Source organism: Pinus tabuliformis, chromosome 9, assembly GCF_031772625.1.
Source record: "Pinus tabuliformis cultivar Carrire ecotype Pingquan chromosome 9, CPIR1, whole genome shotgun sequence".
In the NCBI taxonomy this organism is placed as follows: Eukaryota; Viridiplantae; Streptophyta; class Pinopsida; order Pinales; family Pinaceae; genus Pinus; species Pinus tabuliformis.
The window spans coordinates 1,298,507,746-1,298,579,834 of NC_142307.1; positions in this window are offsets into that span (position 1 = coordinate 1,298,507,746).

Here is a 72,089-nt window from a genome sequence, read left to right on the forward strand (position 1 = left end):
AAGCTATCCTCCATAGGAATTACGCATTGGAATAGAGACTTGGAGAGCTTGTGAAGAGACTAAGATTTTGCCTTGAGCTTGATTTTGAGTTGGAGATTGAATTTGTTGAGTGTTGGGATTGTTCGAGAGAGAACAAGCATTGTAACTTCATCTTGGTTTTCCAGATTAATACAAAACAGATAGCGGGGTTTTGAGCTGTGGCTTTCCCTAGATATTTATTGTGTTATGTGCCTTTGATTCTCTTCCTCTATTGATTATTGTTTGCTCGATGTTTATGGGCTTCTGCTGTAAAGAGTAGAAGTATATTCTTGTCTCTTGCTTTAGAAAATTGCATTAGCTTGTGAATCTACAAGACCTTATACATGGTATTGGAGTTGAGAACAATATACTAGAGGATATTTTGAATTTTTGAGTTTCTGGGTTATAGGTGAAAGTTGAATTTGAAATACATACTTCGGGATCAACAAATGGAGTTCCATGGGTTGAGGCTTAAGTATGCCTTGGAAGGCAGCTCAAATTTCATAGCTTGGAGGGATAGGATGGAGGTTGTGCTAGAGGAAAATGGCTTGAAGTAATTTGTTGAACAAGCAATTGCTAAGCCAGTAGCTACTGATGCACAAAACTTGGCTGAGTCAAAGAAGTGTGTGGTGAAGGAAAGGAAGATAATCCTTGAGGGAGTTTGAGATCATATTGTCTCGAGTCTCCATGGAAAGGAAACCCCACATGTTATGTGGAAAACATTGATGGACTTGTATTAGAATAGGAGTTATCAAAGGAAGTTGGCATTGAAGGATAAACTTCGTACAATCAAGATGGAGAAAGGTGAGACGATTCCGAAATACTTGACTAGATTCACTAAATGTCAGGATGAACTTAGAAGTGTTGGAATCACGGTTGCCGAGGAGGATATGGTGAGCCTTTCTCTTCTTGGACTCCCAAAGAGTTGGAATAGTTATCAAGACTCTGTCAATGGTCGGGAGAAGCTGCTAGATTGGGAACGAATATGGTCAGATTTGATGCAGGATGGGATTAGGAGGAACACCAGGGATGCTTCTTCATCAAATACTGATGATGAAGAGAACTGTGCCTTAGCGATTAAGGCAAGGAAGGGGAAAGGTAAACTTTCCCATTCCAAATCAGATTCTTATCATGGAGGTAAGAAGAAAGACATGACAAAAGTTAAATGCTTTCATTGTCACAAGATGGGTCACTTTGCTACAAATTTTCAATTGAAGAAGTCCAAGGAGAAGTCCTTAGGAGGAGCGGCAGGTGAGGCTTTGGCCTCCCAATTCGAATTGGACTTTTCCCTCATTGCATGCATGGTGTCTTCAATTATGGGAAGTTTCTAGTACTTAGACAGTGGAGCTCCATGTCACATGACTAGCGACAAAGAGTTATTCAGTGAACTGGAGGAGAAAGATCTCAAGATGCATATCGAGATGGGTGATGACGATAAGTATAGTGTTAATGGTGTGGGAACTATTACTTTTCATAGGGAGCATGTGGCTTCACCCACCTTGAAGAATGTTATGAATGTACCTAGACTGACGAAGAACTTGGTATCCATTGCCATGCTTGAGGATAGAGGTTATGATGTGATATTTTCGAAAGGAAAGGTGTTCCTTTGACACATAGCCATGGGTCAAGTAAAGAAGATAGGGATTCAAGTTCAGAATCTCTATAAGATATAGCTAGAGGATTATGCTTCTTAGAGTTCAAAAGCGGAAAAGATGTTGAGTCGAGATATCAACGAGTTGTGGCACAGGCAATTGGGCCACTTGCATCATGGGGCTTTGAAGATATTGCAGCAAATCTCTACCGGTCTTCCCAAAGGTATATGATACATGCAAGGGTTGTACTTTAGGAAAATACACCAAGTATTCCTTTGGAGACAAAGACAATCAAGCAGAGTCTATCCCGGAGAGAGTCCATTCAAATGTGCGTGGACCATTCTCGACAGCATCCACAGCCAAACACATGTATTATGTTATATTTGTTGATGACTATTCTCGTAAATACTGGATATTTTTTTATGCAGAAAAAGGATCAAAATTTCATAAAGTTTTATGAGTTCAAAGAATTGGTAGAGAAAAAGTTTGGCAAGAAGGTTAAAGATCTATGGAGTGATAATGGTGGTGAGTATGTCTCCAATGAGTTTAAGAAATTCTGTGTAGAGAGAGGGATTAAATAAGAGTTGACGACACCCCAAAACCATCAATAGAATGTGGTTGCTGAGAGGAAGAACAAGATCATAGTAGGGGCAGTAAGGGCGATGTTGCATGATCAGGGTCTACCACTACACTTGTGGACTGAGGCATGCAACACAACAGTTTACATTCAGAACTGTAGCCCACATCAGATACTTGAGGTGAAAACACCAAAGGAGGCTTATTCTAGTAAGAGGCCAAATGTTGGTCACCTTAGGATTTTCGGGTCATCAGTTTATTGCCATATGACCAAAGATGCACAGAAGAAGCTTGAGCCAACAAAAAAGTTGGGGATCTTTGTGGGGTACACTGATACACTTCACAACTATTGGGTGTACATGCTGACCAGTTGGCTTATAGTGGTTTGCAGGGATATCAGGTTCGATGAGGAGAAGGCCATGTGAGTATCACTTGAGAGGGAGCTAAGCTACATGTGGATGAGGAGATTTTAGCTCCTAAGGTTGAGGGACCTCAGATTGATGTGGAGAAGCCACATGCATAGGTTCAGAGAGTGGAGATATCCACTCAGGCAGAGTCTTCTAGAGAGGGAAGAAAGCACACTAGAGAGGCTGACAGATTGTTGGATGATGCATGGGAGAATGTGGGAGCACCCTCTTCTCAGCACAGATAGAGGAGGTCACTAGAGAGGTACACTGGATACATGGCACTTATGGGTGCATGTGTTCTGAGAGAGCCATCTTCCTTTCAAGAAGCAGTGCAACATCCAGTTTGGGTTGATGTGATGGTGGAGGAGTATGACTCCATATTTCAAAACAGTGTTTGGGATGTGGTCCCGAGACCAGAGGACAAGTCAGTTGTGAGCTCCCGTTGGCTTTACAAGGTAAAGAAAGATGCAGATGGTAGTGTGGAGAAGCATAAGGCCAGATTTGTGGCCTGTGGCTTTTCACAGGTAGAGGGGATTGACTATGATGAGACCTTTGCTCCTGTTGCAAGGTACTCGTCAATCAGATCTATTTTGGCACTATCAGCACAGATGGGTTGGAAGATCCATCAGATGGATGTGAAGACTGCCTTCCTCAATGGCATGATTGAGGAAGAGGTGTACATAGAGCAACCCGAAGGTTTTGAAACCTTGGACCGTGAGTCACATGTGTGCCAACTCAAGAGAGCGTTGTATGGGCTGAAGCAAGCACCCCATGCTTGGTACACCAGGATAGATAGCTACTTCACTGGGTTGGGCTTCACGAAGAGTGAAGAAGATGCGAACCTGTATCACATAGTGGTGGAAGGTAAGTTGTTGATCATTGTAATTTATGTAGATGATCTTGTACTAATAGGCGATCAGAAGCTCATCAAATATTACAAGGAGGACCTTGCAAGAGAGTTTGAGATGAAGGACATGGGGCTCATGCATTACTTTCTTGGCATGGAGGTATGAAAGGGAGATGGGGAGTTTTTTGTATCTCAGGGAAAGTATGCCAGTGAGATACTTAGGAGATTTCGCATGGAGAGAAGTAAACCCATGGAGACTCCTCTAGATGGTAACTAGAGGAACCCATGGAGACTCCTCTAGATGGTAACTAGAGGAAGGATGATACTACATCAAGGGAAGTAGTGGAAGCTAATGTTTACAGGAAGCTTGTGGGTTCACTCATGTACTTGGTGAACACATGACTAGATATGTGCTATGCAGTTAACGAGATTAGTCAAGCGATGGTTAAGCATACCAAGCTGTATTGGACGATAACAAAACATGTATTGAGATAACTTAGAGGCACTATTCAGTTTGGGTTATGGTATAGGCAGATAGAGGGAGTGAATATTCAAGGCTTCACCAATGCAGATTGGGCAGGGAGTCCATCCGATGGCAAGAGCACATCAGGAGGGATCTTTAGTATTGGGTTAGTAGGAGTTTCTTGGTACAACAAGAAACAAATCCTGGTTGCACTCAGTTCGGCATAGGAAGAGTACATGGTTACAAGTCAGGAAACATGTGAGGCTATCTAGTTGAGGAAGATCCTCGTTGGTTTGTTTTGTCAGCAAATGGATCTAATAGTGATTTACTATGATAATCAGAGTTGTATCAAACTCTCTGAAAATCCAGTCTTTCATGATTGGTCCAAGCATATTGATATCTGGTATCATCATCTCAGAGATTGTGTATTGAGGCATATCATGTTGTTATATTACATTCCAAAAGAGGAGCAAGATGCTGACATCTTGACAAAGGCACTGTCAAGATGTAAATTCGAGTTTCAAAGAGACAGGATTAGTGTAGTTGATAATCCCTTTCTTGTTGAGAGGGAGTGTTGAGAGGTGGCAACAAGAAATTCTAGTTTAATTTTTCCTTGAATTAATCTGTGAATTAAATTCAAATTCTATTCTCATAACAACTTAAAATTAGTTAATTAAGTTTATTAAACTTACTTAAATTAGGAAATTCGAGTTGGAAGTCTTTCTGTCGTCATGCGTATGTTCTCCGTACTATGTAGGAGTCCAGTGTGAGTTAATTGTGAGTTGTAAAATATAAGACTCAGTTTCATCAGTCAGTTCAATTAAATTAGTTCTCAAACTGATTGAGAGAACTAGTAGTGAGTCAACAGTAAGTGGTGTCACTAAAGAACTCCAATAGTGCTACTCTAGTTAACTAAATATTTACTCATCAGAAACTCATGCGTGGCGATTCTGAGAAAGACCCAGTTGAGACTAGAGTGCAGGGATAGTGTGCTATTTGTTTTACATTTTTCTAAGTTGCACTGATAGTGCAGTCATTCAGGAACTGACCCTTGAGGGTTTGCGTAGTTTTTAGAGGCTTTATTTCCCTTTAAATACAAGCTATCCTTCATAGGAATTATACATTGGAATAGAGACTTGCAGAGCTTGTGAAGAGACTAAGATTTAGCCTTGAGATTGCTTATGAGTTGGAGATTGAATTTGATAAGTGTTGGGATTGTTCTAGAGAGAACAAGCATTGCAATTTCATCTTGATTTTCCAGATTAATGCAAAACAGATAGTGGGGTTTTGAGCTGTGGCTTTCCCCAGATATTTATTGTGTTATGTGCCTTTGATTCTCTCCCTCTATTGATTATTGGTTGCTCGATGTTTATGGCCTTCCGCTGTAAAGAGTAGAAGTAGATTGTTGTCTCTTGCTTTAGAAAATTGCATTATATTGTGAATCTAGAGGATTTTCTGTAACAACCCTAGTGAAAATTCCATGTATTAAAAGTTAATAAAGGCAAAATAATAACCATAGTTGATGGGACACTTATTCCAAGTTGATTGTTGGGAAAAACATCCTAGTGTGGGTGTTCATTTATTTATTATGGCTAAGGAAATTGGAAAAGGAAATGGCTAAGGCTTTGAAAAGGAAAAATTGAATTTTTGGCACATTTATTTATAAAAATAATGGAAATTAGGAGAAAAGGAAGGTGAAAGGTCACAGGTTGCATGTGAGGAGGAAAATGAAGGAAACTAATGGAAAATGAACAAAATAGACGCCTAATTAATAAAAAGTATTTTGAGGATCAGTTGGTACCTTTTTGTCAGTTTAGTTTTCGAGATCTCTCATTATTCTCCCTCTCTCCCTCTCACTCTTGGACACTTAGATTTTTCTTGGAGCACTTTGGCATTGGATCAAGAAAGGCAAAGAAGACAAGAGGAAGGAAGGAGCAAGCAAGGAAGAACATGATTAATAAGCTACAACATGATCCTTTTCAGGTATCAAATTGAAAGTGTGTTTTCCTTTCTAGATTTGGCATGCATGGTATTGCATGTGGTTCTTTGCTGTTATGGCATGGTTTATTCCAGGTGTGACAGTGTTTCCAGCCTAGTCTTGCCATCTTTGGATAGCCATGGTGTGACGGGGATCTCCAAAAGAAAGAACACACAACCTAGTGATCCCTGAACCAGACTGTGGATTGCAGTAAAGCCACTGGCCCAGTGACCCCTTAACTGGATTGTGGGTTGCAGTGTATTGTGTGTCTCGGTGGGCCTAGGAATCCTTGTGGGTGAATGGTGAGATATATGGTAAATATTAGAGGTGGTTGCTCTTGATTAGGCCTAGGAATCCTTGTTGGTGAATGACGAGATACACGGTAAAGCCTAGAGGGTGGAGTCTTGGTTTAGGGCCTAGTGATTCATGGATCAAACTGTGGATTGCGGTAAAGATTGAGAGACTAAGAGACAGGAAAATTCCTCATGGTGTAGGTGAAAAAAACTAGTGGCAGCCCATATTTTTTTGGCTCAGTGATCCGGTGGAGATCATGGTAAAGCCTGTTATTACATGTTTATTGTGTGGGTCTAGTGATCTAGGATGGATTATGGTAAATCCTTGTTTATATTGGTGAGGGTGAGGTGGTTTAGCCTTGGGATGCCCTGGTTGGTTATTTTGGTTTGAGTCCCACATTCATGCTTGGAATATGGCACAAGGGTGAATGGCTAAAGAAAGAATTGGCTCAACCATTCTATGGTTGGGTGGAACGTGGTAGTCCCATCCTGGGTTGAATTTTGCATTCATTAATAAGAGGTTATTTCCTTGATATCTTATGAGTATTATACTAGTTTATATGTGGGTTCTATGAATGATGCATCCTTGATATTTATGTGGTTATTTATGCTAGTTATAACCATGTTTTACGAAAATGATGATGTATGGATCTCCTCATGTTTTTATTTATAAATGAATGAATAATGTATCTATGACCTAATAGATGATAATACAACAAATTATATAAGGGAACACAACTTTTTAGCGATCCTCAGATAAGTATGAGACCCCTATGCTCAGATCTGTTGTTTACACCTGTAAATTACATATTTGTGACATGTTTGACGAAATGCCTGTCATGGCTAGTAGGGTTCCTGTCTAGACCTTGTCCTTGTTTTTGTAGATGCATCATTGTTATGTTATGTAAATTCATTTTTGAAAGTGTCATTGAGTTCTGGGCATTGACCTCGGATCTAGTCTTGAAAAAGTGGTTCAAATCTTGGAGACACAACCACAACATTGGGCAGAAAAGTCCTTGTATGCATGCATACCTATTCTGTGGGAGCATCCAAAGCCTTCTAGATGCATGCTTTTCCATATAAAGGGAGTGTCCGGGGCTTTAATGTTCTAAAATTTAGTTGGTCTCAGGGGCTGGCTACCTTAGTGGTTGGGATGACTCTTGGGAGTTTTGTTGCTGGTGTGGAAGGTCTGTATGGTGTGTCTTTGTCGATTCAATTTCCTTAAGGTCACTTAGGAGGTTGAATCCCATCGTAGTAGCCTCTCGTCACATGTTTACCTTGGTTGGATGGTTACTTAGGAATATGTGGGAGGAGGGTGTTACAGTAATACATGTGTTTCCCATTTCTCTAGAATATGTGGCTTCCCTACCACCTCAATGCTACTTTCTCAAAGGCCCCAAGTACATATATTAAAGGAAAACTATAAAGTCAACAAAAAATATAAAAGTAAAAAATAAGAGAAACATCACAAAGGAATTAAAATCCATAATCAATCATAACAGAAAAACATAAAAAAACAACATGGCCATGCATATTCAACAATAATTTAATAGCCAATCAAAAGCTCAAAGTTTAAAAGCATATCATAACAATATCAACAAAGTGTTCCAAAAATTGACTCAATGTCCCGAGTCCAATCCTCATGGTACTCGACCACTAACCATGCATGTACATATGTAACATAATCACTTTTCCTTCTTTTTCAGCTTGTGGGGACAACCTTGTTTTAGGTTATCTTCCCCACAAGACCAACACAAGATGTGTTTTATTTCCCTCTTAGTCTCTCAGAGCCTTTTGTTGCCATCATCACTTCTCTTTTACAATGGTTGAACCTGGTATGTTAATTCCTGCAAGCGTTTTTGCAGTTCAAAGTTCCAATATGTGAGTTCATTCTATTTCTTGGTAAGGTTCTTTATCTCTGCGTTGCAGATCTTGAGATCAGTTTCCAATTCCTTGAGCTGATCCTTCAAGTCTTCTATTCTTCCCATGTGTTGCGATACACACTCAACTATTAGTTCATAAATAGAAACAAAAATACATATATCAGTGGTCATATTACCAAGTGAACTCAAACATGTTTCCATGTAGTTGTTCACACATTGTACGATTGTCTTTAGCTATATGATGCAACTAAAATAACGTTTACATAAATTTTATTTCAAATTCAAGAACACATATGTGCATATATGCATATTAGTCATGGTTATCATCTTGCAATTGCACTTGTTTTAATTCAATCTGTGATCCATAATAATAGGGTGATGAAAGTTAGCCTATTCACTGAGACCATCAATACCATTTAAATAAATTGTTTAATCATTTAGAAAGATTTGTTATTACTATTAAGGCTAATAGTCATGGCATCTGCAACTTCATAGATTCAGTTAAGACACCACACATTGTATTAGCATTTATCATATCCTTAAAATTTTCACATTCATAAAAGGAGAATGTGGAACAATGCCATTGCAAATAATCAACATTCACTTTCATTTGTAAACAATCTGCATACAATCCACACAATGTAAGTGACCAAGTATTCAATTCTCAAGCAGCGTACCATTAATCTTACAAATCATGGGACCCATCCAATGCATGCACACACATATACATAAGACATATATACAATCAAAAAAATGATATGCAGTCTAAGCAACACAATAATTTATGTAATTCTACTTTCTGGCCAAAGCTAAATATAATGGATAGGACATTAAGATTAAGCCATGTCTAATTTGGTATCATTTCTACAAGCTCTGCCCTATTTGACACTTTACTTGGAAATTCAATGAAAAAATAGTCTACAAGTAAATTGAGAATTACTTGCCACCTTAACATTCACCTAATACCATTATTAAAACTAAATGTTATTCAAAGTGTTGAGTAACACAATTTTTTTGTAACTTACTATTCTATAAAACTAGCACAAAGCCCTCTAAACACAATTTTGATGTGCACCTGAAGTTCTCATTTGTCTCCAATATTTGACACATCGACCATTTGTGTGAGCTAGGGATATGCATCCTCTAGCTTTGTGATCTGGAGTGGCATTCATACCTGCATTTAAATAGTTTTGTGTTTGTGTCAATAGTCACTGGACCTAATGCACGATTTGGATTCATTGTACTGCTAGATTCTATGCAAGAACACACTAAGAGTTTATGAATTACTCCTCACTTCCGCTTGGGCTGTAAAGTATGCCTCACTTCTCTTGGTGCAATGAAATAAATTACAAAATCTTTGTAGATGAAAACTCAACCACAAACCATGAATTATTCAATATCTATAAAGAAAATGAGGATCTCTAATGCTACTGAAAACAAAATTAGCTGCCTAACAATATAGAAAGAACTAGTGGTCCGTTGTCTGTGTGTATGGTTATTCAATACCATCAATTCTAGCAGCTTTCTATGTAATAGTAATGAAAAATTCCCCTACAACCAAATCTTGTGATCAACTGTTCAAAGGAAAAACACGTTAAGCTGCATTTTTACAAAATGTTATAAGGGGTCTATTTCTTACAATTATTCACTATACTAGACTGGACCTTAGATAAAGAATCCTTCTACTTGGTGGTTTTACTTCTACATACCTCTATCTTGCATGCCCTTTATATCTAGATATTCAATGTAAAAATAAATATCACCATTAACTTTGGAATCTAGATAGGGCTCCCTGGTGACTTGCAAAATTTAAAGAATATCTGTTCACTAAGTAAGATACTAAGTGGCTATTCCATTTATATAAATGATTTTTTTTTCATGAAACATAGCTAAAACTAGAAAATAAGACAAAATAGTTGTGATTCTAGACACTATTAAAATGCTTAGAATAACAAGCATGTCTCTAATATCATATTAATCAACATTCTAGACACCTTTAGTTTTTCATTCATTTCACGATAGATCCCATTAGTTCCAAGTGATGAACCTAAGATATATGATACCACTTGTAACATACCCTCCCTTATCTATATTGATATTTGGAGGTGGTCACTATATGACCTGATTTCCAATAAAAAAATTTCAATCTGTCCTCCTTCTTTTTAAATATTAACATGCATCATTAGGAATTTATTGTAGATATTGGTATCTACGATATACAACAATAGAATGTAACAATTTTTCCTTGTTGTCCTCTGTCAGGGATGATACCACACGAAAGACTAGATTAAAAAAAAAACCATTCTTGATCTCAAATTTTAGAAAATTAAGGACATGATTGTTGTTGTGCATGGTAAAACACATCAGATTTAAGTATCTTCCTATAAACTGGATTGAAATAGACTAGACTTATCCCAAAATTACAACATTCAAAAGACAACACTATAATACATTATTTAAGGGCTTTTATGCTCCCTGGTAAAGCTCACTAAGATAAACGGGAACATAACAACAACAATGAAAATTGCACAAGGATATATTAAACTATAATTAGAGCCTTCAGTGCAGGTATTTTAGTTCAAAATGGGAATGAATTCATGGCGTTTTCCTTTTTCTTAGAAGTTTCAAATCATTTTGCTTACTAAATCTCACTAATGTTGCCATTTGCATTTTTTGTTATAATTATAGGTCACATGCCTTCTCAAAGAGGACTTCTTATTCATGTGACAATATTGAACAATGTAACTCAAATGCTATCATGAATGGTGCTTTGTAGGTTCATGTTTCTCACTAAGCTACACATATAATGTATATCACAATATTGGTAGTAGCTTCATTCTAGTACCCAAAATACAAAATTCCATTTTATACGTACCAACTTATAAATTTTGATGGACACTATTATTTGATGCAAGAGCATCACCAACAAGCTATGGATATAAGAAGATAGCATACAATAGAAGTAACACCAAGAATAATGAAAGCAATAAGGAAATAAACATTGAAGGACATTAAGTAATGCATAATTCCATCTAAGTATTGAGAAGGTTGAGAGATCATGTTTGAATATGAATTTGAGAGGAGATATTGCTAACCCACAGATGAGGTTCTGAGTAATATAGATTCATGAGATGTGAGGATCATGTGTCTAAGAGAGGATATGTTCCTTATATGTTGGTTTATAAACCTAACCTTTATGTAGGATTGGGAGGCATACCTTGAAGAGTGCTACCACTCTCAAGACTACAAAGAGATGTTGCCAATTACATAGTTATTTTAGAAAGCGTTGTGAAAATTTGAAAGTATCTTGCTACAAAATCACATAATGAAAAAACATGAAGCATATGGAAGTCCTATTTGCATCAATCAGTTTGGATTTTTATGAAAATAGACATTAGAGAGTGTAACCACTAGTATATGACAAATTCAATTAGAATTTTCTACCAATGTGTAATCACAATTTGGTATGTCGATGATGCTATAGATAATGGAGGCAATTTTTATTCAAGATAGATTTTGTTAAGTTCAAAAACAAAAACCCGTGATCCCCGTGTTATCACTCAGGTTGTCCTTCTGGTCGGCTCAAAAGGATACGGTCGAGGTAACCACAGACCAATCTTTGGACTGCAGGTTCTTGCCCACCTGCAATCAGAGAGGGCTCTCTCTTCTTGATTTAGCTTTGTTGATAAGGTTTTTAGGCTAGTTATTGAGTTCAAGGGGTTTTGTTTTGATTTTTGGTGGGAAGGATGATGCTTTCAAGTAAAGAGGCAGGGATAGCATGAAAGTTTTAGAACCATTGGGCATGGAGTCAAGGGGTAGGACTGCTGGTGCGTTTTCTTGGTTGCAAGAAGGAATATGGAGCAAGCTAGCTGTATATGAAACAATCATTCAAGGTAATAGAGATGGATTAAAGGCTAAGGAATGAGGGGCAATTAAGAATCTCTCATTCAGGTTAGCAGAGAGAAGACAAATGAGCCCTATCTAGGAGCAGTTAAGAATTCCTAGATAACAGTCATTCATATGTGAAATAGGTCAAACATGAGCCATAACAGAATTCATATTTATGCCTAATTCAAGAGGAAAACATTAAGAAGCCACAGAAACTGAGCATAGAGTGCAGCCAAGCAAATTCTAAACCAATCCTTTGTTCTGTGACTTGAGCATATGTGAAATCGAAATAACAGAGGTAAGGAAAACTTATTGATTCATATAGCAGCACAAGAATTCCGCATTCAATTCTTCAAACCATTAGACACAGAGCAGACAATCATTCCTCCAAAGCTTTTCAGCAATCTTTGATTAAGTAAAACATCTCAGATATCCAGTGCGAGTCTCTAATGAGGATTATCAACCAACCAACCCTTTAAACAATACAGAGGGTCGGTATAAATAGGGAAAATTATCCAAAAATTAATCTATTACAGCCGACCTAAACAGGTCTGAAAGAAAATGATTACTTTAACCTAATCTTATCCAGAAATAAATGCATGAAAATATCTTTGAGCTGCGCTGAGGGCAGCTGTATCAAAACTGAGTTAATGTCTGTCCTGGGTGGCTCGGTGCAGTCCTCCTGTAATAACTGTGATTTGTCCTTTATCTCCACCTCTAACTTGGTTTTGCTGCTGTTTGCTGGCATTAATGTGCACTAATCCCGATCAGATAGGCTTTTAAATGGCCTTTTGCTGACTTTGATGAAGGTTTATAATTTTCACCTACTTTGATGTTGCTGAACTGATACTCTTTGCCGCTTCATCTTCCCTCTGATACTATTTGGCGCTGATCCTGGAGTCTTTAATATCTTCTAAGTGGTTTAGACTGTCCCATCGATCTTTCATGGCAGTTGTTTGACCCTTTGTTGCTTTAAAAACTGTGTTTGCCCCTTTCTGAATGCTTCGCGAAGAAAATCAGGCCATTCTACGCCTTTCGGGCTTGCTGGGGGCCGCGTGGTGAGGGGCTTTCCATTTTGGCCTATTTCCCGTAGCTATGCGCGATGCATGAAAAACTGCCTTAGATTCTGATTCCGGGCTTCCTAGGCTGCGATTTCCGCCTTTCGCACTTTTTGACGATGACGTCAGCAGTGGGTCCCAGTACGGCAGTGACATGGCAGGATGACGTCAGCAGATGACATCAGCAGTACGGCCGGGTGACGTGGCGGTACGGCGGAGGAGGTGACTTGGCGGTACGGAGGCAGCTACGTGGCAAGGACACGGTGGCAGGAGGCCGGCGCGGGATGGTGATGTGGCAGGGTGACGTCATGCTGACGCAGGAAGGGGGAGAGAGCGGTATCTGGTTTCGGGCGCACCGCCTATCCGCGTAGGTGGTTTCGGCAGAGGGGGCTCCACCACAACCAAGAGGGTGACGCGTGGCGGGAGTACGACGACAAAACCGCCGATCTCCTGGGCGTTAACCCTCGACGGCTTCGCTGGGGAAAGGACCTGCCCACCGTTGATCTGCGGCGCGCCAGATCTAACGGTTGGCGGTAAAGATGAGGTGGCGGAGGATTAGGGATGGGGCCCGCGGCGCGATTTGAATGATTTATTAAACGGAGGGGGTTTTAAACATTAGAAATGTGGGTTTATGGGTTATAACAGATTTTTAAAGGCATCGGAAGGGGTCCGAAAGCCTAGAAATATGGATTTATGCAGTTTGAGAAGGGTTTTAAGGCAAAACAAGGGGTTTATGCCTTGGGAAGGTGAAAATAAGTCAAATAAGATGGTTTTTATACACATGAAAGGAATTTTATGCTGTGTGATGGAGTAATATGCATGAAGAGATAGTTTGAGGGTGGAGATGAGGGTTCTTGCTGAGTTTCAGATAAACTTAGAAATTCCCAATGAACTTATGGTTATGTTTCAACCAGGGGGAGGGGATAAGTATGTAGGGGAGCTATTAACATAATTTTAGTAGGGGAAGGGGAACACATATAGGGATTTACATAATAGAGTCAGTAGTTAATATGGGAATGACAAGAAAGTGCTAAGTATGTGGATCTTAGGCTATCAAAGGGGGAAAAGTGACTCATAGAGGAAGAATGGAAATCTTTGAGTGAAGGAGATCTTCACCAGGCAAATGATATGGAAAATGATGAAACTAAGAGGAATGAAGCAGATCTTGACCTCTTCAGGGAAATTAGTGAGTGATTTGGGGGAAGAGGAAGAAGGGGAGGTTAGAGATGTCCAGTTTGAGCTCCTCCAAATGAAAACTGCCTTGTACCTGTGATCTGAAGTACAATATCACTTTAAAACACAAAACTGATCATAAATCAACATTCTGCAACCTCAAAACTACCTACCCAGCCTACTTACCTAACATTTTTTCTTCTTTTTGGTTTGGGTGCACTTAGACTTGCAGACCCTGCTTTACAATTTTTCTTTTGACTGCCCTCCTATCTAAATCTACACTTATTTCTGCCAGGGGCCCAGATTAAGCAGTTGGGCTCCTTTGATTCTCTGCCTATCTACAAATCTGCCAAGATTAAACTGTTTGGAAAGATATCAATTCTCTACATTCTAAAACAAGAAATTGAAACCTAAGGAAGCCAAGATTAAGCTGTTTGGACTTCCCTTTCACAAAACGTTCTTCAAAAATGGTTAAGTCATCAAAATTGGAATACAACAATGGCATTTAGACTGGAATATTTTCATGGCCTCTTCTTTGGCCTCTTTAAGAAATATGGAGCATTGCAGTATGCAAAGTATGACATATTTGGCATGTAAAACTGTCAATCATGAAAGATGAACACCTGTTGCAACATGAGGCTAACACCTCAGATCTTAGAAATAAAACAATAGGCCTTAGAAGTAGAAAATGATGAACATGAGGGCACATAAGATGAATTTGAATAAAAAATAAAGATCAATTGAAATTATTTCAAACTCTGCCAAATTAAATTTCTACATAGGAAATGAACTGAGAAAAATAGAAGGCTAACTTCATTGTCTCTACCCCTGTTATTCTAGGTGTTAAGAATTGATATTTATTGGAAAAACAAAAGGCTAAATTTACTGCCTCTAACCCTATTGTTCTAGATGCTAAGTGATCCGAGTTGAATCAACACTCGGATTTAACCAAGATATTTTACTTCTGTGATGTTGTTAAAATTGCATTTAAAAGAGCATAAATGAACACATATGCATGTTGTAAAGAAGAGGGAACATGACAAGAATCAACAACATAAAACAAGAGACGTTGATAATGGAGTTTGCCAGGAGGTACTACATCTTCGGGCCCTAGTGTCAAGATGGTGTAGGCCGATGCATTAAGTGCTCGAAAGAGTGATGTTGCACATGAATGTGTTTTCTCTATCATGCAAGGAATATGCCCTCATGCAGGAGTGTCTCCACAAGATGATCCACTGCAGGAACTCTCATTCACAAAAAGGACTCCTATCAGCATGACATAATTTCACATATAATAATAATGAACATCCCACCAACATGGCATCAAAGGGATCTCAATTCAAACATACACGGCGATACATGAGTATCTCGTCAACATGGCGACAAATGAAGCTCAATCAAAACATGAAAATAAGTACATCTCACATCAAGAACAAAAAAAGATCCCACATCAAACATCAAATAGGGATCTATACAACACAATGCATCTCAAGCAAAGAGACAAAGAAGTACATGATCACACTGCATATACCTCACATCAAGGAGTTATCTAAAGAAGAGGATGATAAACTGTTGGATCTGGCTGTACCATCAATCTCGTGGTGTTGAATATCATGGAAATGACTACTCGCACATTGAATGCTGACACTTGCACTCCACTTTGAAAAGTGGCCGAAAAATAGAATGATCAAATGGAAAATCTGATTACACCATCAGATTCGTGGCATCGAATAGTGTAAAATCGACTGTCAAATTTCTGAATTCTGACAAAGTGAAAATCTGGGGCTATAGGAATATTTTAGATTCCCCCTAGATTCCTCAAAGATTCCCTCCTCTGGGTCATCTGAAGATCTGTTGCTCAGATCAAAATTATGGTTGTTCCATCAGGTTCGTGTTGCTGAGAGGTGCAGGATCAACATAAAGTTTGTCCAATTTGGACACTGGAAAAATTTCACCCTCTTGAAAGTTGGGCTCAATCATGGTTCCGCCTGCCTCAGCTCCACGCTCATGGTTCCACCTGTAATTAATTAAAAAATCTTCTCAGAAAATGTGTCAGGGTTCTGCTCCTGGTTCCATCGCTCATGGCTCTGCAATAAAATATTAATATATCGGTTTCCACATTGGCTTCTTCGCTCTCAAATCCACTCCTCCTCCCTAGCGTTGCACTGAGGGCGCGTTTATATGGTGGTATGGTGGCAGGCTTTGCAAAGCTGCCACCCGTGGTGCAGTGGTTAAGTGGAAGAATGGAGGCGGAGAGGTTGGGGGATCAAATTCCGCCTCTCCCAAACTCGGCGCATGGTTATTATTTTTTTTATTGGCGCGATTATGATTAATCGTTGTGACATTTAAATGTGTGGGTGGACTTACGTTTGATTAAACATGGCGGAGTTGGGTTGGTGTGAGGGTGCCCGGGAGGCGGGCTAGCCACATTGGCCAGGTGGGTTCAAGCCCCGCCTCCCTCATTTTTAACATTGACAAGTGTTAACAAAGGTGGTGAGTGGGTTGGGTCCACCGGAGGTGGCCCACCCACTGCTGTTTGATTTTCAACCGTAATATATATATGGTTGGGTGGTTGGAGGTTCGGTGGGGTCATGGCCACCAACCTATTTTATATAAAATTTGTTTTAATATTAATGTAGGTTGGATCTGATGGAGGTGGCGGGGGTCATGGCCCGCCACCTAATTTTAATATTTTTATTTTTATTTTTATTTTTTTTATATAATAAGGCCATTTTTTATTTTTTTTATTTTGTCTAATATAAGGGATATTAGACAAATTAAGTATCCAACAAATTCACCTGCTTTTGGGAGCTGGATTTCATTTCTGGGATTCCGTTAATTTGTAGGACCATTAAACCTGGCCACATGGCAACTTTGACCAAAACTTTGACTCGCTCTTTCTCCCTCATACGAGCTCAGATTTGAGTGTTGTTCACACCGTTGGAAACAGGGCGATGAGCACTTCGATTTCATGTTAGTTTGGGAGAAATCTGACCACTTTGAATTTTGACCCTTTCAGAGTCCTCTTGGACTTCTGCCTGTGTTTAGAGCCACCTAGATAAATCCTCCCCACTGAGGAGCTTTTGGTCCTCCAAAAGCATGAAAAGTAATCTGCAACTTCTTTGTACCCTGTCTGCACTTACAAGTATATGATATGTCACCCTCCCATCTCCTTCACCTTTGTCCTTCAGGGCCATAAGTGATGAGCCGACACCTGCAACCTTTGCAAACCTGTAGTACATTGTTTTTGAAAATTACATGCTTGACTTACATGACCAACTAATGACCCAAGCATCCCATACTTGCCACAAGTTTATAACACATACTCGGTGATCAAGTTTACATCAAAATGGAAACAATACCCCAGCTACGAAAACAAGGCCAAAATATCATTATTTCTTCAACAAGTGATGGAAAACACATCATCACTGCAACACATGATTTAAAAAAATAAGGCCACACACTATTATTGCTTTAAAAAGTGATGTAAACACAACATCACTTTCCCAGTTTAAAATGCAACAGAAAATGAGACCAGACATCATTGTTTCTTAACAGGTGATGGAAAACACATCATCACTTTTACATTTTAAAATGCAACAAATGATCTACAAAAACACAACCATGACAACCTAACATATCTAGAAACCATTTTTCACTTATCGATGTGAATGGGTCACCTCCCTATGGTGGTTTTGCTTGTCGAATGTCTTTTCCAACTGGTTCATGCAACGACGCTTTGTCTTTAAGGCGCTGCTCTGGATGGAGCGTCCAACATGTGGCTCTTTTATGGCCACCTATGTCGTAATGACTGCAATAGGTCTTCTTACTCCAAATCTACTTTACCTTCTTCTTTGCCTGCTATTGAGAGGGTCTTTCGCGCCTCATCCCTTTTCGTGCTGCCATTCTCTTCCAACACTCGGCAGATACATGGTTATGTAAATCACAAAAATTACATGTTTTTCGATGCCTTGATTTATGTCCATCATTAACAACATGATTGTAATTGAAATGAACATTCGAGTATCGAGACTTGTTATACCTTTCCTTGTTGTTTCTGGCGTAATTATGGCGATGAGAGCTTGCCTTTTCTCTTTTCCTACAATGGGCATTGCCATGGGATGATGGTGATGTGTTCCCATCATTCTCTTTCCTCGAATATTTCCATGATGTCTCAGAAGCATATGACACCTTTGAGCATTCTCCCTCAGTGTATCTCAAGCTTGAAAATTGAGGTCTCTGCACAAACTCCAATGGTTGAGTTATGCCTTGGTTATTAACACCAAGTTCTTTTCCCTCCTTGTACCTCATCCTGGTAAGGAGCCTCATGTTTGTCCCTATAATTGGGATCTCCAAATCTCCAATAGAAATCATACTAAATCAACATATTTTACCTCCACTGTCGAGTTGGAAAGAACTCATGAGGGCTTCTCATCATCTGTTGTTGGTGGTTCACTTGCTATCGTGGCGTATTCCCAAACTTCCTTTCCGACATACTCAAGTCCTTCCTGACGGGGTAATTCCTCTACTTTGATGGATTGACAATGCCTTGGCCATTAATGCCCAAGCCGTTTCCTTCATACCCCATTTTCTTCAACAGTTTGGAGCCAATTCCCGTGGTATGATTTTCAAAAACAGCGAAATCATTATCAGGAAACATACATGAATTCAGAGAATTACTTTTTACCTCACATGGTTCACACTGCATCTTTTCCAAGGCATTGCCCTTAGCTTGCAACTTTTGTAGCAAACTCTATTTCTCCTATTTCTCTTCTTGTATAAGCATATTCAATTCCTTGTTCTCTACTTGAAGACTCTGGCTGCTGTGCTTCAGTTCTTCTAGGGCCTCTTTCGTGGCTCACAACTAAAGCTGCAATCGCTCCTTTTCCTCTATCTCCTTTTGTAGAGCCTCATAAATTAATTCCACCTTTTGGGAAATTTTGAGCATGGTCTTGTACATCGCTTTGTAATCCTCCATCGTTGCACATTCCATTGTTCACGCTCACAATTCACATCCACACAAAGACCGCTCTGATACCAAACTTGATTTGAGTTGACTCAACTCCCGGATTTAACCAAGATCTTTTACTTCCGTGATGTTGTTAAAATTGCATTTAAAAGAGCATATATGAACACATATGCATGCTGTAAAGAAGAGGGAACATGACAAGAATCATCAACATAAAACAAGAGATGTTGATAACGGAGTTCGTCGAGGAGGGACTATGTCTCCGGGCCCCGTTGTCAAGATGGTGTAGGCCACTGCATCAAGTGCTGGAAAGAGTGATGATGTACATGAATGTGTTTTCTCTATCATGCAAGGAATATGCCCTCACACAACAATGACTCCACGAGATGTTTCGCTGAAGTAACTCTCATCCACAAAAGGACTCCTATCAGCATGACATAATTTCATGTATGATAATAATAAGCATCCTGCCAACATGGCATCAAAGGGATATCAATTCAAACATACATGGTGACACATGAGTATCCTGTCAACATGGCGATAAAGGGATCTCAATCAAAACATGACAATAAGTACATCTCACATCAAGAACAAAACAAGATCCCACATCAAACATCAAACAGGGATCTATACAACAAAATGCATCTCAAGCAAAGAGACAAATAAGTACATGATCACACTGCATATACCTAACATCAAGGAGTTATCTGAAGAAGAGGATGATAAACTGTTGGACCTGGATGTACCATTAATCTCGTGGCATCGAATATCATGGAGATGACTGCTCGCACATTGAACGCTGACACCTGCCCTCCACTTTGAAAAGTGGCCGAAAAATGGAATGATCAAATGGAAAATCTGATTACACCATCAGATTCGTGGCATCGAATAGTGTAAAATTGACTGTCATATTTCTGAATTTTGACAAAGTGAAAATCTAGGGCTACAGGTATCTTTTAGATTCCCCTTAGATTCCTCAAAGATTCCCTCCTCTGGGCCATATGAAGATTTGCTGCTTAGATCAAAATTCTGTCCACGCCATATGGTTTGTGTCATTGAGAGGTGCAAGATCGACATAAAGTTTGTCCAATTTGGACACTGGAAAAATTTCGCCCTCCTGAAAGTTGGGCTCAATCATGGTTCCGCTTGCCTCTGGTCCACGCTCATGGTTCCACCTGTAATTAATTAAAAAATTGTCTCGAAAAATGTGTCAGGGTTTTGCTTCTAGTTCCATTGCTCATGGCTTTGCAATAAAATATTAATATATTGATTTCCCCACTGGCTTCTCCACTCTCAAATCCGCTCCTCCTCCCTGACGTTGCATTGAGGGCACGTTTATATGGTGGTAGGGTGGCGGGCTTTACAAAGCTTCCACCTGTGGTGCAGTGGTTAGGTGGAATAACGGAGGTAGGTAGGTTGGGGGATCAAATCCTGCCTCTCCCAAACTCGGCGCACAATTATTATTTTTGTTATTGGCGCGGTTATGATGAATCGTTGTGACATTTAAATGTGTGGGCAGACTTACGTTTGAATAAACATGGCGGAATTGGGTTGGTGTGAGGGTGCCCAGGAGGTGCGCTGGCCACACCAGCCAGGTGGGTTCAAGCCCTGCTGCCCTCGTTTTTAACGTTGACAAGTGTTAATAAAGGTGAGGCGTGGGCTGGGTCCACCAGAGGTGGCCCGCCCACTGCTGTTTGATTTTCAATCGTAATATATATATGGTTGGGTGGTTGGAGGTCCTATGGGGTCATGGCCGCCGACCTATTTTATCTAAAATTTTGTTTTAATGTTAATGTGGGTTGGATCCGATGGAGGTGGCAGGGGTCATGGCCTGCCATCTAATTTTAATATTTTAAGTTTTTATTTTTATAATAAGGCCATTTTTTTCGATTTTGTCTAATATAGGGGATATTAGACAAATTAAGTATCCAACATATTTGCCCACTTTCGGGAGCTAGATTCCCTGTCTGGGACTCGGTTAATTTGTGAGACCATGAAACCTAGCCACATGGAAACTTTGACCAAAACTTTGACTGGCTCTTTCTCCCTCATTTGAGCTCAAATTTGAGTGCCGTTCTCACTGTTGGAATCAGGGTGACGAGCACTTCGATCTGGTGCTAGTTTGGGAGCAATCTGACCACTTTGAATTTTGACCATTTCTGAGTCCTCTTGGACTTCTCCCTGTGTCTGGAGTAACCTGGCTCACTAAGGATTGAGATTTATGTGACATGTAGATTAGAGCATTCATCATATCTGCTAATATGGACTATATCATTAAGATAGGGCATATATGAAAACAATATCTAGACCGATTACTTAATACTTCAACATTGTCACCAGTGAACCAAAACTACACTTAAAACAAGGACCAGTTGGAAAGAGACTCCCCATAAGATCAAATAATAGTAGCATAAACCTTATGCACATAAAAATCCAGTTAATGACTGCATGAATCCTTTCTCATTCCCTCATATCATCTAGAGACTAGATTGTTGAACCTATCACATAGATTGCATCTTTGGAGGGGGTTCCTATGCTTGAGAAATGATGTAATGAGGCACTAAAATTATAATAATATTTTTAACTTAAGCATGTGAATCTCAATTTCATTGACGCAATGACGACTTGGAAAAGGCCCTTTTTAACATCAATGTTAATGTGGGTTTACCTAATAGAGGAACATAAAAATACATTGCAAGACATTGCTATAATTTTAATTTAAAGATCACATTCATCTTTAGCAAGTCATAGGTATATATATACATGTTCAATACTCATTACAAGATTCCTATGCACTACGATGAATTATCTACCTAACATATGGAGACTACAATACATATGGTATTATTCTAGCAAGATATTTATTTCCAAATTTGCATACCTTTTGGGTTACTGTCCACAACATGGTATCCATTTGCATTGTCTAAATTTCCCATGAACAAGCAATAAATGAGTTAGAAATATACACATTACTGCCCCAGGGTATACTTATTTAATGAAGGTCTGGATTATGAAGTGCGACATCCTCTTTTCCACATGAATATCTTAGCTTCAACAGAGTTGTCATCCAATTTGGGGTTAAGACTATTGTTCAAGCATTAAGGAGAGAGAGATTGTTCCCTATCTTTGTTGCAAGAATTTAATATCCTCTATTCTTATCATTGTTCTGGGGTGTTTTCCTGTGACAACTAACCTATTACAACTTGGGTTCGTTCTCCTAATGCTATAATAAACTCTTGATCCCTTCTTATTGTGTAGCCACTACAATAAGCTTCGTAAATGCACAATTTAAAACCAAACATTCTGACAAATGTAATCCTGGAAATAATGCCAAGAAAATGAATGATTGACATCACATACATAACAACGATGCAACATTCAAATGTGCAATCATAAACACTATTTCTTACAACCATATAAGTTTCATCAATAATTTAAGAACCTTCAAAGGTGCGGTCATTTGACATCGCAGTGATTTCAGAAAGTGTATCATAAAATCAACAATGGTGGTTGATATTATCTCAATGCAATGCCAGGAAACCAAGTTCAGGACTAAGCTTCTCCAACCAACCTTAGATCAGGTTGCACCATGATCTTTCTTACAACCTAGTCATCCCCAAGCGAGGTTCCAAGGCTTGAGAAGACTGCTCAAAGAATAAAACCCAATTTCCATTTGAACGAAGGACTCCAAAGGTCCAATTTACCTCCACCCTTCACTTTTTTTTCCAAGAGAAAATTCCATCATTACTCACAAGCTTGCAGACATGAAATCTACAGAATGATCTAGCACTTACATGAATGTACTACTCGGGGATAAAGAGTAAATCACGTGCTAGTATTACTAGGTTTCGGTGCAGCCTACGCACATCTCTTAATAAAAAATCGTGAGTTGCATATCCCTGTACTGGGTTGCTTCCAATTCTCCTCTCTGCCTCCGTAAGACCCTCTCTTTTCCCATAAATTCTTGAATCTTTGCACTACTTCGTTGTCACTAGAATATACAAGGACAAGAACTAAAGTCAACTACCCCCAAATATTGAGATAAAGTGAGATTTTGTTTATGCATGTGCCTCTAGTGATGATACCCCCCCATGTTCTTCTTATTCATTGTCTGAATTCTATTCTTAATTAGTTATTTCCACTGTCTGGTTCATTTCCTCTGGACCAATCAACCTTCATCCACCTGTCCCCTCAGCTTCCATATTTTTTTATTAGTTGACCTAGTCATCCCTTCATTCGTTTTTATGCCTTCTTGCCAAATCTTGTAGGCCAATTATATTAATTCCACATAACCTCCTACTCCTTACTTGCCACATGTCCCAAGTAGAATATCCTCCATGTTTGTAGAAGAAAAACACCAAGATATATCCTAAGTATAAATCGTCCTCAGCCTTGGAACCCATGTCCTTAACTTATCCAGTTTACAATGTTTAAAATAAGCGGGAAATGTAATCGAGCCTACTACAAATGGATACCCTTGCTTGGCTCCAATATTGCATTTAATTTCTTCCAACCAATCCCCAATGGTCCTAATCTTGGAAATAACATTCTCATGCAACCTTGTCATAACAATCCTCAACTTGAGAGGAATCATTATCTCTTCTATCCTTTTCCATATCGTTGTTCTTGGAATGGTGACAAAAGCTTTTATAAATTCAACAAAACATCAAAAGAGGCCATTTTTATTATTGTGACATTCTGCAACTATCATAAGAGTAGCAATATGGTCCATGGTTGAATGATATCTCATAAACCCAACTTGGCCTTTAGCTCTTTTTCCATGGCTTTCAACCCAATGACTAATCTTCTTTTCTAAAATAAGCCTGTACATCTTGGCTAAAATGTGGCTAATCATAATGGTCCTATAATTAGAGGGAATTCTTTTATCGCCAATCTTAAAGATATGCACAATAAGGCTCTACATCCAAGTCTTGAATAAGCCTTGCTCTACTACTAAATTAAAGAGCTTGTGTATGTGGAAGACGAGGATAGATTCTCCCATTTAAAATTTTCAACTTGGTAGCCTTCAATGTCCTTAGCTTTCCCATTATCAAGTTGCTTAACCCCAAACTAAATGTCTTCCAAAGAAAAAATATAGTCCTCTATAGGGGTATCTGGTGTCCATGGTGTTAGAGGATTCATAGAGGTTTTTAAGGTAAATATTCCAATTCCTCAAGGGAATCAAATGATTTTCTTTAGCCATAAGAATCATAATTTTCCTCCAAAAATTTATAGGATTAGACTTAGAGAGGTGCAGTAACTACTCTTGTTTTCTACTTATATAGCATATTTTCTTTCTTTTAATAAGAGCTTCATATGTATTTATCTTATTGAGTTTTAATGTGTTCGTTAAGAGCAACCCTAATCACTTTTCTAGCAATTTTACAATCATTGTCATACCAAGGGTTAGTATTTCTATTATTCTTTTTATATGAAACCTTGGTAAAGAACTTGCTAATGGTAGCATAGAGACTTGTAATAAAATTATGATAAAGGTTTTCAATGTTACCTTATAAGTTAAGAGGTGTAAATCCCTATTTGAATCCTTTAATAAGAGATCCATTTTACTCTTGTATAAAAGGTGTCTTTAACTCTCGCAATTCTCATGCATGTGCTTATTTTGCATTGCAGAGTTTATAGTTAAGGTTAAAGGTCTATGATCAAAGTCAAGCTCATGGTCATTTGGGAGGAAAAAGTTTACAATTTGGTTGGAAATAAGGATATCATGTATCACATAATCCACGACACTACTTCCAATCCCATGAATACAAGTCATCTGGTTGGAGTTTGGGCACTTGATTTTTCCATTGTGGACTATAAGGTTTTGATAAATACATAGTTTGACTAACTTAGTACCAAATAAATGCTCAGTTAGGTCTTCAGAGTTTCTTTTAATTCTACTAGCTAAATCAAGGTCCTCATCTAGCCAAATAAGATTAGGATTTGAATCATTACTTAGAAGAATAGTTTGTTTAGATCCGGTTCTAGCATTAAAGTCTCCTAACAAGAGGATATTATCTTCATTCCTTAGACTATGAATATCCTGCTTGAAGGTATTTATAAGGGAAATTCTTATCTAGATTGTTTTTCTTATAAAAAGTAGAGTTGATAGGCATGAAATAACAAATTATGATATAATTCCTCTTAGCATTAATGCTGGTGATTTCGATCCAAATGCACCAATTGAGGGGCCTATCTTATGGAGCTGAGTGTTAGGATAAGTACTCTTTTTTATATAATAGGATATTCCTAAAATTCCTATGTGAGAGGATTTCTTATTCCAAGTTTCCCACTAATTGAAACCATTTATGTGAGGGACCTTAGACTCATCATGCTCCCAAGTTTCAACTAAAAAAATAATATTAATTTCACTCAAGATCAACTTAACATAGGACCTTTACGCCATGGAAAGCCATGACAATTCCAAAAGAGGATATAGATTGGAGATTGATTGAGTATGGAAAATGTTCACTACAACTCACCCTAATACAGATCAATCTTTCTTTATGCTCAAGTATCTTTCCCAACATTCTTGCTTCTATGAGATAAGTTGTTTCAATTTGAGACTTATTTTTTATTTGTTTTTTTACTATTTCTAATGCATCCTCAAATTTCTACTATTTTATATCGACAATTATAACATTCAAGGCTCTTTTATTGACACTCATAATCCAACTCAATTAGCTTGTTCATTTCCTCTTTGATGGGTTTGATGTCTAATTTATTATCTGTACTACTTAGGGCCAAATTGTTATTTAGTTTTTCTTTTAACTCTTTAATCCGTCTCCAAGTGCAAATTTTTTTTAATGGTTGATTTTTTTTTTTTTTTTTTTTTTTTTTTTTTTTTTTTTCCATGTCCTTTATTATGTATTTCATTATTTTTAGCTTTGCCTCAAACCCTAATATTTTATTTAATAACTTTTTGAATTTGCTTTCAATCATTTTAGTTAATTCTGTTTTCTCTTTCTTCTCTCCTTTTTTCTATTGAATCGAAATGGTCATAAAGAATTTCTAGGGTGACTTTGCTTGACCTCCCCTTGCTAGGTTGAGGTTTTGGCATATGTGGAAAATTACTCATAATTTAAAAAATGAAAAGAAGAAAGGGATAAAATAGATAAAGGAACTTATGCACTTGGGTTATGAGTAATTTTGAGCATCCACCGCAAGGTAACAAAATCTAATGTAGAGTTAAAAACAAAAATATCCACCACAGAATCTTATGAGCCTCCAAATAAGAATCTTATGAGAATATTATATGCATAGAGTAATATTAAGTTATATAATTATATATTGTGATAAGTCATAAGGATAGCTTGACTGGTTTGATCCTTTTTGTTAAAATTTAATGTTTGGGGAAGGGGTCACAAAGGGTTGTTAATCATTATTATAATTAGCAGTGAATATCACCCTCAATATTGAAAATCAAGGAATAGGGGGGATCATGAGGAATTAGTGAGGTACCAATTTCCTCACTTCGACTGCTTAATACCTCAAAGTGTAAAGGGAATTTATTTCTCCAAATAATAATAATAGTAACACACACACACACACATTTTATTAATTAAGTTACCTATCATCCTTTTTTTGATGGCCATACAGATAATACACATTGTTTAAAATTTAAAACTTATCTAGACCAAACATATCACGGAAGATGTCCACAACATAAATATAGTGGAAGTCAAATTTCTATAAGCCTCCAATATGTTATCAAAAAGCTCATGCCCTAATGCCTCATGTATACAGCAGACGTGATTCTCCAACTCAATTCAAAATTTAACTTTTAAAAGTGCCACAAAATTAAAGATAACATTAGTTGTATGCATGACATGTAATTGGCATGACTGATAAAAACCATGCCATCTCACCAACCATTCAATAGCATGTTGATTTGTTAGCAAATTTATAGTTAATGTTGGCTAATTTGTTCAAGCCATTTACCATAAATGTACAAGTGTCTTTTACTTCCAGTGAATGTCTATTTTCAACATCTCCATAACAATAAATAATATTACCAAAAGAACAATCCTTTGTAGTTTTTTATAGGATGGATAAAATCTCATCCACAAGATCCCTCTTACCTATAATATGTGCTTTTTTATAGTTGGTTTCTATCACTTTTATGACCCAACCTACAAATCCCTCAATCTCAAAGAATTACCATGGTCAACACTAACATGGATATGTCCAACTTCATTCTAGGAGTAATTAGTGCTTTCTTCCACACTTTTTTACCTTTTTTTGCATGAATTAGGATTCAAAAGAGTTCAAATAAAAAGCGATCTAAATGGAGTATACTTTTGCCTATATTGTGGTGTCCTAGAAGTACCTTTATACTACAAAACGCTCTCTCTCTTCTAGTGGAGGTTTCCCATTGCTTGAGATAAAATCTATATTTTGGATCAAAAATCTTGTTGGGTATCTCGGATATTAGTACCCTTATAAGTTATTCAAATTAGCCTTGAAATTCTGAAAAAGGTCTTTGTACAAATCCTCATAATTTTCAAAGGAATCTTAACAAGTTTGGATAACAAATAAAGCATGTAATGCAAAGGAAGTACATGACCTTGCACTATATTAGTTGGGAATATGAAGTAAGTAAGAGTCCAAAGGGAAGGGATCAAGTAATGTGGAGGAAGCACACGACCCTAATATACTATGCACTACAAAAGAAGCAAGTAATTCAAATGAAGGTTGATTGCATAACACCCACCTCATCTTCCCCTCACTCGACGTCTTTTCATGGTGCATGGTTTTACATTTTCGCATGGACTCACACTCTACACCCCACATAACTCCATGTCCATTTGAAATGTAATTGATATAAATTAGTATTTAGGGTAACTTGTATATGTGTGTGTGGGTTTTCCTCCAAGTGGTATTAATGCCACTATTCCACCACATTAATTGTTGACTAAAAATGTAGGCAAAAGAAAGGGTATTATAACAAATTTCATACATCATAAGGAGCACAAAGAATAAGGAATACCTTTAGTTCCACAGAGCCTTCCGACCTTAGAATTAAGTAATGCAATTAAAAAGATCGAGGCCAAAATTGATTCCAAAATTAAGACCAATATTTTAGGCATGATGTAAGAAATCCCCAAAAAAGTTAGCATTCATATAAAAGTGAGTGAAAATCACATGCTACTCAAGGATGATGTCAAAGCATTGAAAAAAAAGAATAAAGAATTAAATATTCCAAACTTCTACACATCATTTCTAAGACCACACCATTCTTCAAACATGGGTTCTTTCAAGGGTGATATGCACAATGTGAAAATTTATGTGCCCAAGATTGATGTAGAGGATGATAGAGAGAGCACAAGATGGATAAATAAGCTCAAATAATATTTGAATATTCATAAAATGTATAACAAAGATGAGAGAATCAACTTTATGTCTATTCAAGTAGAGAAGTCGACCTATGGTTGGTTCCAATGACGAAATTCAAAATATTGAGGCTTGGTGAGAGATTAGGATATATCCAAAAATAATTATTTCAGAATATTTTAAGATACATATAAGAAGCAATTTTTCACAAAATTCACTTGATTACAACATTTGGTTCTGGTTCTGGTTCACTTGATTACATGTGCTATGCACCCATGTGAAAAACCTATCAAATGACTGCCTTTTATAAATCATGGTATCAACGTTGAAAGGAAATATAATGAAGAATTTAAATTACAATATATAAAATATAGACCAAGCTTGACAAAAGGCCAAGTCCGCAAAAGAAAAATTCATGATATCTATTAAGCACATTAAACCCCTTGTTAAGCCCTATATATTGAGTTTTTACATTTCTATTGTTTTGGCATGTATATTTCCGCAGTCAGTAACATATTGTTGTTGAAAACTTCTAGTAAACTATGTATTTTTTTTGATGAATTGCCTAACGTTTCAGGTGAACCCTTCACCCAACTTCAGGGGCTTGAAGCATAACTAATGATATGAAGAGTACTAAACCCATCTAAATAGAGCATGGCGATAAAATATAGCTGTTAGAAGAGGAAAATAATTGTTGACTATAATGAAAGAGTTACGGGATAAAAGGTTAAAAATAATTAAATAAAATGTTCAAAAATTATTAATTAAATAATTGACTTGAATAAATTAGCCAAAGATAAAATTGAATAATTTATTTTAAATTAATTTAAGTGTAAAAGTTGAGGTCAAATTCAAAGGTGGGGGGGGGGGGGGGGATTTGTACAAATATTAAAAATTAATAAACCTATTTTTAACTATTAAAATATAATAAAGAGAAATCAGATTTTAAAATTATTATAAATTTAATTTTATTATTCTATTTTGAATAATAAAATTAAAAGAATACAACCGAATGGTCAAATTACTTAAATTAAATTAAGGATAAAAGAAGAGGCCAAAATTCAAAAGGCGGGGAAATATAAAAATAAAATAAAGTATTCAAATATTCAAAGATAACATTAATAATTTTATTTTAAGTTATAGTATTGAAATGAATAATGGAATGGAAACATCTGTTAACTTTATTTTATTAGGAATATTAGTAGGTAGGCTAGAACCTTTCGTTGTACCCTTTGTCTCCATATGCCAAGGTAACCTAGTCTTAGGATCATTTCATCTTGTATTTTCCTTTGGATTCATTATAAAAAGAGGTTTACTTCTCGAATTGGATTACATTCATTAAATTTTTATCGTTTTTAAGGCACTTGGATCATTGCATTTGGTATTAAATCATATGATTCAAAGGTTATGCTCCTCTTATGAAGACATTGTGGCATTTTCACTAGAACTGTTATTTTTCTAGGAATTTCAAATAATGAAATTTTGAGGAGACTAATGAGAAATAGTGGAGTACACATGGTCAAAATTTCAAGTTTTATTTTTCTATAATTTTGGATATAACATATGGATTTAGGGTTTGTGACTAATCCTGAAATCAGTCTCAAATGAGGCATCTTTCTATTTTCATTGTAACTCTTTTTGGGGGAAGTTTCAGAGAGTGAAATTCTATGGAGACTGAGAAGAGATATCATAGTATAGGTGATCACAATTTTATATTTTGGTTCATTATAATTTTAGAGATACAATATATGTAAGACATGATTTGTGGCTAATCCTGAAATCAATTTTAAAAGAGCCATCTTGGGTTTTTCTATATAAAAGTTTAAAAATGAAGTTTTAGACTTTGAATTTTTCACAATACTAAAGAGACACAAATAATTGCACGTGGAACTTTTTTTAGATCTTGAATCATTATATTTTATGAGATATATCTTGTGGAAGTTAGGATTTTTACTAATCTTGAAATTAGTCGTAAATAAGTCATCTTGGCATTTTTGTTATAAAATTTCTTCAATGAAGTTTTAGATTGTGAAATTTTCGAGATTTTAAGAAACCACATCAAGGTGCTAAAGATTGAAACTCCAAACTCAAAAGGGCTCAATTTTCAAAGATATATCACGAAAAAGGTCAGTCATACAAATTGTAAGGTACCTAGCCCCTCTAATGCTTGATTAGGGTTTTTTGGATATGTGTTATATTCTTTGCATAATTACCCTCACATGTTGTATATTATGTTGGGTATAACAAAGGTGAAGTTCCCCCTCCTTAGGGGATTTGGGAGCAGTTCCCTCAATTTTTTTTGTTTGGGTGGTTTTTTGTGTTTGTTTTTGGTACATGATTTTTGCTTTTAGTAGTTTTTGGTGCATCATGGTTTAGCCCATGGTTTTGTACTTTAAATTAAGGAACCAGATTGTATTCTAATATGTAGTAAATAGATCGACAATTATGGATGCCGCAAGACATACATACATACATACATCCATACATACATACATACATACATACATACATACATACATACATACATACATACATCTTTTCAATTTTATTAAGAATATATTTTCCAACAATGAATTGTATAAGTGTAAAACCTATAAGGTTGCGAAGTTTATCTAGACTCAACCTTCAAGGTTAATTATGAAAATGGGGTTATCAAATTTCCTCTTTGCTTCTATCACCTCAAATCATATTCTTGATATCACCATTGTCATATGCTCATTGAGAGATTTCCAACAGTATAAATTTTGACCAATTCTCGAATCACAAAGTGACGCCCTCTTGAAAATTGTTCTCCCAAGCCACATCAACATTCATACCTTTCCATGTGGTAGACTTGTGTCACTCCCTACCAAAGTGCCACCATTGTGAATTTCTCTATCAGTTGCCATGGTGGCATGTTCGAGATGCCAACTGTTGTATGAGATTTTAGCCTCCAAATAAATACCTTATTGAATTAAATTATTTACTCACTCATCACTTGACCCAATAATAGGTCATCAATCATTAGATATTGACTCACTATCAACTGTCATTTGCATCTACCGAATCCCTAGGCCTGTTAGCCACCAGGATCAACTTAGGTGATAATTGACTCCCAATGGGTCAACAAGCCTATGAGTCAATATTCGACCCATTGATAGGTTGATAGCCTAACTCTTGATAGGCCAATAGGCCAATGAGGCAATATTTGACTTGTCGATAGGCTGGTGGGCTGATATTTGACACGCCAAAAGGATGATATCCTAACACCTGATATCCATTTCACCTGCCCTCCTAGTTGTCACCTTGAAACCACTTCAACCTATTGTGCACTCTAATCCAATACAATAATCCATGTTATCCTTCAACGTCCACATAATGTGAGCTCCACATTACCTCCATGTTAGTGCCACATCACCACCACATCATATCCATGTTAGCGCCACATCAATGCAACATTAATACAACATCATCTCGATATCAACACCACATCATCTCCATGTCAACACCACACCATATCCATGTTAGTTCCATGTTAGGCCATTATTAGGGTCAATAACATTGGGAGGAAAGTTTTGATAGAAGGGTCCAAATATTCCGATGGGCTGATATTTGACAGTCCAATATTCGTCAACCATATGTCATCATTAATTGATGGATCATGTTAGATTATACTAGTGTTAGGGAGTTGTGATGATTTTTTCTTGGAGTTGTTGATATTGATCTCCTGATCACCCTACCTCTCACTTCATAGCTCCTACGATTCCCATTAAGTGATGCATTGTGTGAGTTCTGTTAACATTAGGGTTTCCACTTGATAGACTCCAATGAATTCTCCTGATCATTGGAGGATGAAAGGATGAAACCCAATGTTTAACCTCCCTTTCCTTGTCATGCTCTCATTTATCTGTTTATGTGATTTGATGAGAATTTCAAACTCTACTCTCTTTGCATTGAGGCTTCATGTTGGATGCTACATGGAGTATTACCTAAAAACCAAAACCTAATAGCCCACTAATTTGATACTTTGTCCTCCTAAGTTGAGGTCCTCTTCTGCTCTAGCTTCGATCATAGCCTCATGTTGGCCATATGAAAAAGGCTAAGACAAAAGGCCTTTAATCCTCAATTTTATCTCTCGCCAAACACCAAATGGGTTAATGCTTAAATTCTTCTTAGTATAAGGGGGATGTTATCCCATCATTAGAGACAAAAAGGAATTTGAGAGGGAATTGAAGGAACACAAAAGACTTATGATCTATAGAGATCCTTCACAACCCTCGTGGCACCTAAGAATTTCATCCTCACTATAAAGAACCATAAAACTTCTTCGGTAATAGTAGAAGGGGCCAATACACACAATATCCTCTTCTAAGGCCTTCATACCCCCTCTCTCCCAAACTAGGGAAACCTTACAACTAATAAATAGTTCAAAATGGTGTACATCATGGTTGTTTATTCCTTTAGTTGGCTAAGTAAATGTTAAACACCTTCACTTCATGGTCATTCAAGCTCTTCATTAGAATTCTAACCAATTCAAGGGTTCTTTAATGAATTATACAACATTTGTCATGAGATGTTCTTGTGAAGACATCTCTCACCAGAGATTCACTTTGTTGTCCAACATATTTATTTAAGTTTAGAACAATAATAGAAAATTCTAAGCCCATAGAAAACATAAAATCCTCTCACATATGTAGAAAAAACCAAGCTTATTAGTTAAACTTATTGAGATCCTTTCATAGCCAACTAGCTAATCATGGCTATACAAGAGACTGAGGGGTTGACTTCCCCTATTTTCTCAGCCATATTTCTTATTTGGTTAAGGTCTATAACAACTAGGAAATTAGCCAATAACTATAATTATAACTTTATCATTCTTGTTCTTGATTTTAACCATGCATCATAAGAGCACATGAAAATACACGAGCATGCATATAAACATTACAAAGCCACCACAACCATTAAAACTATATTTTCCCTCTCATTTAGGCATACCTAGAAATTTTAACCATTTATATCATGAATAAACAACAACAAGCAACGATATCCATTTAGCAAGCAAGGTCATAAAAATATAGTTTATCAACATAATTTCTATTTATTTGGATAAGTATACATTGTAGAATTCAAAGTCCCCAAGGGCACTTATTTGATCACAACCAAATGCTACTTGCAACTGATGAAGGAGCCATGTTCCAACCCACCATAGGCTTAACTACATTTCTTTTTTTCTTGCAGTTGGTAAAACCATACGCCACAAGGGAAGTTTTCTCAGCAACACAGGATGTAGTTCTAAAGGCAACCTCCTTCATCCAGTCCAAACTCTTTTTTTCTCTACGATTATATCTCTCTTACTACTATTGCACCTCTGTCGAGCCATTAAAAGGGTCTTTTTTACCTCTAATTACCTCACATTAACTTGTCAATCCAGGAACGATTTGTTATCTCAAAGAGTGTACTCATTTTGAGGCTGTCGTTTGTCAGAGTAATGCTAGTAGTATAGTGCTCAGAAAAATACAAGAGTAAACAGATGCTTGAAAGAAAATCTACTTATAGCAAAATACTTTGAAACCTAAATCATGCACTTGGAAAAATAAGCAATGTATCAGTCAAGGGTCTAGTAACAATAACTCATCCCTTTGGAAACTGATGTAACCAAAAGTAATCAAGGAACAGATTATCAATCTAGGGACTAGACAGCAAATGCCAATACCCACTACAGTTTCATATCATTCTGCACACCAAAGCAATCAATAACTCGAATAACAGGAAATGGAACAGCAAATAAGAAATGGAACAGCAACTAGAAGATGTAACAGCAACTAAGTCTGATGAACAACAACACCTTGATCTACAGAAACAAGTATAACAATCTCACCCTACAGAAATCAAATGTCAATCTTTACTCAAAGGGTAAACCGAACAGCAAATAGAAATGGAACGACAACCAATTACCAACAAAACATAGAACAACGCTTAGAGCCTATGGTGCTGAAATAAATAATACACACAGCACGCAGAAATATTAAGAAAATAGTAATCGAGTTTGATACCACAAGTATTAATCTTGGTTAAAAAGGGTAACGATAGCAATTCATAATGGAACAACAATGTCAATTGAACAGAAATCGTATGAAGTATAAACCATAGACGAATATAGTAATACCAATTTAAGAAGGTTACAGCTTGATTACTCTGCAATTAAATAGCAACAGCATTCTGTAAAGAACAACAATATTACATTAATGACTTTAAAGGAACAACAATACGTTATAAGATTAGAATGCACGATAAGACTTTCCTGTTGCAGAGAATGATATATAAAATATAACAGAGTTGCGATATAAAATAACAAAACACACCAGATTACCAATTAAAGCTGATAATACAAACCACACACGAACTAAAGGTAATGATACAGGAGCAAGTGTTCCACTAGGGCCGGGCCCTTAGCCTCCAGGATACACCGCTTGAAGTTATTCTAGAATCACAGATGGAACAGCAACCAGATTTATATTAAAGCATTGAAACAGAGTTACAGTAAGTCTCTTCTCAACGAGAGTCGATGATCAAAGTTCAAGTACAGAGAAAAGTTACATGACAAATTAATAGTCTCTCCCCCCCGGGGATAGCAATGTTGCCCCTACTTATAACAGCTGAAGCGGAGATATCAAGGATGCAAAAATAGTTAAGCAGCGATCCCTCAGGATCAAAGGATCCTGAGGGATTCACCAAGCTGTTAATCCTCAGTTATCCGGTCGTTTTCTTGCACCGAGTCGATATCTCCTTTTCCTTTCCTTGGCTGAGATGTTTTAATTTAGATCGTCTTGTTTGCATATGGTTCCCCGCCAAAGGGGCAGCGGTTAGCTTGGCCCTGTCTTTTTCCTTGGAGCGGCAATCTTTAGTTTTTGCCTTTTCCTGCATAAGAAATAGCAATTATTAGCGTTTTTGTGTTGCACATAAATCTTTATAGATTTTGTCATGATTTCCCATTATCTACCTAGTTCATGATGCAAAGATGTTACGAGTTCTAAAGAAAAGATGGCAAAATAGTCAATGAAAACATACCTTCTTCAATACTCCACACACCCCCCTGCTTACCCTTTTTCATGCCCTCATGAAAACATTGTAGTTGACATGTAAGGCAGTGAGAGAGTAAGCTGGAGATGGGATCTCATGTGGTGGCCTACAGCCATGATGTCTAACTAGGTGTTCAAAAAGATGGCTTGTTTGACCCACAGGCATCTCATACAGGGCTTGGTATATAGGTGCAGGGTGCCAAATAATCAGACTTCAAAACCTATATCCTAACCAAGATGGCCCTGCCCTCAGGATAATTTTGCCATAGAGGTTCAGACGATCAACGACTAACTTAATATTCTCGTAATTAAATGGTTCCCTGAGTTGGATGTTCGGATTAGAGGTCTGATATCGAAATTTAGCAGCTACAATGGCAAGGTCCTTAATGGTAAAGAAGTATTCTATCCCTTGCTGATTGATTGCTAAGGTTCTAGCCTTCATCCTAGAAGATCTCCATGATCTTTTGCAGTCTCTCCTTCTTCAGAGTCCACACAGGTCCAGTGGCTGGCAGTCCCGAGACCTCTGCAATTACGTCATCGGTGACTGTTATATGTTTTCCCCTTAATGTGGAGTGATTTTCTTGTAAATTCTGCAAGAATTCTATTGCCACGATATCGTTGGATTCTTGAATGCGATTAAGATATACCAACCATCCTGCCCTTGCCATGATTTCCTGTGCAGTGTCGGAAACTGTCAATACCTATGGTTCTCTTCGAATTGACCTTCCCGCCATGCTTTAGCTTACTGTAAAAAAACAGAAACAACAATGGAACAACAAGCTGTTCGAACTGTTAGAAACACAGAAGAAAAATAGTAAAATCGCAAGGCTCGTTCAAATATTCCTAGTTATTGTAGACAAAAATATCTTAGGAACAACATGCAAATTGAAAAACGAGATACCGTTAAGCCTTGCTATTCCCAAGTAAGAATTTGACGAGTGATATCCTGATACGTATGTCAGCAAATTATGAAGTCAGCCCTCCCCCCGGAATGTGATAGGCCATCCTCGGCCGTCAAATGAAGGAGCAGCGGGTCGGTCTGTTCTAGTATAGGGTCATAAAGGAACATCGTATGCAACGATGCCATGTTTACAAAAGCAGTAGATTACCGAAATCGAGGTGTATAATCGGATCGCTTAATAAATAAGAAAATGTGGTTACATGATGCAAGGCTGGGAGGATAGGACAGCTGATGTGCATAATGAGTGTAATGCGGTCATTGTCTACTTTTTCCGTCATGATTGGTTATAATGAATTTTCATGCGTTTAATGGTTCGAGGAAGGGAAATGCACAATCCTATTTGACAGATTACAAAGGTATAAGACCGAAAGAGGGTATTAATGATGACTATTGGCGTATAAGAAATGTGACTTCAATACCATTAACAGAGCTCTGTTGCCGAAAGGTGTCCATAACCTTGGCAGAGATGTTTGTTTCACCCATGGAACCATGATCCTTTGTGTATGCGTAGGAAGTTCTATTCAGTGTCAAAATGGAGGTCATTATGCTGGCTTGGTAACCAGTTAAATCATAATGCCATTCAATAGGAAGGAGTGAAAGGTGGACATGCCGGCTCGTGATGAGACCTCCTGTTCCAAGGACTCTTTATTTTTTTTGATGTGCCTCTTGGACCATATCCCTGGTGTGGTGGCCATAGTGGGAATGCCACTTCACTTTCTTCCTTATGATCATGGTAGGTTGGCTCTTGATGAGACCCCCTATCCTGCATTTGACAATTCAAAGCATTCGTCTTTTTTATTTTTATAACATGCTTTCCCATTTATACAAAAAGGGTAGTTCAACCCTCCTTAAGAGTAGGAATGGTGGAAGAAGTCTTAACATCTCAATAGAAAAATATAAACCCTTTGTTCTTATTCTTTAATAATTATCAAAGAAGATTATCGGAAAAAAGAACTAGCATGATAAAGATGACCAATCATGTCAGTATTAGTAGGGTAGTGACAACAAAAGCAATGAATAATTGTGTCCTTCCTTCGTTCCTCGTTATCAATTCACAACAATTTCTTTTAAAAATAGCAGTTTATATAATTCTCTAATTTCAGTATGCTCTAGCTTTGTATCCATTGCATGAGTGCATGGCTATGCTTCAAAAGACCTGAAACAAGGGGAACAACAGGGATATTCAGGCATAAGTAGAAGGAGTACAAGAATGTTGTTGTTTGAAAAAGGAAGGGCAAAGGAATGCAAGTGTTGTTCCTTTGAAAAAGGGACAACAAAAATCGCAAGTGTCGTTCCTTTGAAAAAGGAATAGCAAAAACCGAACATGCCGTTCCTTTAGAAAAGGAACAACAAAAATCCAAAAGTGTCGTTCCTTTGAAAAAGGAACAGCAGAAACGCAAATGCCGTTCCTTTGGAAAAGGAACAACAAAAATAAAAAAGTGTCGTTCCTTTGGAAAAGGAACAACAAAAATAAAAAAGTGTCGTTCCTTTGGAAAAGGAACAACAGAAAACCCAAATGCCATTCCTTTGGAAAAGGAACAAAAAAAATCAAAGGCGTTGTTCCTTTGGAAAAGGAACAGCAGAAATCAAACGTGTTGTTCCTTTGGAAAAGGAACAACAAAAACACTCAAATGTTGTTCCTTTGGAAAAGGAACAGCGGACCATGCGAATACCGTCCCTTTGGAAAAGGAACAACAAAAATCAAAAGTGCTATTCTTTTGGAAAAGGAACAGCAGAACACTCCAATGTAGTTCCTTTGGAAAAGAAACAACAAAATGAAAAAAAGAAAAAGAAACGGTTAAAAGAAAGGTGTTGTTATTTTGAAAAGGGACAGCAAAAATGTTGTCTTTTTAGAGAAAGAACAACAAAAATCGAAAGTGCTGTTGCTTCTGAAAACAAAACAGCAGGAAAAACAATAGAAATACAAAAATATATATAGAACAAGGAAATTATGTACAAAGTATAAAAAGGTGAATTACTTAATGAATTACAGGTGAGGAAGATTGCTCTTCCCCCTGTAGAATTTGCATATTCGAGTCCTCGCGTAGTTGCTGACAGAAGGATTCCCGAGTAAGCGGTTTGCGGTATAATCGAACTCGGTGGCCATTTACTTTAAAGGTATGTCCAGATCCATCAATAGTGACTAGAGTTAAGGTGCCATTATCATGTACCTTCTGGATTTCATATGGCCCTAGCCAGCAAGTCTGAAGTTTCCCGGGAAAATCTTGAAACCTGGAATCGTATAAGAGCGCCCAGTCTCCTTCACGGAAGACTTTGTTTTTAATGAGAGCGTCATGCCATTTAGCTCACTGCTGTTGGATTAATGCAGTATGTTGAAGGGCAGAGAGCTTGATTTCATCTAACTCATTGATCTGCTGTAATCTATTAATATATGCCTCGTTTAGATCTAGGCCGACTTCTTGTGCTATTCTCAGTGTTTGGATTTCGAATTCTATGGGGAAAATGGGTTGCTTTCCAAACACCAATTGGTATGGTGAATAGCCAGTAGTGCTTCTCCACGTTGTTCTGTAGGCCCACAAGGCTTCTGGTAGTCTTGCAGCCCAATCGCGTCTATGTGATGCAATGGTTTTTGTCAGAATTGCTTCTATTATTTTGTTGCTGCTTTCTACTTGGCCGTTTGCTTGTGGGTGGTATGGAGTAGTAATTTTATGCTGGATATGATAGTTTTTAAGTGTTGCAGCAATCTTATTACCAGCAAACTGTGGTCCACCGTCTGTAACTATGTCTCTTGGAAGCCCATATCGCACAAATATATGAAACAAGAATTGTATAACAGAATCCTCTGTAGCTCTCGGTAATGCTTCTGCTTCAACCCACTTGGTGACATATTCTGTTGCCACCAGAATATATGTTTTCTGATTCGAGGATGGGTTAATTGGACCAACAAAATCAAGTGCCCATCGCTCAAATGGTTCAATAACCAGTTGTGGGTTCAGGGGCATTTCATCGGCCTGACCAGGGCGTCCTGCTCTTTGACAACTGTCACAAGCTTGAATGAACTTCTTTGCGTCTTTGAAGATCGTAGGCTAATAATATCCTGTTTGCAGCACCTTATGTCCAGTTCTCTTATCAGCAAAGTGTTCGCCACATGGTCTGTCGTGACAAGCTTTCAAAATATCAAAAATTTCATCCTCCCGGACACATCTCCTGATGTGCATATCTGCTCCTGTATGGAATAGGTAGCCCCCAATCCAGGAAAATCGAACACTTCACTGGACAATCTGTTTTCGCTCATTGGGGGTCAAATGTTTTGGTAATTTACCTACTGCTAAGTAATTCACAACATCAGCATACCAGGGTGTTTTAACAGTGACAACAAACAAATGCTCATCTGGGAATTGATCTTCAACTGCTGCTACATCCACTGGTTTTGGTATTCGCGAGAGAAAGTCAGCTACAGGATTTTCTTTTCCGGGTCTATCCTTGATTGTAATATCAAATTCCTGCAATAAAATCAGCCATCTAGTTACTCTACCAGTTGTGATTGGTTTATTTGCTAAATATTTTATGGCAGAATGATCTGTATATAAAATAACAGGATATCCAGTAATGTAATGCCTGAACTTATTGATGGCATGTATTACAGCTAGAAATTCTTTTTCAGTAACAGTATAATTCAATTCAGTAGGGGATAAATTCTTGCTAATATAATAAATTACATATGGTTTTTTATCTTCTTCCTGCCCAAGGACTGCTCCAATAGTTGTATCTGAGGCATCTGATGAAATCTGGAATGGTAGGTTCCAGTTTGGTCCACGAAAAACTGGAGCTGTGGAGACAAGCTTCTTCAGATCTTGAAAAGCATGGTCACATTTTTCTGTCCAAAGAAAGTCAACATTACCTGTCAGTGCAAAAATATGTGAATAATGTTCTATAAATCTTCTATAATAACCAGAAAATCCAAGAAAACTGCGTACCTCTGTTTGAGTGGTAGGGGTGGGAATTAGCAAAATTATTTGGATTTTGGCTGGGTCTACTTGTATGCCAGTTTCTGAGATATAATGGCCTAGAATAAGTCCTTCAATCATCATCATATAGCATTTTTCATGGCTTAAGCAAAGCCCGGTGGCAATGCAGCACTCCAGGAATTTTTCCAGTGTGTCCAATGCTGGATCAAAATCATCTCCGTATGGTGTAAAATCATCCATGTAGACTTCGAGCCCCTCATTTATTAGGTCTGAAGAAATACTGAGGATAGCTCTTTGAAATGTGGTAGGAGCATTGCATAAGCCAAAGGTAAAAATCTGTAGGCAAATGTCCCCCAAGGACAAGTAAAAGTAGTTTTCTTGGTCTTCAGGGGTAATCTGAATCTGATTGTATCCACTGAAGCCATCTAAGAAAGAAAAGAATTTCTTTCTTGCTAAAGTGTCTAATACTTGATCAATGAATGGAAGGGGAAAGTGGTCTTTTTGTGTTGCTTTGTTTAGTTCTCTATAATCTACACAAATCCTCCACTTTCCATTCTTCTTTGAAACCACAACAAGTGGAGAGACCCATTTACTATCAGAGATAGGGTAGATGAAATTAACATCTAAAATTTTTTGGAGTTCAGCTTTTACAACGTCTTTTAGATGAGGATTAAGTCTCCTTTGCGGTTGGTGAACAGGTCTCGCATCCTTTTCTATATAAATGTGGTGTGTACATAACTGGGGATCAATTCCTTTCATATCAGGGTAGTCCCATGCAAATGCCTCTTTATGTTTCCTCAATAACTGGATGAGTTTCTTTTCTTGTTCTAAAGTCAGGTTGGCATTAATGTTTAAAGTCTTTCCTGGCTCAATTTCCACAATTTTTCTATTCGAGACAGAGGTAGTAGGTATTGGTTGATCATGCATATCTTTAAGAAGATCCTCTTCCAATTCATTATCAAATGCCGCTTCTATCATGTGACATTGTACGTGGGATCTGGGTTTAGCTTGGCTAATGAAATTATTAATGGCATCGTCTTCTGTTTGGTCTTTGAAATCGAGGGCCTCTTGTATGGTTAATGGAGATCTAATATTTTCTGTGAGGTATGATACAGGGTGCTTGTTAGTTTTTATTATGGTGACACTTGGCTATGCTGGGGGATATAAAGCTAGATTTTTAATATTTGTCCCCCTAGTAATGGTCATATTACCTTGTCGACAGACAATATAAGCATCGGCAGTTGCGAGCCAAGGTCTACCTAAAATCAACGGATGTCCATCAAGTCGGCTTTCGGGGTTTATTATCAGAAAATCGGCCGGATATTCCCAGGAATCAACAAATACCATAACATCCTGTAGTGTGCCCTCTGGCCTAACTATAGATCGATCAGCCAGTTCTAATAAAGTGGAGGTTGGTTCGACCGATGTAATGCCCAGTTTTTGGCAAGTAGCGGTTGTTAAGATGTTAATTGCAGCTCTTAGATCAACTAAGGCATTTGAGAAGGTTTGACCATAGATTTGTACGGTTACTATTGGATTTCCTGGGTCTTCGTATTTAACTGGTGTTTCTTTTCTTGATAATAAGTAAAATAAAGTGCCAACTACTTGGACTTTTGGGTTATTTGTTATTGTCCTCCTTAGTTTCTTTATACATAGTTCTTTAATAGTCTTTGCATATATCGGGATGTCTTGAATGGCTTAGAGGAATGAGAATTTTATATACAGGTTTCGTAATTCTCCCAGAATGTCAAAATCAGGATATTGTATAGGTCGAGGTAGAATTAAGCATTCTGGGAATGGAGGAGAAGATGTGGTTGCTGGATCCTGAATTTGTTGTCTGGCCACGTCCTCTTCCTGCAACGATTGTTCTATAGGTAATTGATTTTCAACTTGCACTATTTTATCTCCCTCTATTTCAATGATACGCCCAGATCTTAATCGAAGGTCATCACACTCCTTTAGATTGGTTCCTATCTCTGGTGTTTCAATTATTTGAATGGTCTGGACTGGTCTGTTATTTGGATTGGGGTTGGGTTGGGCTGGGAGTTGTGGCCTTAAATTAGACTAGGGATTTTGTTGTAGGGCTGGCAGTGTAGGTTGAGGGAGCAGAATAGTTCCTACTGGCTGATTCATCGATCTTTGCTAGTTTGTCTGCCAGGTTTGACTCTGTGAAGTAGGAGGAGTCCATTGCGGTGGGAAAACATTGTTTTGCCAATATGGTAGGGTATAGGGAAAATTTGGCCAATTGGGTTGGCTTACTTGACTCGGCCATGGAGATGATGAAGGGAATGATTGCTGTGACCAATTCGGGAAGGGAGGTTGATTTTGCCACATTGAATTATATTGTTGAGCATGGTATTGCTGAGGCTGGAAAGAAGAAGCTGGGTCTGAGAACATACCTATTTGTTGCGGCTGCCACTGACGACACTGATTAAGTAGATACACTAGTTCTAGCTCTTCTTCTGCTTCCTTGTATACTGCTTTCAATCCAGGAAGTGAGGGGAAACTCTCTGTGGAGTGGTCTTTTGTACAAATGGCACAAACTTGAACTGCATCTAATGGACACTCCTTGTGGCTGTGTTTCTTTCTGCATCGGGGACAGAAGATTGCCAAATTCTGTTCTGCTTCTGCTTGCTTCTGTTTATCTTGCATAATATCAAGTTGTGTTGTCAGTGTCCCCAATATGTCAGTTTTAAAATTTTCTAATAAATTTCCAATTTATGCACGAGTTACTCCTTCTGCTGAAATTATATTATCCCTTACAAATCGATCATGCTCTGCTGGTTTTAGTTTTGTGCTGCCTCTTGAACTCTTGATACATAAATCAATAATGTTAGCAAAATTTTCTTGATAAATATCTCCTTTCCCCATAATGTTTAATGTCTCAATCCATTGTTCCTTCATTCCCCTAATTAATGTTGTTTTTAATACATTATCAGGTAAAGGTAATGATGCATAAGGAGATCTTTGAAGATTATACTGGAATCGTTCAACATACTCTTCCAATGTTTCATTTGGTTTAGCCACCATCTGAAATATTTCATCTTTTAATTCTTGAGACCTGCAATAGTCCTGATACTTTTTTAGAAAAGACTCTTTCATTTGATCCCAATTATTTATAACACCACCACCTAATCCCATAAACCATCTTAAAGCATCTCCTTTTAATGTAGAAGGAAATAATTTCAGTTTCTGGGGATCGGTGGTATAGTCATATCCTCTACACAGCACATCGAATTCAAACAGAAATGCATCCGGATCTTCTGATGTAAGGCCATGGAATGTAGGGATATGCTGGAGGGGAATTGCTTTCATAGGTGCATTGGCTACAGTATCCACAATGGGGTATTGCAGAGTAGAGGTTTGGGTGTTAGGCTGATTCTGGGCCATTTGATCAAATATATGCCAATAGCCTTCTGGGATATCTAGGAGGGTATTCCTAGGTTGTTGAGAGGGAATGGCTCTAATGGGAATGGCCTTGACAACACTTTCTTTATCTGGGATGATGAGAGTGCCTAATGTCTGAGGGGATTCAGGTTTTTAAATTTCATTATAAATGATTTTTGCAGCACTTCCCTTATCTGGACTGCTTAATGGTTGAATTACCCTAAGAGGAGATTTGGTTCTTTTGCTTCTCCTATTTCTCCCCTTCCTTCATAGAGATTGCTAAGGTTCCCTTCTTGCAATGATTTTGGGTTAGAATTTTCAATTTCTTGAAAATCTTGCTCTTCGGTTTGACTATGCACCTCAGCAAAGGCTACAGATGGTGATCCTGTGGCCTGAAGGGAACTAGTAGGCTGTCTAGAAGTAACTTTTCTAGGTCCTACTGAAGGTTGAGATTCTGCTTTCTTAAGAATTTAATCTATAAAGGTCTATCAGCCAAGGGTCATCGGCCCCTTAGCTTTATCAGGCTTGGGTAGAGGTTTGGGATTCTTTTCTGGATTTTTCTGCTTAGTCATGCACACAAATCAACTGCTAGGTTCTACCCAAACAAAACAGTAACAAATCTGCAGGAAAGCGGGCAGGGGAGCAGGGCTATTACATGCTCCTTACGCAGGTTCTTACCTTCCGTTTTTAAAACCCAACTCTTTCCTAACAGGTTCTTACACTACTCCGAAAAAGAAACAAATGGCTACACTCTTCCCCGGCAACGACGCCAAAATGTCGAGCCGTAAAAAGGGTCTTTTTCACCTCTAATTACCTCACATTAACTTGTCAATCCAGGAACGATTTGTTATCTCAAAGAGTGTACTCAGTTTGAGGCTGTCATTTGTCAGAGTAATGCTAGTAGTATAGTGCTTAGAAAAATACAAGAGTAAACGAATGCTTGAAAGAAAATCTACTTACAGCAAAATACTTTGAAACCTAAATCATGCACTTGGAAAGCTAAGCAATGTATCAGTCAAGGGTCTAGTAACAATAACTCATCCCTTTGGAAACTAATGTAACCAAAAGTAATCAAGGAACAGATCACCAGTCTGGGGACTAGACAGCAAATGCCAATGCCCACTATAGTTTCAGATCGTTCTGCACACCAAAGCAATCAATAACTCGAATAACAGGAAATGGAACAACAATTAAGAAATGGAACAACAACTAGAAGATGTAACAACAACTAAGTCTGATGAATAGCAACACCTTGATCTACAGAAACAAGTACAACAATCTCACCCTACAGAAATCAAATTCCAATCTTTACTCAAAGGGTAAACCGAACAGCAAATAGAAATGGAACGACAACCAATTACCAAAAAACATAGAACAGTGCTTAGAGCCTATGGTGTTGAAATAAATAATACACACAACACGCAGAAATATGAAGAAAATAGTAATCTGAGTCTGATACCACAAGTATTAATCCTTGTTAGAAAGGGTAACAATAGCAATTCATAATGGAACAACAATGTCAATTGAACAGCAATCGTATGAAGTATAAACCATAGACGAATACAGTAATACCAATTTAAGAAGGTTACAGCTTGATTACTTTGCAATTAAACAACAACAACATTCTGTAAAGAACAACAATATTACATTAATGACTTTAAAGGAACAACAATACGTTATAAGATCAGAATGCACGATACGACTTTCCTGTTGCAGAGAATGATATATAAAATATAACAGAGCTGCGATATAAGATAACAAAACACACCAGATTACCAATTAAAGCTGATAATACAAACCACACACGAACTAAAGGTAATGATACAAGAGCAAGTGTTCCACCAGGGTCGGGCCCTTAGCCTCCAGGGATACACCGCTTGAAGGAATCACAGATGGAACAACAACCAGATTTGTATTAAAGCATTGAAACAGAGTTACAATAAGTCTCTTCTCAACGAGAGTCGATGATCAAAGTTCAAGCACAGAGCAAAGTTACATGACAAATTAATAGTCTCTCCCCCGGGGCTAGCAATGCTGCCCCTACTTATAACAGCTGAAGCGGAGATATCAAGGATGCAAAAATATTTAAGCAGCGATCCCTCAGGATCAAAGGATCCTGAGGGATTCACCAAGCTATTAATCCTCAGTTATCCGGTCGTTTTCTTGTGTCGATTCGATATCTCCTTTTCCTTTCCTTGGCTGAGATGTTTTAATTTAGATCATCTTGTTTGCATATGGTTCCCCGCCAAAGGGGCAATGGTTAGCTTGGCCCTGTCTTTTTCCTTGGGGTGGCAATCTTTAGTTTTTGCCTTTTCCTGCATAAGAAATAGCAATTATTAGCGTTTTTGTGTTGCACATAAATCTTTATAGATTTTGTCATGATTTCCCATTATCTACCTAGTTTATGATGCAAAGATGTTACGAGTTCTAAAGAAAAGATGGCAAAATAGTCAATGAAAACATACCTTCTTCAATATTCCACAACCTTGCAAAGTGTTGAGCCTTTGTCTCTCTTTTCTCTCCCCTATCTCTGGTCTTCACGCTTCACCAATGCTCATTCTCTCTAATTACTCATTTTCCACATACCCTCCTGAGTGCTTCTTTCAGATTACTTATTCATGCACACATGTCTCTCTCTCTTTCTCTCTCTCTCTCTCTTTCTCTCTCTCTTTGATATTCGCGCTTCTCTATGGTCTTCATGCTTCACCAATGCTCATTCTCTCTAATTAATAATTTTACACATACCCTCTCGAGTGTTTCTTCCAGACTACTTATTCATGCCTCTCTCTCTCATCTTTTTTGATAGTCATAGTAGAAGTATTCTAGTAGTACTCTCTCTGTCTCTGTCTCTCTCTCTCTTCTAAACTACTTATTACATATTCATGCCTCTCTCTCTCTCTCATCTTCTTTGATATATTTGTGTCATAGTAGTGATCTTCTAGTGGTAATCTCTCTCTCTCTCTCTATTTGTGTCATAGTAGAAATATTCTAGTGGTAGTTTCTCTCTCTCTCTCTCTCTCTCTCTCATCTTATTTGATAGATTTGTGTCATAGTAGAAATATTCTAGTGGTATTTTTTCCATACCTTGGAATAGGTAGTTGGGGTGAAACCCCACTACTTCCATAAATATGGGAGTTATTTTCATCTTCTTTGATAGGTTTCTATCATAGTAGAAATATTCTAGTGGTAATCTCTCTCTCTCTCTCTCTCTCACCTTCTTTGATAGATTTGTGTCATAGTAGAAATATTCTATTGGTAGTTTGTCCACCTTGGATAAGGTAGTTGGGGTGCAACCCCACTACTTCCATAAATATGGGACTTATTTCCACACCTTTCCTTGATATTTTCTTAGGAATGTTTGATAATTGTAGAACATTTGTCTCAACCAATAATCCATTGATGATTATTAATTCTCTAAATCCTCTTTGTTGGATTCCTTGCTCCTTATGGCTTCTTATGGTCTGTATTAAGGCTTCACATCTTCATCAACTAGTATTAATTATAATTATAAGTAGAAATCTTCTAGTGGTAGTTTCTCTCTCTCTCTCTCACACACACACACACACATCTTCTTTGATAGTTTTGTGTCATAGTAGAAATATTCTAGTGGTATTTTGTCCTTGGATAAGGTAGTTGGGGTGCAACCCCACTACTTCCATAAATATGGGAGTTATTTCCACACCTTTCCTTGAAATTTTCTTAGGAATGTTTGACAATTGTAGAAAATTTGTCTCAACCAATAATCCATTGACAATTATTAATTCTCTAAATCCTCTTTGTTGGATTCCTTGCTCCTTATGGCTTCTTATGGTTTGTATTAAGGCTTAACCTCTTCATCAACTAGTATTAATTATAATTATAATAATTATGGGTATTTTTCCCAATTACATTTACATTTACATGCATGGATATATAACATAGTTAATTACAATTACACTATTAATAGTGGTAAGTGTTGAAATATTGTTGACGGTGCGGGATCCACCAAGATTTAGGGGATCTCCCCAGTATGAAGTCCCAATTAGACCTCACACCATTTTGTTTAGGAGTCCCGTCTAGTGTGATGGCCTGGTTGCCATTATCTTACAGATATACCTTAGCTCTTGCTCGTCAGCACATGAGAGTGTTATACTTAGTCTTCAAACAACGATGTTTGTGTGCCTGGTGAGTGCTTAGTGTCACTTGTGTCAACGTTCTTTCACTACAGAGGGGGAGGGTGAAAGCGAGTCTCAAGTCAAAAGGGAGTAGTCCCAACTCAGGTAGAGACACACCCCACAACAGGACTTGTGTAGCTTCTGGCGGAGTAGTCCACACAGATGTGGCAGTCACATACACAAAGACGAACAGATAGCATGTACGACACCCAGCGGAGTAGTCCAAATGAGTGCGACGATCGTTATAACAAGTTTGTGAGAAAACGTCTTTCTAGTGTCCGGTGGAGTAGTCCACATGGATGAGATAACAATAGCAACCATTACAACACATCTTCAACAATATATGCATTGGAATAATCGAAGTAGTTCAACTATCCTAGTAAAATTTAAGCAAACATGCATTACAAGCATTTAAAGAATAGTCTTACAAATGAATACAACGCATGCATGAAAACGTGCTGGCCTGTGACATGATTCCGAATTAAGCGAAAGTGCCAAGGCACATTCGTACACCATACATCACTAGCCCTAGTAGTGGAGCGTTGGAGGCACTGGTCGCCCCTCAAAGAAAATATTACAGACTCTTAAGGCTACGCGGGAGGAGCCAAGGTGAAAAGTCTTTTGCATGTACAAATGAGGGGTATATATAGCCAAGGTTGAACTTGACCCTTGTGACTCTTCCAATTCCCTCATGACTTTTCAACTTACACATCTCTTTAACTTCGTCTGTGGGTCTCTTGGACTTCCACGTTACATTACATTGATTACACAAGTATGACCCAAAGAAGTGATGTGGCCGAGGCGACTCATGAAAAAAATCGACATGACACTACTGGTATGCACATGCTGGTTGTGCTGTTTGTGTTGAGCTGCTGTGCTGCTGAGTGATGAGTCTGCTCATGGTGTATCATAGCTTCACCTCTGCATGGCAGAGTGCACGGAGTCTTCAATGGTCTTGGTTTTCGCTTGATGGTTCATGCATGTGCACGTGTCTCATTTAATTTCTACTTGTTATGCTTTGTGTGTTCATCCAACCATGAGCAAGTCTTCTAGCATGCACTCCTTCTTCATCCCATTCATCGTCGCTCCATGTCTCATCCATGTACCTATTTCTGCAATCACTCATGACGAGATGACATCAAATCCAAAAATCCCATAGTTTACCACGATGCATTGTTTTTCATTTTTGGGTGCAAGCGACTGGGAGAGAGGACAAGGCTCTGAAACAACGCAGAGCACATGTTAGGCTGGGAAGTGAGGCTCTGGGACACTGTCAGGAAAAACTGTGCAGAGGTCACTGGGAGGCTCGGTTGAGTGGTCTGGTAGAGTAGTGACATCTGTAGGAGATGGTTCAATTAGTAGTAAGAATTGCGTAGTTTTTTTGAGGAAGGTAAAGTGGGCAGTAGGAGGCATTGGCAGTGAAAATTGTGCAGTTTTCTAGAGGAGGCCGAGATTGGTCTACGGGAGCTCGCTGGTCAGAACTATGTAGTTCTAGGAGGCAGTCAAGCAGGACATGGCTGCACAGTTTCCGGGTTCAGCAGGGTACCGAGGAGCAGATGAAATGTCAAAGAAAACTGTGCAGTTTTTAGGAGGAGTGGAGAGCAGGCCAGTAGGGGGACTTCCTGACAAAACTATGCAATTTCCCAGGACAATACAGTGATAGGTAGCAAGTTCCTATCCCTCACGTCTGTGTAGTTTCTTCAGGAAGTGAAGGCAGTAAGGCTAGACAATTTATGCATAGTTTTGGAGATGAGTGCAACCCTAGGTCACTGCTCAAGTCAAATTCTCTGGTTGACCAGTGGGAGGCTTGCAGGGAGCGCTGACTAAGATGGATTCCTGGACAACTTCTGCGTTGTTCTGGGTGACAGTCATCCATTTTGATTGCATAGTTGCATAGTGTAGACTACCTAGAGGACAACCTCAAGCTCTGTGTAGTTTGGGGCAACAATGCTTGGTCATTGAGGGTTGAGAGTGCGCAGTGTAGCTCTGTGGAGGTCTGACTGATGGAGGGTGGTTCGGTCAATAGATTTTCGGAAAAATGGCTGTGTGTGTGAGTGAAATCCTGTATACATGACCTTGCGAACACACACTCAACATGACTCGATGAAAAGACACCTCAAACCAACAAGACAACATGTCTCAGTGTGACCGTGACTGTCTAAAGGTTGAGAGCGACAACTGCGACACTTGAGATAGATCATCAAATGACTGTGATGACACTTGCGCAACATTGTTTAAAACTTCGTGTCTGAGTGGGATATATGTTTACATAGTGAACACAACTCATTCACACAAAGAAAAACCTTAAGCATCACCAGAACAAGGTCGTATGCATGAAATATCAATCAACATTTTGTAGATGACAGTTGGTCAAACAAGAGAAAAGGAAGCAAGACATGTAGAGGAAACACATGAAATGATTTTTTTTGTGTTTGCACAAATGCATGTTACTGAAGAGAGGATGATATGATAATGAAAAGCAGCCCTAAAAACTCAACTAAGAGGTGTACTTTGAAAGGTGTTCTTTACTTAGCATACTACTTAGCATACTTACCCTCGAGATGATTATGCATCCAATGAATTTTTCATGCAGTCCTGATATTTTTCCATCACGTAGCCTCTTTTTCCTTCTCCTCAACTCCTTGGGATTGATCGTAGCATGTCACCTTTTCTTGTAGTCATTGAGGGATAGATCAGTGCAGCTTGAGCGGGCAGTGACCCTTGTCAGAATGAAGCCCTGGGAGGCCCAACTACGCAGTTTCTTCATGCAATATAGACAAGGAAATTTGGAAAACACTATACATTTTAAGGCACATGACACTACTGCAGGATGGGGGTCCTGGGAGGATACCTCTACGCAATTTCTGAGTGCAGTGCAACTTGGGTAGCTGGGAGGAAATACTATGCAGTTTCTAGATGTAAGGCATTCTGTAGGATGGGTTTTGGGAGGACACATCATTGCAGTTTCAGGTTGCAAGGCAGACTGAGCGGCTAAGGGACAATACTGCGCAATTTCCAATGATAGTGGGTTCCGACTGAGGGAAGGACACTAGAGGAAACCACTGCGCAGTTATGGATGCCACGGGAGGTTGGAGTCTCTGCGCACTATGGAGTTCCATCCAGCAATGGAGGAAGCTTGATGGTTGCAAAAGCAAAGTGAACAGTTCTGAGAGGCTGGATGAGGCTAAGGTTCTTGGGAAATTGACTAAGTGTGAGATTAATGAAACATATGTAAACATTGATAAGACTTGATTGTGATCACACACGAACACTTAGTGATACAACATAGACCATCCAAAATGTATAAGACATACTTTGCTTGATGCAACAACCTTCGTGACAAGAGTGTGTGAAGTGAGTGTGAAACATGTCTATGTAATGAAAACAACTCATTCGCACAAGATTTCCCTTGAAGCAAAACAACATTCCCTTTGCATGACAAACAAAAATCCCTATGCCCAAAGATGACACATGCTACATAAATATGAGATGATGAACAACTCTTAAGATCGAGGAGGGGAGCTTGATATCATCAACTTACCAACAAGTGACCAAGGAATGTGTTAGTGCCTAAATCTACCTCAGGCTGAAGGAAGGCAGGTCTAGGGTAACATCAAACCACGCTTAACCTAGTAGCTAGCCCTACCAGGTCGGGAGAGGGCTCTCTCCTTGTCAATCTCAATTAGAATATGGAAACTAGGGCTTGAGATGATTGAAATTTAATGCTGATTTTAGGCTAGGTATATTTGTTCAAAGGATTTTGATTGATTTTAATGGTTGGTTGCTGGATCAAATGAGGAAGGTAGCTTTGGGTCCGGGAAATCAACTCAGATTTGTAGAGGTTTCTGTGGGGCGAGGTAGGCAAGTGTTTTAACACTTTGAATTGGATGTGATGGTGAGTCTAAAGACTAGTGAGGAGTTGGAGAGGGCATGCAAGGTTCATGAGTCCTCTTCAAACAGCATAAAACATTAAAAACTAAATGTATCCTCTAGGCAGAGCACTGAATATCAATGGATTCTACCTAATTCTCTTGATTCATTTAGTTATGAAGAAAGAAATAGATGCTGGAAAATATACACATAAGAGAAACTATATCATAGAGGAAAAAAAATGCCAAGACACATTACCACAAGAATCCCACAAAATGCTACAAATCCCTGGTTCATTTCCTTGCCAAACTGCAGAAGTGATTTACAATAGTGCTCAATGCATCCACAAGAGTCCAACCTTGACAAATGACTAAGAAAGTACAAGATATAGGCATCAAACCACCTATGCTAGCGATCAAGGGTCGAATCCATGAGTTAAGAAGTTGTTTCAACAAGATCTAAACTAGGAACTGAAAAATAGGCAGTGGAACAACTTGCCTCTAAAACTATGGAAATTGATTCATTCATCCTCAAACCAACTCAAACTGATCTATCTATCTCCTTAAGTCATTTTTCATCATTTTTACATCATGGTACATCATATTACATCATCAATTTACCCAAGAGAGAAGAAAAAGTCAAACTGGCAGCAAACTAAGAGAAATTCTGAGTTTTTAGGCAAAATTGGCAAAATTTTGCCTGACGCGCAGTGCCCTAATCCTGATGTGTAGTGCCACTTCAAGGCTGAGTTTGAAGGCCTTCCACTTCACCAAATCAGGCCCAAGATAGCTTGCTAGAAAGCTCTACCTGTCTAATTTCTAGGACAATTGGAATTTTTGGATTTGGAGTCCATTTTCCCCTTCAAAAATCATTTCTCCAAAGCCTAGTTCCTGTGGGTCCAAAAAGTGGTAGAGAGGTCATTTTTAAGGTGTTTTTTGCCCTTTAGGTGGCCCAGATCTCCTCCAAAATTCATGAAACTTTCTGGGTTTCATTATTTTTCCATGAGGAATCCAAAAATGTAAGCCATTTTGCAAAATTCCTATCCAAATCAATGCATAGCGCCGGTGGCGCTGAGCATTAGTTGAAAATTCTTGTGTTTTACATTTAAAAATTGTGAAATGAAAAAATTCTCTTAAAATTGCTTCAAATTTGGCAAGAGGCAAGCTTACTAATTGCTTTGCTGAGCCAAGGAAGCTTCAGCCAAAATTTTAAGTTTGTCTTGTTCCTTTTTGGCTTTTAAGGCTCTCTTCAACTTAGCTTTTAGGCCATTTATCCTTGTCTTGCAAATTTTATTCCGAGCTAAGTAATGATAAGCCATGTGGCGCAACATTTTCTTCTCCTTGTTAGCCTTATCAAGAAGCTTCTCAAGGTGGATATTCACTCTTTCCAACCATGATTCTCGGTCAGCCTCAATTTCTTGCTCTAAGGATGTCATCTTGATTTTTCTTCTTTTTGCCACTTGCCGGTTTTCTCTAATTGTTTGCAGCTCCATGATTGCTTGTTTGTCCTCCAGTTGCTTGTTCTCTTGCTCAAGAAAGTTAATGATCCATTTGGCCCTCTCAAGGTCAAGTGATAAGGCTTGAATTTCAGCCTCCTTCTCTTTGATGATCACATCCTTGAGTCTTGAGCTTTGAGAGCCCAAATCAGTGTCATCTTCCTCAACCAAAACAAAATCCCTATCCTGCCCTTCAGTAGGGCCTTCATCATGCATTTGTTGCTTTCCTTTGTCCTTGTCCTGTACTTGTTTAGCTAAAGAAGAAGGCAAAGCCCCTTTCACCTCAGGTGAAGATAGCATTTTCCTTTGATCCAGCGAAGAAAACGAGACCTCTTCCACCCCTGGTGGAGATAGTACTCATTTGGCAGCTACAAAGAGCCTCTTGGTGCCTTTCTCATAAGTTATAAACATAGGAATGTGAGCCTCTTCAGTTTTGCTTTCAGGCTCTTTTTGTTGCTCGGAAGGTTCACCTTCCTGTTAAGGATCTGCAAAAATTTGAGTCCCCTTGAAGATTTCATGGGCAATGAAAGTTTCCCATGGCACTCCCAACTGAGTGAGTTGATGCACAACAATAATTTTGATGACATCAAAGTGATAAATACTGTTGAGCTACTGTGGGTATGGTTTTCCTTTTGCAATCACAGTCATCCTCTCTATGTTTCTGCATATGAAATATGGAATACTTATCATTCTGACCCTGGTGAAGTGCATAAGTAATCTGATATGGTAGGCATAGAGTCTAGAGAACCTACCTTCACATGTGAAGTATTTGATGATAATTTTCATAAGTGGAACATACCGGTCCTCCAAGAACTTGAAAGGAAACACCCTGCTCAGTTTACCATGATATTTGGCCTTAATATATGGTTCATAATGCTGCTTGCTGATATTCTACCTTTTGTTCCACTTTGCCCCTACATCTGGCATTCTAGTGGCTTCTGTAATACTAGCTGGTGAAAGAGTGAAATTGATCCCAACAAGGTGTACCACATTATTCTCCATGTTTATGACAAACTGCCTTGCTAACTCATGATGGTACTTAACCCTCTCAACCATCTCACAAAACTCAAAGCAAGACTGGTATCTGAAACAAGTGGTAGCAAGGGGGCAAGCAAGGAGTTCAGTCATGCTAATAGGTTCTTCTCTGATAACTTTTCCACCATTATGAGGTCTCCTAGGCTGTGCATTTCTTTCTCTTGAGCTGTCACTTAGTGTTTCTTTTTCATAGCTTGACTCATTGTTTCTTTCCATGGTGCTTGGTGCTTTTCTTGGGGAAGTGATGTGATGATAATATGGTGGAAAATGGTAATGAGGGAGGACAAGGGAGATGAGTATGAAGAGATTTTACTAATGGGAAATGGAGTTTGGGAAATGAAGGGATAGGTTTTGGGAAACTAGGGTTTTGTGAGGGATTTAGGGTTTGATGAAGGGAATGAGTTGTCTTAGGGGAGTGGGATATGGAAAATGGGATTAATGGATTGATTTAGGGCAATGTAAGATAGAAAAGGGAAAAATGATGTTGATTGTAGTTATGGAGTGAAAGTTGTACAATGAAATGGAAAATGATGAAGACAAGCTAGGGTTTGCTTTTCAAAATGAAAAACTCATGAAGAACACATGTAGATGATCAAATTCAGCTCAAATGCAATGAATACTTACTTGTAGAAGAGAAATGCAGCTTTTTTGAGGGTTATTGGGCGATTTGGAATGTTTTGGCAGCTTCTTGATTGATGCATAGTGCATTGGGCCCAATGCGCAACTCCCTTGTAAATTAACACTGGCAGAAACCCACTGATGCGCAACGCCAATCTGATGCGCAGCGCTAGGCAGATTTTCTTGGAAAACAGGGTTTTCAACTTCCTTTGTTCAATTTTCCTCCAAATCACGATTTTAGCTCTCCAAGGGTATCTTGCACAATGAAATAGATGAATAGCACTCCTTTCACTTTATATATGGATGCCTTTTGATTTTTCCTTCTTTCAAGCCCACTTTTATAATGTCATAGTCACCTTTTCTTTAAAACTCTGTTTTTTCATTTGAATTGACTTTTCTTGATCACTTGATGAACTGATGCATTGATGCTTTTGCTTTTGTTTGCAGTGGCTGGAGTTGTCAAGGTGAGCAAGGGCAGCAGCTGGAAATTATTACATATAAAAACACTTTAAATTACATAAAATTTGTACATAAAATAAAAAACCCCGTTTTCACCTCAAAACAGAGTTTTGAGGTAAAAAACATTTATTGAGCATATCATCAGTGAATTTATGATTCTCTGAACTTATAAAACCTCCTCATGTGCCTACTGACCTTTTATTGAGTTTTGGATGATCATGGTGGCAAACCCTAGACCTAGTGAGACTAAAAACCCTAAAACTGATTTTGGTAAATGGAATGAAACAAAAATGACAGTAAATGACCTAAACATGTGAAAACAGGCCAACAGGTAAATGCCATGAGGGAAATTGACAATGAACCACTACCATCAGTTGATCCATGACCTAATGGAATGCAGCTGATCAGATGGGACACCTAATATGCATGCAAAAAGGGAAAATTGACCACTGATGGAGGGATGAAGATATCAACACTAACAGAATGATTGATCGCAGGGTCTAAGGGAGGCTCCAAAATTTGGATGCGAGCAAAAAATTTGGAGGGTGGTTGTAGCCGCTACAACATTGGTGACACACTGGTAGAACTCCAGCTCTTTGTATGGACCTTGTTTCGTGAAAAGCGAGTCTAACCTCTTTGAATGTATTGTTCGATTCTTTGATCGTGATGGCTTCCACACTAGGTTGTGTGGAAGATGTAGTCCCTACCATTCTCTTGATCGATCATCATAGATTCCAAGACAAGTCAACTAATTTGTTTCGATTGGGAATGAGGAGTATATGGGTGCATACGTAATATAACTTTCAGATTTTAAGTTTCATCTCTGGTGTTGCTTCATTGCCAGTAGGCCTGGACAGTACCTTGGTGGAGTCATGCAAGAACAAAAGCATCGCTTTGCTGCTAGCGAGCCTGTAGGAATTTACAGGGTAAGTTCCTCAGACAGAACACCAAAGGACACCGCTCACAAACAGATCACAAATCAATACACCAGTACTTTTGACGTGGTTAAAACCCCCAAAGAGGGAAACAGTCCACGGCCTGAGCCAATGCGGCCACTTCAGGCAATTTATTAATAAAAGAATGAAAATTTACATAAGCTTCTCTCATGCACGGTTAACCTACAAATGACCCTCCATGCTCTTTAAATAGAGATCATGGACCAATCGGGTGTTAAGCCACGGATCAAGTGTCGGTAATACCGAGGAGAGAATGAACCGTCGGATCACTACATATCGTGACCGTAGGATTGTAAGTTATAAAATGTACATAGTAAAGAAACACACTTTCCCTAACTCTATACCTAACTCTATACTAGACCAAGTTGTACTTAACTATTTCCTATCTGTCGGAATATCCTAACATCCCCCCTTAAGAACAACTTGGGATAGGATTGAAGGATTTACAAATATGACACAATAGGAGAAGGAAGGAGGCACTAAAGCCTATCCCCCCTTAGTGACAACTTCCTGAACTCCAACCATAAATCGAAGTTTAGTGAACTTCGCCTCTGTGAGAGCCTTTGTAAAGATGTCTGCAACTTGATCATCTGTTGAACAATATTGCACTTCAGGAACATGGTCATGAATGAGCTTTCTGATGAAGTGCATGTACAGTTCAATGTGTTTGTTGCGCTGATGTTGGATTGGATCTTTGCATAGTTGAATGGCACTTTGATTATCACACCAAAGTGTAGTCGGATGTTGCTGCTGAAAGCCAAACTCTGACAGGATCTGATGAAGCCACAAGGCTTCCTTACTAGCTTCTACAGCACCACGATACTCTGCTTCTGTTGAAGAAAGAGAAATGGCACCTTGTTTCTTGCAAGCCCATGTAATAGGTCCTGAACCAAGAGTGAACACATAACCTGCAGTAGACTTCTGATCATCAGGGTCACCAGCCCAATCGGAATCAGTGAAACCAACCAATAGAGGAGATGCTTCGGCACTGTAATGAATCCCAAACTGAATTGTACCTCGAACATAACGAAGTATTCTTTTAGCTGCTTTCCAATGACTTTCACGTGGGTTTTGCATAAACTGAGCAACAAGGCCAACAGCAAAGGAAAGGTCAGGACGAGTATGGGTTAGATACAAAGGTTTTCCTACAAGTTGACGGTATAAGGTAGCATCAACTTCAGGAGAAGTACAAGTGACTGAAAGTTTGACTCCAGACTGAAAGGGAGAAGGGGCTGGCTTACAGTCTTCCATGTGAAAATGGCATAGAATATCACAAGCATACTTGGACTGAGAAAGGGAAATACCTTCCTTGGATTACAAGACTTGAAGACCAAGAAAATAATGTAAGTGTCCTAAGTCTGTCATTTCAAACTTCCTTTTAAGGCTAGACTTCACATGGTTTATAAGGTTGGGATCACTACCAGTCAGGATAAGATCATCAACATAAAGAACAAGAATGATAAGGGACTTGCCCACTTTCTTGGTGTAGACAGTATTGTCAGAATGACACCTAGAGAAGCCAGATTCTAAAAGAAAGTTATCCATTTTGGCATACCAAGCTCGAGGAGCTTGCTTGAGACCATAAAGGGATTTCTTAAGCCGACATACAAGGCTGGAGTCTGTTTGTATAAAGCCAATAGGTTGTTCCATATAGATTTCTTCATGCAAGTCCTCATGCAAGAAGGCGGATTTTACATCCATCTGATGGACTTCCCATTTGAAAGAAGCAACAAGGGAAAGAACAAGGCGGATAGAGTTCATTTTGGCAACAGGGGAGAAGGTTTTAGTATAGTCAATGCCTTCAACTTGTGAAAAACACTTAGCAACAAGACGAGCTTTATGTTTATCAACTTTCCCGTCTGGTCCATACTTGGTTCTGTAAACCCATTTGCATCTAACAAGTTTTCGTCCCTTTGGTAGAGGAACAAGATCCCATGTATCATTTGCCAATAATGAATGATATTCTTCATTCATAGCTGCTTCCCAATCTGGATGGCCTGAAGCTTCTACAAAGGTGTCAGGATCATAATTCACTGAAGCTTGAGCCAGTAAAGAAGAGGCTCTCTCAAACTGAGAACGTGTACGTCGCTGATCTGTAGGATCACCGGTAAGATCACCTGCTGCATCCCGAGTAGCACGGACCCATTTTGGAAGCTGAGGAGCTGAAGGAGGATCCTGAGAAGGTGGGGGAGGAGTTTCATCCTCGCTTTCATCATCTGAAGAAGAAATATTTTCAAAAGTAGAAGAGATAGGGAGAGGTGGCACATCCGCCGAACTAGGCTCACAGGCTGATATATTTTCAGCAAACTTTACATCTCTTCTAATGATAACATTTTTGGACTTAAGTGGAATAAGTCTATATCCTTTGACATCCTCAGAATATCCAACAAAAATACATTTGTCACTCTTAGGTTCTAAAGCTTTATGTTTCTTATCTGGAATATGGGCCCATGCTTCACTTCCAAAAACACGAAAGTGACTTACATCTGGTTTAATTGAGCTCCATGCTTCTTCTGGAGTGATATTCTTTAAAACCTTAGTAGGAGTGCGATTTATTATGTAATTTGCACAGTTAATTGCTTCTGCCCAATAATTAAGACTAAGTCCTTTAGATTGAAGCATGCAATTAGCCATTTCCTTTAAGGTGCGATTCTTCCTTTCAACTACACCATTTTTTTGTGGAGTATATGGAACAGTATGTTGCATTTGAATTCCATTCTCAGTGCAAAAGTTGATGAATGTGTTTTTAACATATTCTCCGCCATTATCAGATCTTAGCTTAAGAATTTGATGTCCAGATTGTTTTTCAACAAAGGCCTTAAAGGCCAAGAACATGTTAAATACTTCACTCTTGAGTTTTAAGAAGTATACCCAAGTGCGTCTGGAGAAATCATCAATGAAAGTTAAGAAATACTTGTAGCCAGAGAATGAAGCAACTGGAAGTGGACCACATAAATCACTATGCACGAGCTGTAAAGGGGCTGAGGCATGCCAAGAGGCACGTTTTTTAAAACTGTCCCGATGATGTTTTCCGAGTACACATCCAGAACAAACACCATCTCTGCAAGATACCATGGGAAGACCTGTCACCATATTTTCTTTACATAGATTCTGAAGAGAGCGATAGTTTAAGTGACCAAGTTGCTCATGCCAAAGTTTGCTCACTTCATCATTATGAGAAACAAATACTGAGGGAAGATTTGATGACCCAAAGTTGTGAAACTTATACAACCTTGTAGAATCATCAGCAATGCCAGTAGCTAAAATATCTCTAGGATCTCTTAGGTCCTTAATTACAACATCATGAGGTGAAAATTCAACGATTTTACCTTCACCTGAATGAGTTATCTGATATACAGATAGAAGGTTGCAGGATAAGGTTGGAACACATAATACATCATTAAACTGACCATTGTCTAGATGAACAGTTCCAATCCCTACAACACTAAGAGATCTATCATCACCAACATATTTTTTTTTGGTGTTACAATCATTTAAAGAAGAAAACATGGCTTTGTTTTTGGCCATGTGATAAGAAGCTCCAGAATCAATGAGCCACTCATGAGAATGAAAAGAAGAAGATACATTTAGTGCATAGCCAGACCGAGATGCTTGACAACCACATGCAGAAAGTGCCATTCCTGAAGATGAAGTTGAAGTTGAAGAGTGCTCCAAATGGATGTTATGCTTCTTCATTGTTGCTTCCAAGGCTTCCATCTTCTTAAAGCATTTGGATTCTAAGTGGCCATCTCGATTACAAAAGTTGCAATGTCTATCAGTCTTCTTCCCTTTGTTTTTATTTGTCTTATCATTTTGTTGAAATGATTTTTCATTTTGAGGCTGAAATTTCTTAGGACCCTTGTTTGGTTTAGGACCATTCTTTTTAGGATACAACTTCTTAGGATTCTTTGGATTTGGTTGTTGCTGGGCGGCTAACGTTTTCTTAGAAGAGTTTCCAAGATGAAGAAGACCAAGGTGTAAGAGTTTTTCTTGTTCTCTTATTAAAGAATCACAAAAGGAATCAAAGGAAGGGGACTTGTAGGTTTGTCCTTGAGAAATGAAGGCTTCTCTTGTAGAATGGAAGGTGGAAACAAACACAGAATAGGCTGGTCCCAACTTAGTAAGAATGGAGTAGATAAGGCTACTATATTCTTTCTTAACCTTAACACCTTCCAAGAGAAGTCTAAGGGTCTTGAACTTGGACAAAAAATCTTCAATGCAAGAAAAATTATTGGGGTCCAATGTAAGCAATTCATTTTCAAGTTGATGGGCTTTAAGTTCATTTTTAATTCCAAAGACTTTAATAATCTGTTTCATTGCTTCATCAGGAGTATCAAGTTCTGCGATATGGAATCTAAGATCTGGAGAAATAGACATCCCTATCAACCCACGTGCTTGGTCTTGCCTATTTTCCCATTTAGCTGCCTTGTCTTCATCTTTCGGTTTGGTCTCTTGGCCTGTGGCTATTCTATAAAGACCTTTACTTCTAAGTAAATCCACAATGTAGGACCACCATTGGAAGTAGTTGGTGCTGTCAAGAAAACACAAAACCCAACACGGACATACAAAAAAAATGAACCTTGCGGCTCGAAGTTAGCTTTAGCCGGAAACTAAATATTTTCAAAAATGAACCTTGCGGCTCGAAGTTAGCTTTAGCCGGAAACTAAATATTTTCCTCAATGTTTCTGATTTTCCGAGATCACACTAAGGCGCAGCGGAAAAGAGCATACGCATGAGAAAAATCCTTCCTTTCTGTTTCTGATTTGCCCAGATCGCACAGAGTCGCAGGGCAAAGAGCATACGCAGAAATGAAAGGTATAGATTCGGTAATACAAAAAGTTAAATAAACCGAAATAAACAGAGAGAAAAAAATTGTAAACTGCAAATAAACACTGTATACCTCCAGATCTTAAAAATGACGCAGCTAGGGCTACCGGAAACCTTTTCACGTGAAACGAAAGGGGTTCCTCACTGGAACAGATGCTCCCAACACAACAGAGCAGTCCTCTCGACCCGAAAGCAGTCAGAAACAGTAGATCTAGGAAACAGTAGTCGAATGCAGTTCTACCGGCTTCAGATTTGGATCACCAACGGACGCGGCCCTCAAATAGCTCTGATACCATGTAGGAATTTACAGGGTAAGTTCCTCAGACAGAGCACCAAAGGACACTGCTCAAAAACAGATCACAAATCAATACACCAGTACTTTTGACGTGGTTAAAACCCCCAAAGAGGGAAATAGTCCACGACCTGAGCCAACGCGACCACTTCAGGCAATTTATTAATAAAGAATGAAAATTTACATAAGCTTCTCTCATGCACGGTTAACCTACAAATGAACCTCCATGATCTTTAAATAGAGATCATGGACCAATCGGGTGTTAAGCCATGGATCAAGTGTCGGTAATACCGAGGAGAGAATGAACCGTCGGATCACTACATATCGTGACCGTCGGATTGTAAGTTACAAAATGTACATAGTAAAGAAACACACTTTACCTAACTCTATACCTAACTCTATAATAGACCAAGTTGTACTTAACTATTTCCTATGTGTCGGAATATCCTAACAGAGCCTAGTCAGTACCCTAATGGAGTTACTTGTATCACCTCTCTGTGCAGGAAGCCTTTCTTTTCTTTTACCTTATTCATTTTTCATTTTCAAAGAACTGTGCATAGGCACTTATTAGGCGAAAGGGATCCCAACTTATTGAGAGAAAAAGAGGGTGTTCCTTCAGAGAAGTATATTATGTGTACCTTTGACATACTTGTTAAGGTTTTCCCCCTCACCTTACTCTACTTGATTGAGCTGACAAGGGTTAACCCAAAAGAACTGATTAGATAGGCGATACTAGTTAACAATGCAAGTGTTGTGTTGTCACCCAGACTCACTCTGAACAGAACATATTTTCCATCAAGGCATCGTCGACTAAAGACAACAATATCTTCATAAAGAGAGAGGAAAACAGATAATTAAGTGTTGATAGCTATACAAGTCCTCTTAGATTTTCCCGGCTTGTCTCAAGAGCTAAACACGGTTTCATGTAAGCCTAACCTACAAACACGAGCAAGCAAAGAAAGAGAAAAGTAGAAGTAAAGTGAAAGAAAAACCAAGTAAGAAAAGCAAGCAAGCAAGCAAACCAAAACAAGTAAGCGAGAAAATAAAACATGCAAACCAGGAAGCAAAGCAAAGCAAGAAAGTAAACACTACTCCTTCTACTACGCTAAACAATGCATGGGCCTACTCACATGAAGTGATATTTCCAATGCAGACACTGGTGCATTTCCTGGCCCATGTTGGCGAAGGCATGGTAAATAAGAAATATAGAACAATGAAGACCAACATGCTCTGAGTTCTAAAGAATCCACATAAAAGAAAAGAGCGAATGCACAAGACAAACATTCTATAGATGTACCATGGTGTTGTGACGTACTATGTGCAGACGGTAAACATACACACTCTTTGGACTATGACATACGAGCGAACATGAGAAAGACAAACAAATTATGCTTTGTAAGTGTGCTCGTTGTGTAAGATTCCTCAAAGGCATGAGCGATGGGATCATTTGATTCGAGTGGACGAAGTAAACTCTGCATATTAGATTGATCTTCAATGTGAATCAGAGAGTGATGAGGAGCCTTGGGTGTTTCAAATTTTTTTTTATCGGAAGTGGAACTAACCTCAGGATAGCGAGGGCTTGACATAACCATCAGCTCAGGCTGAAGTGCCTCGATAGCCTGTGGGGTTTCCACTTCGTCAATAGATAGATCATCAGATACCAGTGGCTTAGAAAGATTAACAATGAGTTAATTAACATCGTGATCAAATGAAGAAGTGTATAGATCATGACAACCACGATCAAAAAATTTGGGATGTTCATCGACACCCTCATGATCTGATGAATTATGCAAAGGGGTTGATGGTAGACAAGGATGTTCACCCTCTCTGTTTTTAGAAATGAAAGATGATAGATGGGACATATTTTCAGAGGAAGATGTGTCCTCTCCACAATGTAATGACAGGCTGACATCCAATGTGTCCTGTGAATGATCGGAAGTAGAAACATCCAGAGATGAGTTTTCACAGGGAAAATCAAAAGTGGCAGAATCACAAGAGATTTCAAGATAGAGAGGATGAGGCGCAGATGGAAGGGAGTCATCCTTCACCATGGGTTCTTCTTCAGATTCCCACACACACTCATCATGAATGATAGTGCAGGTTGTTTGCACAAAACCAACTCTGTCGACAACTTGATCCTCATGAACACAAGATGTGGAGTCTGGAACAGGAGAACACAACACAGTGTAACCTGGAGGGTCAATGGAACATCGGGAAAGAGGTTGAGGGAATGAGTCCATGTGACAACCAACAGGCTTGCAAGCCAAATTTGTGTAGACATTGAGAGCAGGTGGGGTGGGAGGATGTCACAAATCAACATATGTGCGCGCACCTTCTCCCACCTCGCACTATGGAGTTAGAGGTGTTTGATGAGAAGATGATGGAGAGTCACTTGTGACAGCGACCTTGTCCGCCTTAGATTTGGAATCTCTAACACCGAGGTATGCTGGGAGGAGTTCGAATGATTCTAAGAATTGCAGATTTTCAGATATGTAAAGAAGATACTTAAATCTTCCATTGAGGAATTCCCAATCAATTTCATCTTTAGGAAATCGATATGAAAGATTACAAAAGTGTATGTGAAATTTTTCAACGGATTCATCAGGTGCTTTCCGTAATTCGAGAATTTTTTTTATTAAGTGCTTGATGGTAAAACTTATGGAAAGCATGAGATAACTCTATAACAAAGTGACCAAATGAGTGAATAGATTTTCGAGTAGTGTGACAAGCCATTGCAATGGGTGCCCATGAAGCGTGAATGAAAACAACGTGCAGATTACGTAGTCCTCATGGGTTTTGAGGCTGTTACATAGATTGGAAAAGGCAAGAATATGCCTTTGCTAAGCTGTTCCACCTTCAACTTCATATGTGTATTGTGACAAGTCATTCCAGAAATCCGCGGGGATTTCAAAGTCATTTCCATAAGACACACATCTCGGAGGACGAAGTGTAACATAAGACATGATAGATTTGGGAATATTCAAAACAAACTTTGAGGACCCAACTTGTCATATGGCCCTCCTTCTAGCGCCAGAAATGTTTGCGGTGCTGGATCCGCCAACATTTAGGAGATCTCCTCGGTATGAAGTCCCAACTAGACCTCACACTATTTGGTGTAGGATTCCCATCTGGTATGATGGCCTGGTTTCCATTATCTTAAAGATATGCCTTACCTCTTGCTTGTCAACACATGAGAGTGGTATACTTAGTCTTCAAACAACAAGGTTCGTATGCCTGGTGAGTACTTAATGTCACTTATGTCAAAGTTCTTTCACTACAGAGGGGGAGGGTGAGAGTGAGTCTCAAGTCAAAAGGGAATAGTCCCAACTTAGGTAGAGGCACACCACACAATAGGATCTGCACAACTTCTGATGGAGTACTCCACACGGATGTGACAATCACATACACAAAGGCAAATAGATAACACGCACAACACCCAACGGAGTAGTCCACATGAGTGTGATGGTCGTTATAACAACTTTGCGAGAATGAGTCTGTCTAGTGTTCAACAGAGTAGTCCACATGAACAAGACAATAATAGAAACCATTACAACACATCTTCAATAATATATGCATTGGAATAATCGAAATAGTTCAACTGTCCTAGTACAAGTTAAGAAAACATGCATTACAAGTGTTTAAAGAATAGTCTTACAAACAAATACAACGCATGCATGAAAATGTGCTGGCCTATGATAGGCTTCTAAATTAAGTGAGAGTTCTAAGACACATTTGTACAACATACATCACTAGCCCCAGTGCTCGAGCATTGGAGTCACTGCTCGCTCCTCAAAGAAAAGATTACAGACTCTCAAGGCTATGTGAGAGGAGCCAAGGTGAAAATTTTTACATGTATAAATGAGGGGTATATATAGCCAAGGGTGAACTTGACCCTTATGACTCTTCGACTTCCCTCATGACAGTTCGACTTACATGACTCTTTAATTTCGTTTGCAGATCTCTTGGACTCCCACGTTATATTACATTGATTACATAAGTATGACCTAAAGTAGGGATGTGGCCGAGGTGACTCATGACGCAACTCGACATGGCACTACTAGTATGCACATGCTGGCTATGTTGTTTGTGTTGAGCTACTATGATATTGAGTGATGAGTGTGCTTGTGGTGTATCATAGCTTCACCTCTGCATGGAAAAGTGTGCGAAGTATTCAATGATCTTGGTGTTCACTTGATGGTTCATGCATGTGCATGTGTCTTATTCCCTTGCTACTTGGTATGCTTCGTGTGTTCGTCCAACCACGAGCAATTCTTCTAGCATGCACTCCTTATTCATCCCGTTCTTCATCGTGCCATGTCTCATCCATGTACCTGTTTCTACAATCACTCATGACGAGACGCCATCAAATCCAAAAATCCCCTAGTCTACCATGATGCATTTGTTTTCGTTTCCCGGTGCAAGTGACCGAGAGAGAGGAAAAGGCTCTGAAATAGTGTAGAGCACATGTCAGGTCGGGATGCGAGGCTTCGGGACACTATCGGGAAAAACTGCCCATAGGTCACTGGGAGGCTGGGTTGAGAGGTCCAGGATAACAGTGACATCTACAGGAGATGGCTCAGCTGGGTGGAAGAATTGTGTAGTTATTTTAGGGAAGGCAGCGCGGGAAACAGGAGGCACTGGCATTGAAAATTGCGAAGTTTTACAGAGGAGGCCAGGATCGGGTTGCGGGAGCTTGCTACTCAAACTGCACAGTTATGGGAGGCAGTAAAGTAGGACATGACTGCGCAGTTTCTGGGTTGAGCGGGGTGCTGAGGAGCAGGTGGACTATCAATGAAAATTGCACGGGTTTCAGGAGGAGTCAAGAGCAAGCCAGCCAGGTGACTATCTGACAAAACTGCGCAATTTCCCAGGACAATGCAATGACAGGTAGAAGGTGCTTGTCCCCCATGTCTGCATAGTTTCTTCAGGCAGTGCATGCAGGTAGGTTGGATAACTTCTGTGCATTTTTGGAGATGAGTACAACCTCGGGTCACCACTCAAGTCAAATTCTCCAGTTGACTAGTGGGAGGCTTGATGGATAGGCTTATGGGGGGCGCAGACTGCGATGTCTTCCTTGGCAACTTTTGCACTGTTCTGGGTGAGAGTCAGTTGAGATGATTCCAGAATTGCGAAATACAAACTTACTAGAGGACAACCTCAAGCTCTGCGCAGTTTTGGGCAACAGTGCTTGGTCACTGAGGGCTGAGACTTCGCAGTGCAACGTAGTGGAGGTCCGACTGATGGAGGGTGGTCCAGTCAACATATTTTAGGAAAAATGGCTAAGTGTGTGAATGAGTGAATTCCTGTATACATGACCTTGCCAACACACTCAACATGACTCGACAACAAGACACCTCAAACTAACAAGACAACATGTCTCAGTGTGGCAATCTAAAGGTTGAGAGAGACAAGTGCGACACTTGAGATAGATCATCGAACGACCATGATGACACTTACGTGACATTGTTTAAAACTTCATGTGTGAGTGCGATAGATATTTATATAGCGAACAAAAATCATTCACACAAAGACAAACCTTCAGCATCACAAGAACAAGGTCACAAGCATGACATAGAAATCAACATCTTGAAGACGACAGTTGGTCAAACAAGCAAAAAGTAAGCAAGGCATGTAGAGGAAACACATGAAATGAATTTTTTGTGTTTTCACACATGCATGTTATTGAAGACAAGATGATATGACAATGAAAAGTAGTCTTGCAAACTCAACTAAGAGGTGTACTTTGAAAGGTTTTCTTTACTTACCATACTTACCCTCGAGATGATCATACATTTGACGGAGTTTGCATGTGGTCTTGATATTTTTCCATCACTTAGTCTCTTGGTCCTTCTTCTCAACTCCTTGGGAGTGATCTTAACATCTCACCCTTTCCTGTAGTCACTGAGAGATAGATTAGCGCAGCTTCAGCGGGCAGTGACTGTTGCCGGAATGAGGCCCAACTATGTAGTTTCTGCATGCAAGACAGACAAGGTAGCTTGGAAAACACTGCGCAATTTTAAGGCATAGGACACTGCTGTGGAATGGGGGTCTTAGGAGGAAACCTCTACGCAAATTCTGAGTGTAGTGCATCCTGAGAAGCTGGGAGGAAATATTGCACAGTTTTTGGATGCAAGGCATTGCTACGGGATGGGTTCTGGGAGGACACGTTTGCATAGTTTCAGGTTGCAAGGTAGACTGGGTAGTTGAGGGACAATACTATGTAGTTTCTGATGACAGTGGGTTCTGGTTAGGGAAGGACATTGGAGGAAACCACTATGTAGTTTTGGATGCCACGGCAGGCTGGGGTCTTTGCGCGTCGCGGAGTTCCAATAGGCAAGGGAGGAAGCTTAATGGTTGTAGAAACAGAGTGCATAGTTCTGGGAGGCTGGATGAGGCCAAGTTGCTTGGGAAATTGGCTGTGTAAGATCAATGAAACATATGTAAACATTGATAAGAATTCAAGGTGATCGCACACAAGCACTTAGTGATACAACATAGACCATCCAGAATGTATAAGACATACTTTTCTTGATGCAACAACCTTCGTGAAAAGAGTGCGTGAAGTGAGTGTGAAACATGTCTATGTAATGTAAAGAACTCATACGCACAAGATTTCCCTTGAAGAAAAACAACAATCCCTATGCCCAAACATGACACATGCTGCATAAAGATGAGAACATGAACAAATCTTAAGATCAAGGAGGGGAGCTTGAGATCATCAGCTTACCAACAAGTGATCAAGGAATGATCGATGGCAGGATCCAAGGTAGGCTCTAAAATTTGCATGCGAGCCAAAATTTTGGAGGGTGGTTGTAGCCGCTACAACAAAGCCTTACAATCCCCACCGCCTTAAAGGAACATCGTCCTTGGTGTTCACAACCTCTCAAGTGTCATCTTCAACAACATTACACAATTTCAAGAGCTTTCTTTCACTGAAACATCATTCCTCAATGTGTCCTCATTTGCATCTTCAACTTGGTCCTATTCATCCATTCTTCCTTTCCATTATGTCAACATTGTCTGGCCACCTCTAGACCTCTGGAATTCCTACAACACTTATTTATGAACATGTGTATTAAAACATTTTTCTGAGCATACATTTTTTTCGTAAATTCCATAAATATGGGTAAGATATTTATTTAAACATAACACTTATTTGTATGTTTGTGGATTCACTTCCCTGTGTATATCATAGAAAAAGATTGACTCACTAGTCTCCTTTTTTGGATAGTTTCCATTTCGGGATGAGGAAGTTTCCTACTATGTCACACACAATTCCTTGAGCAATTTTAATTGACCTAGGCTAACCTGCATAGGAAAAATATGGAGATTTTTGGAGTCTTATAACCAAGGTGTTCCTTGATTGCTCCATAATGCCAAATTTTTATTGCAGGTCATGGAACCTCATTAGATAATAATGTCCTAGAAGTAGCCTCTTTTTCATGCTTTCCAACTCATCAACCATCGATTGTTCTTTTCGGATGGCTTCATTATCTTTATTTATACAAGTGCACACAATTATTACAAGACACTATCTTGAGAAATTTCAATAAGAGATCCTTTCAACTTTCATCATAGTACATGGAACAATGTCCTAAAGAATACCTTTAGTCCATGGAATAAGTGCACATGAATTAACAAATGACTCAATCGTTGTTAACCAATCTCCAAAAATATAAGAGAAACTAGACAAAGACATAGCTCGGTCAATAGCGTAATATTGGCAGAATTACTCCATGACTAAGAGGATAATCAAAATGAAAAAAATTCCATCAATTGGGACCCAAGGAGAGCCTAGGTTGAGTGAAGAAGTAAACAAAAAATTAAATGAGTTTTTGAAAAGGGAATTGTCTTTTAGTGCCTTCACTATCACACTCACTAGCCTAAAGCAACACCTTGTGGATCTCACTAAGAAGTAGAAAATTTTGAACTCTTTCTTGGTCTCACTGAAGAAGGATGTGCCAATCCTCTCCTAAAACACCTCAAAGTACCACGTCATCATGGAGAGCTGACTACCTAGAAAAATTAAGATGATTGCATCATACTATAAAATTTGGGTGGCTTACCTTCAAGACATCATGAATTTCCCACTTGACGATCCAATTAGACTGTAACAATTGTCAATCTCATTTATGAGAGTTTCAAAGTATTTTCCTTTATTATATTTGAAAATCATGGAAAGTTGAGGAGTTGTGACTGACTCCAGAGAAGTTCGAGTCACAAGGGGCAATTACTAACTTAGTTTATAAATGTCACAAAACTCTCAATACTAAGTGCTTTTGGAATTTTGTTGAAATCCTTACATACCATAGCTACGAACCTAGTACATCTGTATTCATTGATTTGATATTAAGAAGCCTAAAGGCCATAATTTGGTATGCATTGTGTGTTTGCTTCAGACTATTGTTTATAAAGTTCATTTATGTATGCACTATGTGAGATGTATTACTATTTGATTGCTAAATAATCTATGCAATAGATAGTATTGTCTCTCATGTTTATTGTTTCGGTTCTATACCTTTTGTTAGTGAGCACTTGTTAGAAAAAAATGATTATTATGTATTTACTCTAGTAAGTCAAATATTTATTGTTCTCTTGAATATTAGCTAAATGTTTCCTGGACTACGCATTTATATGTTTATTCATTTATGAATGCTTGATTCTTATCTCTATTTTAACCTTTAGCTAGATTACGTTAGTTTCAATTTTGCATTTAGGTAGTTGTTAATTTAGAATTTTCATCTTGTTTTCGTGACAAGTGCCCAATATCTCATAACATCTCAAAAAACCAAGCATGGTTTTTGGGCCAAAATCATGATGGGTTTTTTTACCCAAAATGGTGTGAGGTCTAGCTCGGACCTTATGTCAGAGATAAATCCTTAGTAATTTTTGTTGGGTCATTCATCACTGCCAATAGTAAAATTGGTGCTAGAAGGAAGGCCTAAATTGCATGGTTGGTAGAAATCCCTATTCATACCAAGCAAGCATTCTCTATGAACATAACCCTTCCTAACAATCACATACCCCTCTTACCCATACTGAGTATACTAAGAGAGAAACCAGTTACAAAGATGTTTTCTTTGAACCTGCAAATGCAAAACCTTCTCAAGGAGCTTTTTACTCTCCCTTTTCCACCAAAGTAAATTCCTTTATCTCGATTACTCGTGCTTACACTAAATTGGAAGACCTCCTATAGCTTCCCATCCCCCTAGGAAAAAGGCAGTTAGGAGGCAAGTCACTAAGGAGGGTGTCTTGGTTGGCTTCACTAAATATTTGATTAAGCATACTCTGCAAGATGTCTCTGGTCCTTTTGATCAGATAAATCCGACTCCTTCTAATGCTCCTCCCTCTACTCACGTATTATGTGACACTAACGATAAACAAAACACGTTGACCATAAAAAATACTCGTCTGAGTTTGAGGATGAATCTAATCAAGAAGGAATATTATATATAATGGTCGACCAACCATAGCTAAGATGGATTTCATAGGGAGCCCTCAACCTTATAGGAATCCCACATGATCTTCCCAAATAGAAAAAAATAATCCTTCCCAAATTCGAATTTACGATGTACAGACCAAGTGAGACCCAATTCTACTTTAGGAACATCCCCTTTATTTATAGTCTACGAGAAAGAAGTTATACTATTTCCTAATATTTTTCTACCTACCCCATAATTGTCCTAAGACTCCTGAGGCCAGTCATGCTCAACCATGCAAGAGAGGATAAACACCCTATTAAAACTTAAAGAAGATAAATCCCATTTTTTTTCCACTCACCATCAGATGATTAAGAAATGGTTTGTCAAAAAATCTATTAGTGAAAAGTGTTTCCCAACAAGCTTATAGAAAACCCTAAACCCTCTATAAAGACCCCTGCCACTATGCCTAGTATCTCAGATGTTGTAAAGTCTAGTATGAATGCTGTGAATATTGGACCCAATTCAAAATTATAAACCCTGCATTTCCTTCCAACCTTTGATATTTTTTTATCATAATGTGAACAATTGTTTGGTGGACTCCAAAGCCTCCTCCAACGTCATGCCTTACTCTATGTGCAAGAAAATTAATGTTATTCCAAAAAAAAACAATGCTAAAATCATTCTATTGGACATGTAAAAGTTTAAGGTTATAAGTGAGCTTAAAGATGTCTTGATTAGAATATCCTCCAATACTTCAGTCCATGAAGTGATAGAAATCATAGTTTTGGACACACCTAATTGTTGAGCAGGGACTAGGCATGGAAACTTCAGGGCTACTTTGACACCGATTGGTCTCACCACTAGCTACCTTACAAAGGAAAGAGTAACAAGATATAGGTAAGAAATGAGCATCACATGAAACATATGGTGACTTAGTTAGAGGGGGCTATGAACCAAATTTTTTTGTACACACTATTATGAGGAATAATTTTCTAGAAACTGCTCTTGGTTGCTACATAGCCTAACCATCCCCCTTCTCATCTAAAACCTAGTTTGATATCATTCAATGTTCACAAAATAGTGATAATGATTCATGCATATTAGATGTAAATAATGGTAGTTCCACTAACTTAGATGTAAATAATGAT